Source organism: Arachis ipaensis, chromosome B5 (assembly GCF_059453495.1).
Source record: "Arachis ipaensis isolate K30076 ecotype BB chromosome B5, ASM5945349v1, whole genome shotgun sequence".
Taxonomy (NCBI): domain Eukaryota; kingdom Viridiplantae; phylum Streptophyta; class Magnoliopsida; order Fabales; family Fabaceae; genus Arachis; species Arachis ipaensis.
This window is the reverse complement of record NC_142440.1, coordinates 148,750,408-148,822,496: the sequence shown is the minus strand read 5'-3', so window position 1 is coordinate 148,822,496 and position 72,089 is coordinate 148,750,408. Positions and strand designations below refer to the sequence as shown.

General features: G+C 32.6%; 3 protein-coding genes across 3 annotated transcripts in view; 1 reads left to right on the top strand and 2 right to left on the bottom strand.

The window, feature by feature from the left end:
- The first annotated feature begins 35,782 nt into the window (after positions 1 to 35,782).
- Positions 35,783 to 43,160, top strand: EMB2726 (elongation factor Ts family protein). The gene is made up of 6 exons (XM_088486368.1): positions 35,783 to 36,032; positions 37,047 to 38,972; positions 39,392 to 39,595; positions 40,094 to 40,276; positions 40,780 to 41,491; positions 42,220 to 43,160. Exons 2-6 carry the CDS (start codon positions 37,106 to 37,108, stop codon positions 42,857 to 42,859), a joined length of 3,606 nt encoding a protein of 1,201 aa, XP_088342494.1. The 5' UTR covers positions 35,783 to 36,032; positions 37,047 to 37,105; the 3' UTR covers positions 42,860 to 43,160.
- A 405-nt stretch (positions 43,161 to 43,565) lies between these two features.
- LOC107644405 (S-adenosyl-L-methionine-dependent methyltransferases superfamily protein) lies at positions 43,566 to 46,999 on the bottom strand. Its single transcript, XM_016348246.3, has 9 exons — positions 46,821 to 46,999; positions 46,686 to 46,742; positions 46,066 to 46,163; positions 45,620 to 45,689; positions 45,280 to 45,328; positions 44,553 to 44,641; positions 44,425 to 44,472; positions 44,144 to 44,203; positions 43,566 to 43,878 (listed from the first exon to the last, which is right to left on the bottom strand). The coding sequence occupies exons 1-9, from the start codon at positions 46,878 to 46,880 to the stop codon at positions 43,777 to 43,779; spliced, it is 633 nt and encodes a 210-aa protein (XP_016203732.1). The 5' UTR covers positions 46,881 to 46,999; the 3' UTR covers positions 43,566 to 43,776.
- A 21,345-nt stretch (positions 47,000 to 68,344) lies between these two features.
- The window catches only part of LOC107642130 (auxin-responsive protein IAA27), a 4,990-nt gene continuing 1,245 nt past the window's right edge, over positions 68,345 to 72,089 (bottom strand). The window contains exons 2-5 of the mRNA XM_016345440.3: positions 71,061 to 71,290; positions 70,073 to 70,214; positions 69,861 to 69,922; positions 68,345 to 68,548 (exon numbers count right to left, since the gene is read on the bottom strand). Of these exons, the coding sequence (XP_016200926.1) occupies positions 68,511 to 68,548; positions 69,861 to 69,922; positions 70,073 to 70,214; positions 71,061 to 71,290 (472 nt within the window). The 3' untranslated portion in view covers positions 68,345 to 68,510. The remainder of the gene's footprint in view (positions 68,549 to 69,860; positions 69,923 to 70,072; positions 70,215 to 71,060; positions 71,291 to 72,089) is intronic.

The following is a 72,089-nucleotide window of genomic DNA, read 5'->3' as shown; positions in this document are numbered from 1 at the left end:
AACCATTGGATTTCTCATATAATGTTAAAAAACCTTAAATGATATAAAAGTATTTGATATAAAGTGGATGTGCATAACTTTATCCTACTAGATTATATATATCAATTAATTAAGTAACAAATTAAATGTAGTACGTATACCTTATTTTTTAATAATAAAAAATATAATAAAATAAATTTGACATAGAATATGCCAATATATTATTATATGTTTATACTTAATTGGAAGTAGACAAAATTATATAAACACTAGATAAAATTTTTATATGTTTTATGTTAGAATTTATTTCATTTTTATATTATTTTTATCTACATATTTACTATTATGTACTCAGTAGATAATTGTTACATTATATTATAAAATTTTATACAATAATTTTATATATTTATCTAGATAATTATATGAGAATTTAGTTACAAATACTAGTAATATTTAGTGGTGATTAAAAAGATACTTAGGTAAAATTATCATAATTCGGTCTTCAAATGCAAAGTATTAAACCACAAAAATTATTATTTATCAATATACGTTTTTTAGAAAATATTAACAATAAAGAATTTGAATAGTGATGAACAATTTATAGAAATTTTATATATCTTAATTGTGTAATAGAAAGAGGGAATTTTGAAACAAGTATATAAAAATTTATTTATGAGGGAATGGTAATAGAAAATAAAGAGCCGCTCTCGAAATAACGAGTCCATAAATAATAAAAAATGATCTTAGATGTTGTGTTAGCTTAAATTAAAGTATGGTTTGGTTTGGAATGAAGAGGTTTATAAATTAAATAAATAATTATATAGTTCCCTTGCCACATGTATACACTAGCTATAGCCCAGTCCAACATGTCTCCCTTAATGTCAATATTATTTGTAAATTGGGTCACTAATTTAAGCTTCATTTTCAGCATCCGAAAAGAAATAAATTTGTCTTTCTGCTGGTGTTCATGTTTTGATAACATTAAATAATAATATTCTTCTAAGTACTATGTGTGAAAACAAATGTAATGATTCTGGGTGTTGAATACATAGTTCTCAGTTGAGATAATAGCATAGAATAAACATAGTCATCCTATTGATGTTGATTAGTTTTGGAAAACGATGGTCATGCTTCCCCATCTCAATTATTGCTTACAATTCAAGGCATTGAATAATGTGAAAAAAAAAAATAGAAAAATAAGTTCTTAAGAGTTAAAAGTTATTAGTTAACCACTATCATGTATGGACACTGATACGGATACAAGACATGATACAACACGAAATACATTGATGTACAAATTTTAAAATATTACATGATATAGGAATACGCATACATATAAAATATAAAGTATTTTTTAGATAAATTATAATAATATTTTGATATTTATTAATATTAAAATATAAATTAAAATTTTTAATTATTTTTAATATCTTATTTTAATTATATCAAGTATTTAAAATATTTTTTTAATAAATAATAATATATACTATATATCTAAATTTATTTTAATAATATATATTAAGAATAAAATTAGACACGCTGACACGTGATAGTATTTAGATGTGTTCAGACGTGTCTAGAAAAGAATTTTTTATTTTTTATTAAAACATACACGGTTAAATACAATAAATATGCGTGTTGAACGAGTATGAATGAATATCGTGTTCAAAATATATTTAATATGTAGACACAACAACTCAGCAAATAAAATATCTGTGGTTCATAGATTAACCAAAATGATCAATTAAAACAAAATGATAGATTAAAACGGACCGATTACATATTAAAGTAAGAACAAAGAAGAAGAGCCATGTAAGTGAATAACTAATTAATAACATGTATTAGATATTTTGAATATGTCTATATTTTAATCCGTTTTGTGTGTAAGACCATGATGCAGGGACTCCAACAAATCGTTTATCCTCATCCTCACTCTACGAAAACCTCAAATATGTAAAATGTCTAAACTACCCTTAATCAATGTAAATTTTTTTCTTCACCAAGAATTTAGCCACCATTGTAGTGCTTTCCCTCCAACCTCTAGCCTTTTCATGGTCGCCACCTCGCCGGTCACCGCTCTGCTTGCATTATTGCTGCCATTGTGTTACATCGTGGGTCTTTTTTTGATACGTACTTCAAATATTCGTAAGACAAAAAGTTCAAATATTATTTAAAAATTATTAGTTTATATTTTTAAAATATTTAATTTAATTTAATATATTTTAATTTAATTTATTTAATTATTAAATTAGGCTTTATATTTGTGAGTTTAGAGTTTTTTATGTTTTAACTTAATATAGAGATTATAAACATTTCATAAACTATTATACTCGTCATATAGATTAGAGAGATTAAAAGAATGTCAAAGCACTTTTTAGTTTCGTGATGAAATCATGGTGTGGATAAGTGAAGTTGAGTGAGTCCCTCTCTTATTGCATCGAGAAATTGGATAGAAGATTGATGAATTCCTTCGATTCAATTTCCAAACTATAGCGTAGACAAATTAAGTTGAAGAGTCACTTTCCTATTATATCAAAAAATTAGTTAAAAAATAGAGTGATTCTCTTTGTATTCAATTTCAACCTATCCTTTTATTTTTTTTCAATTTCAATTCTTATCTTTTTGTTTATCATTAGTTATCATTTTGTATTACCCTTTTTTCGTATCGTTACAAAATTGTTGTTCTTGATTGTACTGAAATGAAATAGGGAATTAAGCAAGAAGGCATCTCCTGTCCCCATCTTGTCCTATTGATATCTCTAGTTATTTATAAATATAATTAATTGTCAATTTTTTATGAACTTATTATTTAAAAAAAAAATTTAAATAATTTTTTTAATATTTAAAAAAATAAGACTTGTTTTATGTTTGAATATAATACTAAAAGATCTTATTTTACCTTTCAATATTTTTATATAATTATAAAAAAATATTTTTTAGGTGATGAAAATGGTTATTTTAAAAAAAGTTGCTCCTTTTTAAAATAATCTTTTTAATGATTTTACCTTTTTATTAAAAATTATTTTTTAAATATATTTAAAATTTGTTTATTAAAAAAATATATTCATATTCCAATAGAATAATGACACCCAAATAAATACTTGATAACTTAAGTTTTATTCTGTGGAAAAAAATTATGATACCTAATTTGTAATATATAATATTATAACACTATATGATTAATTAGTGATAAAGACTAAATATTCTTTTCTTTCAATTTAAGTAAAAATCTTTGGCATATATAATATAAATGAGAAACTGTGTGTCATCCATTGTTTTAATTTTTTTTTTTCTTTACACCATTATCCATGACCATATCCTATATATTAGTCTATTACTATGAATCTTATCAATTTAGTTCAAAAAAATGTGGGGTTGTCTCTTCGATTCTCTCTTTTTTTTTTTTATTTGTCTCTATGACTTTATAAATGCAATGTTGGTATATTATTTTTTTTTAAATATTTAATTTTGATATATTTACAATGTAAAATCTTTTATATAATCGGATAATCACATTCATTCTTTTAAATGATCATTTACATGGTTAATGTGTTTGTTTGAGCGCCATTATTTTGATAAAAAAAAATTATTTTTCAATGAAAAAAGATCTTTTTTTTTATTTTTTAGCGTGTTTGACAAATTTCAAATAGTAAAAGTAAAAGCATTAGAAAAATAAAAAAAACATCCTTTTTAACAAGTTGTAGCTTACATCTTTTTTTAAAAGATCTTTTTTTCTTAAAAAAAGATGTTTTTTATGTAATAAATAAACAAAAAAATACTTTTATATTGTTATATCCAAACATAATTGATAGATAAAAAGATCTTTTTGCATGAGATATCCAAACATAAAATTACTTTTACTTTTCTATAAGATCTTTTAAAAAAAGATAACTCTAAAAAAAGATCTTTTCTTAGAAGCTCACCCAAACAAGCCCAATGTCTATAAAGCACAAATACTTCGTTAAATTATTATATCCGCGTGTTGAACATTTTAGACATGACATTCGTCCGACACGCATGTCTGTTGTGTCCAACCGTGTCTTAATAAAAAATAAAAAAAAATTTTCGAACACGCTAAATACCATTACGTGTCAGCGTGTCTAACCTTATTCTTAACATATACTATTGAAATATATTTAGAAATAGTATATATTATTATTTATTAAAATAAAAAATATCTTAAATACTTTATATAATTAAAATAAGACATTAAAAATAATTAAAAAAATAATTTATATTTTATATTAATAAAATATCAAAATATCATTACGATTTATCTAAAAAATAATTTATATTTTATATATATGTGTGTCCCCGTGTCTTATAAAATTTAAAAATTCATGTGTCGGCGTGTCCCATGTCGTGTCGTATTCCGTATCCGTGTCTGTGTCCATGCATTATAGATTAATATAAAAAATAGTTACTTTTATTGACGTAGTGTTATATAATTGAATGTACATGTAAAATTATTTTATATTGATAATACATTAAAATTAAATTCTTTTTAAAATTCTAACAAGTTCGAATCGAGTTTGTGTCGGTCAATCATCAATTTTTTTGTGACTGAAATAAACTAAACAAAGAAAAACAAAACAAATAAAATAAAGGAACTACTTAAATAGAAGAACAGTCTCGTTTAAGACTACTCTTAAACTCCTCCCAAGATAAAGAAAGTTCTACATAAAAAAGTTATAATTTCATCGTCATTTTTGACATAGTATCTGTCACCGTCTTTGCATTTCTCATAATAAAACGAAAGTCAACACGTCAATTCCAATGCATGATATCTCTTATTAAAAAAATAAATTTATTGACAAAAAGTTATCAATTTTATTGAAAAATAAATACTCAAAACTGAGGTCTTGCTAAATGTGAACAAGCACTAAATCACTCACATTCAATAAAAGAATTTTACGTTATCTATAATATTTTCTGTCAACCATATACTAGCTAATGCTAATGAATAATTAAGTTCCCATAAGTTCATGTAATGTGCATTTCCTTAAGATTTAATATTTTGATTCCATTATATATATTAATTATAAAATGGCTGAAATGAAGTTCTAGCCAATTTTATTTTATTTAAAAAAATAAAAGAATAGATTTTGTATAAAGTTATAAACTCACATCAGGGAGAAAACAGAAATCAAGACACAATCACAATCTCATCATCCATAATAATGATATAATTAAAGTAGGGATGGAAAGAAGGGATTATGTTGATTGGGATTTGATTTTGTTTTCTAGGATTTATTTAATTAGTGCTTTGGTAATATAAGAAGGAAAAAAAAAAAAAACGAAGACAAGAGGAAGTGGAAAGAGATGTAGGGAATATATGGTATCTACTGTAGATTTATAGGCACATGCAAACTCTTACACATGCTTTATATTAAGAGAAAACCAAATATTAAAATGATATAATGTTAGGGAGATAAAAAAATAGTTAAAATTTATTTTATTTAATATTTATTAATTATTATTAGAATTAATAAATATTAAAAAAATAAATTTTAATTTTAATTATTTTTGGTTAATTTTTTTGTTATAAAATATTTCTGATATATAAAACACTTCCAAAATAAACAAATATTTATTACAATAGTAGTAATGATAATAATAAAACTATAAAAGTTTTCCACCACGTAGCACCACCACCAGTTCCAAATCCAAACAACTCAACCAAAATCCCATTTAATTAGTATATTATATATCATCATCAGATTCTCATAATTTAATTTTATTTATTTTAATTGGATTCGGATATGTGTATATTATACACACGGGGACTTGAGCCTAACTTTCAATATCCCATAATTGTTAAGGTTAGAGTTATTAAGAGTTATTGAGACTAAAATAATATTTGACAGATCCTTATGCCACAACTGTACTTTTGGAGATATATAGAAAAAAAAAAAAAAAAAAAGAAGGATAACAGAAAGAATCTTCCAAAATTCTTTTAAGAACATATATCGACCCTGAATCAATATCATCGTTCCTCACTGTAACTAGATCTAACATCAACTCCGATCCTCTATTTTCTAGGATCAAATTCGTGGATAACAATTAATTTAAAAAAAAAAAAACTTGCATAAAACAGATAGTTGTAAATTGTCACAATTTTATTTTTAAAACCAAGGAAAAAATAGTAGTGGTTATACTAGAGATTAATGAAAATAGGTATGAAATCTTTTATTAACTTAAGGTGTTTTACCGAGTGTCATAAACTGTTTAGTGATAGTTTGAAACCGTCGCAAAACTCTTATAAAATCGTCACAATTATTTTAGGTTCCTGTAATGAAATTTATATATATGGTAAATATATTTTATATATAATTGGCCAATAGAATCGGAGCAAATTGGTCGATCGAATCACTAGTTCAACAAAAAAACGATATTTAATATGATTTGGTCTTTAAGCAAAACTATCCCAGCATTAATGAACCAATGAAAAGCTAAAAAATCGATGGAGAATAAATAAATCAAACCAAACCAAAGCTTAGATGATGCTTGAATTTAACCAAAAAAAAAAAAAGACAAAAAGAGGATTTCCAACCCTAACCCATGTACCCACCGAACTCATTCTTAGCATCCTTGAACAACACCTCTTTCTACTTTGTTTCTCTAAGCCTCCGTCGCATCTCCTCTTGTCAGGAGTAGAATCAAAACACATATTTTTAAAAGAGGAGAAGCTCAACAACAAATTGACTACAAACCAGAGAGTGGCAGACGCTATGATGTCAAATGCATAAGGTACGTAAAGACAGATATGTATGTAGACAACAACAACATATACATGAGTGGGATAGAGAGGCAGAGTAATTATGAGTGAGCCTAAAAGGGAGAAGGTAGCAGAGCAACGAGAATGACTTGAAAGGATAGACGATGAAAGAAGGAAGACAGTGGACATCATAAGAGATAACATAAGATGAGAAAACACTACATCCAAACTCAAAACCTTAAAGTAGTATGTTAATGGGTCTCTCATCTTATAAACTCCTCACTCTTTCTTGTTTTCTTTGATGTAGGACTAACTTCATACACTACTCACACTTGCAACATTAACAATTTGTCCTTTAAAGATTTTAAATTAGTCATGTTAGTCTTTCCGTCACTTTGTTTGTTAATAGTATCAAAATTTGGTAATGTGACACGTTAAGTGACACCACAACACACACTTAGAAGTCTTAATTGACTATTAACATGATTAATTTATAAAATTAGATAAAATCAATCTCGAATTGAGGAATTCCAATTGTCTCAAGTTCTCCTCATAATTAGGTTTTGATTTGATCTAATTTCATAAACTTATTATGTTAATAGTCAATTAAGACTCATAAGAATGTGTTGGAGTGTCACTTAATGTGTCATATTAACAAATTTTGACATCATCATCAACAAACAAAGTGACAGAAGGACTAACATGATTAATTTAAAAACTTTAAAGGATGAATTTGATTAAAAAAATCTTTTGGAGACCAATTTAAAAAACAAGTGATATTTTAAAAATTAATTTGATCATTTACTCATAAAAATAATGGTGAGATGGACTAAGTTTTTTTTATTTTTTATTTTTTTTTATATACATCAAAAGAAACTCAACACATGAAAGAGAAGTAGAAGAATCAGAAGTAGAATTAGACTATTTCTTTCGGTATTGCACTATTGCCATAAAAAATAGCCAACATTACACAAAGTTACGGTCTAAAAAAAAATGCAAACAAGCAAAGCAAAAACAAAATTACAATTAATATAGCACTTCCAGCCATCTATTTGTATCACCATGGAGTTATCCTGTAGCCACTTTTATTCACCTTCATGATTCTAATGGACTCAATGTTTACTGTACTCTTTTGCCAAGTTTTTTTTACCTTTTTTTTTCTTTGAATATGTTAGTGTCCATGAACTTCACTCTCACATTTTGTATTACTTGCTGAACCATATGTGTTTTATTTCTCACTATTTTCAAGTTCCAACTTGTTCCTATTTTGCCATTCATCCAATCTACAGTATCTTTGTTCTCTAGTATAAACACCACTTTTTTTTCTTAGTCTCACATCCTCAATTATAAATTGTAGTACTATTTCCGGGCTTACAAGAGTAACATTTTTCATTGGATTTGTCAGCAATCATGCCTCCCAAAAAATATTTAACCAAACCATGTGAATTGTCTAGATATCTCTCGGCGACAAATTTATTTACTTCTGGTATAAATAGCGCACACATCCACTACCACCATTAGCCCTCTATTAATTATTGGTACTGATTTAACCATGAGTAATGTTAAGTTCAAAAACTTTTGTGATTTGTAGCCATCAAATAATTATTAATAATATTTTTAATAGTGTGAGATTTCATCCAATAGTATAGAATTATTCATTTTTTTTGCTGGTTATATGTTAACCAAAATTTAATAAAATTGTTAGATCCCTCAACTTTTCCTTTAACCATTTTTCTCCTACTTTCTTTCACAACGCACCATTAATTGGTAAACATTTTATTTATTCCACGCAATTAGTAATTACTGCTTGTTCTTTTTCATCAAAAATTTTTCTAACACTCCAAACTACCCACAAAATCGCGAAGTAATATATATGCCATTTATTTTTATACCTTTTTTAACTTCTTGTTGCATCCAAGCTTTAAACTAATTTTTCATATCCTTTATTTCTACTCATTTTACATCAAATTAATTTAAAATAGAAGCAGTGTAAAAATAAATGGTATACCATTTTCACTTTCATTCTACATAGAACACATGTTGCACCTTTAGTATCTAGCTAGTAGGGTTAAATACGATTTTGGTCTCTAAAGTAGGGGCTAAAAATTTATTTCGTCCTCAACATTTTTTTCGCTACAAAATAATTCTAAAAAATTAACATAGTTTTAAAATCGTTTTTCGGACTAAAATACCATTCTCCTTCCCCTTCTCCTCAAATTCAACCAAAAACAAAGCAGAAGTAGCAACAACAATAAAACAACAACAACTAGAAGCAGAAGAAGAACAACAACACCAACAGTAACAATAATAAAATTAGAAACAAAATCAATGTAATAAAAAACATAAACAGAATCAAAATTAAAATGAAACAGAAACATAAACAGAAGCAAAAACACAAAAAAGATATGGAACAGAAGCATAAACACAAAGAAAGACCCAATGTAACCAGAAGCAAAATCAATGTAATCAGAAACATAAACAAAAGCAAAATCGGATGACTATCTAGTGGTACACGACAGCAAGAGCAGCTCCAATGAAAAGCTCAACCCAAAAAATTCACTGCAATGAAGAAAAGGAGATATGAAAGTTAGAAAGAAATGAGTGAAAAAAAAGCCAAAAACGAAGAAGATATACATGATCATTCCATGCATGGTTTCTGTTGAAGATGATGGCAGCACCAAGGCTCCTAGCTGGGTTAATCCCAATTCCAGTGACAGGAATGGTTGCCAAGTAGTGGACCAAGAAGACAGCAAACCCGATCGGAAGCAGCGGTGACCGGCGAGGAGCAGCGACGACCGGCGACTGAACGAGGAGGAGAAGCAGAAACGGCGAGCAGCAAGCGGCGCATGACGTCTACCCTCCCGGATCTGCTAGCGTTGATGTCGAGGAGCAGCTGTGAGGACCGAACGACGAAGAGCAGCGACAGCGGCGAGATCCAGGAGCAGTGGCGGCGGACTCCCTTCCCCTTCCCTTCCCTGCCATCCCTTCCCCCTCTTCTTCCATTTAAAACCTACCTCCTCCAGCGTGATTACCCCTTATCCTGTTCCCTAACTTTTAACCCGTTTTTCTTTTTTTTTTTTTAATTAGGGATAATTTAGTAATAAAAATTAAAATTTTGGTAAAAATGACGATTTTAAAATTAAGTTAAACTTTTAGGACCATTTTGTAACAAAAAAAAAATATCGAGGACGAAATAAATTTTTAATCCCTATCTTAAGACCAAAATCGTACTTAACCCTATCTAGTACTTCTCTCTTTAATAGCTTCTCCTTTGTATTCAAGCCATCCGAAATTGTAAACCATGCCATCATCTATTCTTGGTAGATTTAGTCATCTCCAAAGTTTGTCAAAGATATGTTTGGTATTTGAAATTTCGTGTATTTTTTCAAGCGCAACATCATAGAATGACTTGACGTTGTACTCACCATCTGTATTGTGTATCCATGCCAGGTTATCTTTGTAACCTATACAAAGAAAAACAGAATTTAAAATACACTCTAACCCTTTAATTTGTGCTTTTTTTCTCTTGAAAACTTCTCTCTTCCATTAAAGTTGTCAGACCTATGATCCAACCTACATACCACACTCACTAATATTACAATTCTTCTTATTTGAGACTCTATACAACGTCAAAAATCTTGTCTCTAACTTTTTGTCTTAAACCTAGATGTGATTGTTCATGAGTCAATTAAATTGTCATTGTATTAAAACCTCAATCACAAAACTAAGATTTCTCTTCACAAATTTAATGTCAATTGGCATTTGGGCTTAATAAAACCTTTATTTTTGGTAATATCTATTTTTCTTTAGACTTAATATAAAACACTTATTTCTTTTTCATAAGGCTTGATTTATTTTTGGTAATATCTTTTTTTTATCCTGAATTACACTTGTCCTTAAAATACTAATACAATACACATAATTTAAAATAAATTTATGGTAAAAAAGATATGAGATATAATTTTGTTTGAAGAAAAAAATGAAAATACTATTAAATTGATAAAGATATTTTCTCAGTAATATATTATTCTTTATTAATTATTCTATAATATATAACATATAAAATTATGAATCATATATAAAGTTAAATATATAATTTTATTATAAATTAGATATTTTAATCAATTGACTTCTAAATCTATGAACGAATAACATGAGCTATTAGTGGGGAAAGAATGTGTCGTCCATGGATCAGATTTCACTGTCATTCATCATTTCAATGGTGGTTCTCAATCAACTCTGAACTAGGAATCCGTCAATTCTAAGTTTTTTTTTTTTTTTTTTTTTTTTTTTTTTCATTTCGGTTTTGGTGATGAAGATAATATCATCTGCCAAACTATTGCATGTGCAAAAAAACATGGGGTTAGCCTGAATAATAATAATAATAATATGTTGAATTTAATTTGCAGTTGCACCCATAAGGTGTATTACGATATTCTAATAATAATATGAAACATTTTATATTGATATAATGATATTCAATTAAACTTATTCATTAATAAATGATTACTGACTTATGAAACATGAAAAGATAACATTTAATGAGATATCTATATAAAATTTGTATAAATTAAATTAAATAAAATTATTTATTTATTTATTGGATATAAACTTTGGATGTATGATCGCTCAATCAATGAGGTCCCCCCATTTCCCCTGCCATGCTCTTTAATTAAAATGCATGATTGATCCATATGTCTAATTTAAAATTTGCAGGATACCTTATAATATAACCTAGAACTCTGTATATTATTTAAGATGTTAAGAAATATTTTGTTGCTCATGCAATCCATGTTTTGCTTTAATGGAAGATTTTCTTGGAATATAATATAAGCATAGGAAGTCTCTATGTACTATTATACACATTATTATAATATAATAATAATAACAATAATTAGGAGTATACGTATTGGAACAACTGGAATTGGGACCTTGGAAGCTACAAGGAAATGGTGATGACCCACATGTTGCAAAATTCAAACATTTGGTTTGCAATTTAGATATGAAAACCTTATTATAAAAATATTCGTAAGGTCCCACTGATTACTTGGAAATGTGGCACCATTAATGCAATTGGGCCTCCTTGTCTAACAAAACCAACATCCCCCAGTGCTCTTATAATCTATCTTGGATATCATTTTCTGATACACTTCATTCTTATTATATCAACCATCATTATTATTATTATTATTATTAACCAACTTGACTTGGTCGAGTGATCAGCTCACTCGTCCGCTTAAGCAAGTGTTGAGAGTTCAAACCCCGTCTGCTGTATATGCAACTCATTGGTCAGCGACAGACCCTTAAATGAAACTCAGATTCGCGACGGATTAGTCCTTAACCTGTCGGATTGGGGGATACCGTTTGGGTAAAAAATATTATTATTATTATTATTATTATTATTATTATTATTATTATTATTTAACTTAATCCCATCTTTAAATTTCATTTTTTTTGTAAGCTTTAAATTTCATTTCTTATGTGCGCTGTATTGATTTGGAGAGCGCAATATCCGCTTTGCATTATATTATTCTTGTGTGGATCAATTATTATTATCTTTTCTTTAAAGAAACTAAATTTATCATTATGTATTTGTGTTTATTTTAATTATAATATATATATATATATATATATAAATTAAAATAAATTAAATAACATATAAATATATGTTTAATTTGAAATCTACCTTTACAGTCGTACAATAATTAATGATAATATTGTTATATATATTGTTCTCAATTTGGATTAAAATTGTTCTAACTTCTTATTGGTACTTCCTTGAAAGTTAAATCATATTTTAAAAAAATATTTTTTTAATATATATTTTTTGTTTAGACCTAGACTTCCTTAGCATTAAGAATTTTTGTAAATGTTTTTAAAATTCTTATGAATAAATTAAAAAATTTTAGCTTATATATCACACATGATTCTGAAAATATATATAGAATAATTATCAAAATATATCTAATATATTTACTTATATATTTTTCATTATTATTTTGAACGAAATTAATAATTTTACAAAATCTTATCTCGAGACTGAGGTATTATTTAATCCCTATGGAAATAAGATGTTAAAATATGAACATTTGAAAAAAAAATTCTTGATAGATTTAATAACCGGTATATTTTTTTCCATGTCTCGAAATGATTATAAGAATATATATATTTCTAAGGTATTATTAATATATAGGAATAAGCTTAAAAAATTTAAAACTAACACCGGACTTGGGTGAGTTTGTTGCACCAAAGAAAAATAGATTAGTCTAATAAATTATTACTTAAACCACATTGACTTGAAGTCAATAGAATATAAACCATTTAAAAAAGAGTTTGTTGCACTCATTATATATTTATATTGAAAGAAATAATAGTGTTACAACATAAATATATGGTGATGAATTGTTGTGTCAATGTAAGGCAGGATTATTATATTTCATCCCATAATATAAAAAAAAAGTATGAGTTATTATATTTACATATAGCATTTTATTTCGATCATATAAGAGAATTATGGCATATATGGAATCTTGGTCTGCTTGAACATCACTATATTTATTGATTGAGTTATTATTCTCCCTAGCTAGCACTGGTAGCTATATAGCTTATTATAGTTATGGGGTCTTATTGCACTTCTTGTTTCTTTAGAGAAAGTCGTTACATGCATTAAGATTTTGAATTTTCTCGTTCAGCATCAAGAATCTTTATCATCCACCACGACAAAAAAGAAAAAAGAAAAAAAAAAACCTTTGTTATCATCATTTTTTGACACCTTCTATTCTTGTTCCAAGCTTAACAAGTATTAATTAATAAGAGTGTTAGAGGGTCAGCAACTTTTGTGATTTATAGTCATTAAGTAATCATTAATGATGGTGTCAGATTTCATTTAATGATGTGGGATTACTCACTTTTCTTTTGTCGGTTAAATGTTGGCCAAAATTTAATAAAGTTGTTGCCCCTAAATTTTTCCTTAATTAAATTCTTTTACCTTCTTTAGTAGTAAAAATGAAAAATAAAAAAAGTGGGAGCCAATAAATAAAATAATTTGAAATCAAGAAATGCTATTCATCCTTTAAAAATAATTTTTAAATAACATTTGAATCAATAATTTAATTATAATAATTTTAAAATTGATTTGTTTAATGTTAGAGAGAGAAAAAACGTCAAATCAATATATATTTATTGTAATTATATATTTGAAATTATTGTAAAAAATGGCTGAAAAATAGAAGAGTTTAATGAATACTTAGTTGTATTGTTTTGATTAATCAGTTACGTCTAGTATTCGAATCTTGACTCATGAAGCATCCACGTCCCTTCTTTTCACGTGCGTTTAGATTTTCTTCTCATGTATACTTCAATTTGGTCTGTTTAAAAATCATATCTACCAACAAAAATAGAAAAGAAAAAAGAAAAAGAAAAAGAAAAGAAATCAAAGCGTCTAACTTATAAAGTTTAATTTAGTTGCATAAATTTAAATGACAAATTGGTACTTACACTTAAATTAACAAAATCTCAACCATATGGATGATGTCATTTCCTTTAACGGTGAAATTCTTAATTATTATTCAAGAGTTTTTAAAAACATGGATGCTTTATGCTTAGTTTTGATTAGTTTATTAGTTCCGGTGCCTAACAAAACCAAACCATACTTAGCTTCCTCTTAATAAAGTCTTGATTATTATTATTCCATGCATGCATGTGCTCATCATACTCTTATCTCTTTTACTATTTTGTGGCTATTTTTCAACCTACTTGTTAAATAAAGCTGGACATATATATATATATATATTCTTTTCTTTCATTTTTATATGATCGAATAAAAATAATAATATTTAGGAGACAATAAAAAATTAACTTAATCAGTTTAATTAAAATTATTTCATTTAGCATTTATTAATTATCGCAAAAAAAATTATATAAGTTTAAATATAGTAAATACATAATTACACATATTATGTGTATAAAATTATAGATATGTTATATAAGATAATTTTAGATATTATCTTCTTAAAATTATTGAGTAAATGTGGCAAATAATAGAGAACACTATAATGTTATTAATTTCGTTAGATAACTAAGTAGGGTATTAGCTAACTACAACCAATTAGTATATAGATTGTAAAAGAAGTCTAACAAGGAGAAAAACAAATTAAATCCATACACCGCGGTCCAAAATCGCACGGCAGCGCCATGTCGCCCACCACCTTCCCTCGCTCAAAAGTTGTCCGTGTCGCCCACCACCATCTGTTGTTCGGAATTGTTTGTGCTGTCCATCACTGATCGTTAAGTCTTTTTTTTTTTTCTCTTTAAAGGGAATGCAAATTCAAATTATCATGAGAAATATTCAAAACCAAATGAAAAAAAACATCTAAAATCTAAAAAAAAATCAAAAGCCAAACATCTAAAATCTAAAAAAAAAATCAAAAGCCAAATGAAAACCAACATCCAAAGACTAAGAAAAAAAGCATCTCAAACTATTAAAAAAAAAATCTAAAACTTAAAAAGAAGAAACATTCAAAACAAAAGAAAACAAAATCCAAAACATATAAAAAAGACACATCCAAAATCTAGGAGAAAGAAATATCTATAACTAGTAAAATGAATCATCAAAAACCAACAAGAAGAAAAAAGAGGAGAAAAATAAAAAGAACGCAGTGTGTGGCGAAACCGTCACTACAAGAAAAATGCTGAGTACATCAGATTTACCGTCGGATTCATTAAATAATTCCGACGGTAATCAATTTACCACCGAAAATAATCGGATGGTATGAACCTCGCCGGTAAATGTTTACCATCAGATTTTTTTTCGTTCGACGGTAATTACTGTCGGATTCTCCGATAGAATGTAGTGAATACAAAAACGGATCATGTTGAGCGTTACTGTCAGAAATTTCTGACGGTAATATTTGGCGCCACATCATTCCTTCTCCCGCCATATTACCCTCAGATTCATCCGACGGTAATGCCATGGAAATATATTTTAAAAAATAATGTTACCGTCGAAATATTTCGATAGTAATTCCGACATTAGCTTTTTTTATTATCTTTTCCGTCAATCTATAGTGTACCCTGATAATTAACAATTGAAATAATGTTTTAAACCTGATGTGAAGCACAAAATATAAATTATAAATACCGAATGATGGTAATTGAAATATCTAAAACAATGCTAACTATTTTAGAATCACAGAACTATGTTTATAGTCACTAAAATATTTATTACAAATGCAATTAGGTTTTTAAAGAAATACATATTACAGAACAATGTTTACATTAACCCTAATCAGATTCTCATCTTCTTCCTCTAGATCATCATCCTCCTCTTCCAATGTAATTTATTGATTATCATCGAATTCGTCTTCCTCTTCTTCATCGCCATCGACCCGTCTTCTTCTTGAAGATCTTTGTCTTGTGGTGGAAGTGCGTGGACATCTAATCCAAGGTCAGTGATGTCATCATCCATAACAGCAGACCTAAGGAGGATGGGTTCACCGGTATTAACCACCATTCTCGTAGGATTAGGGTCGTCAATCTGGTAAGGTTGTTGATCCTCTGTCCTATCATTAGACTCGATACGGCCGCTTGGCTTAGTCTTAATCACAACCAACCAACTAGACTTGCATGAACCCGGATAAGGCAAATAGTATATATGTCGTGTATTTTTGAGGTAGAATAAAAGGATCATAGTGTATATATTTCTTGGTTACATTAACTTCAGGGATATCGTAGTTTTTGTGCTTTCGTGTTCCTTGTCACGAACTATGATCATACCATTCACATTTAAATACGCATACCTTGTACGTAGTGCGACAGAAATACTCTAACTCAACTATGTTGTGCAAGACACCAAACCAATAAGAGTGACCCCGCCTGAATTTTTGCAAATCCAAACTCTAGTATTATCTGTTATCTTTCTGATCGATCACTGTAAGGTATGGAACTGATATCCATTAATAGTGTACATCGGGTAGCTAGTGTTCTTATTCATTTGTCCTAACTAAGTGCAACTAGTTCCGAATCTGTTGTGTTAGTTAGCTGTACCTTGACGTATTCTCTGAACCAACATGGAAAGTTGTTTAATGAGGTATCAGGATTTGCATCTTGGAATAACCTACATGATTCATTAGAGGATAAAGAAGTTTTAATTAGATTAAGAAGTTAGTATCTTACTGATTGCAGTATTTGCCAAGACTTAAAAAACTCACATGAGGTAGGATAAAGTTTGGTCACAGTTACGCTACACATGCAGATATGCAGCATCGATTTCCTTCTGTTCTATCCAATAGTCACTGTCCACATTCATTGCAGCTCCTTCCGGCAAAAAGATTGGGTATGTTATTTCACTTGACGAGGATTCTTCCCTTTCATTATTCCTTGCAACCCCTGTTCTACGTGACTCTACATGAGACTAAAAATAGAATGAGCAAATTGCAGATGTTTCTTTATTTAGGAATACTTCGCATATGTTGCCCTCAATCTGAGCTTTGTTCTTCACGGTGCGCTTGAAGGAACTAATCATCCTCTCAAATTGGTACATCCACCTAAATTGGACTGGTCCACATAGTATTGTCTTGTATGGTAGGTGGACTGCTAAGTATTCCATAATGTCAAAAAAGGATGGAGGAAATATCCTCTTCATCATAGAAAGTATGAGAGGAATGTTCTTGTCTATGATTGTGAGATCATTAAAGCTAAGTTTCGTAGCACATAACTCTCTAAAAATTCACTTATTTCTGCGAGGAGTTTCCAGATGTTCGTTAGAAGTTCTCTGAATACGACAAGAAGCAAAGACTCCATGAAGACATGACAATCGTGAATCTTTAATCCAACAAGCCTACCCTATGATACGTTTGCACACCTGCCCAAGTTGGAGGCGTAACCAACAGAAAACCTTCGATAGAGAGCCCACCGCCTATTATCAAGTCTTCTGAAGTTCAGATTTGGCCACCTACAAATATCCTCCAAGTCTAATCTAGCCTTATCGTTGTCCTTTGTTCGCTCATCATCCATTACTGTGTGCATGATATTTTCAAACACGTTTTTCTCAATGTGAATCACATCAAGACAATATCGTACCAAGTACATCTGTGTGACGGATGTGTCATGATTCCATCATTTCTCTTGTTATTATGTCAGGATATGTGAGTGGTCGAAATCATCAATGCATACAGTCATTTTAGTCTAGGAATTAAGGGCAAGTAGTGCATATGTTTCGTTGAAATTCTCTTCAACCGGCATTTACCGATATGTTCTCTCTCAACTTGGAACTTCGGTGATATACAAAATCTGCATTTAGTTAGGTCTGTATTTGTCTTATAGTAAGCGCATACAACTATTCAGATAATAATAAATTTTCACCGCATTTAGACCCAACTTTAAAACTAGCTTCTTTGCTTCGTAGTGATTTCGGGGGATACTAGTGGACCCAACAGGTACCAGTTCGTTGCAAAGGGTAGTCCATTTATTAAATGAGTCTTGGGTATAATTTGAATTTGACTTAATACTCATCATCCTAACACATGCAAACAATTCCGAATGAATGCACCCCTCGTACAAAGGTTTCGCAGCAGATTTTAAGAGATGATAAAATGTTTTCACTTCCAGGTTAGGCTCTTCTTCAGCCCCTTCCAATTTCATAACACATGTTGCATCACATACCATCTCATTATATCTCTCTTGGTTAGCCTCCCAAGTCATGTCATCCATGTTTAGGTCTCTCAACACCCGAACCCTCATTGATTGACAACCAAACCAATTCAAATTAGAGACAGACCGATTACTTCCCTGCTCATCCACTTCTTCGTGTTTTGTCCACATCCAATATCCATCATTGAACCCGTAACGATAGAGGTAAAGCGTTATGTCCGCCGGTCCTAACCACTTAGTCAGTCGACACTTTTGAAAAAGACACCTAAAAACCTCTTCAGACATAAACGGTTCCATGCTAAAAACAGGCGTGACAATTGCGTCAACCTCCTCAAAGAATTCGGGTTTTATACCCCCGATCATCGTTATCCTTCTCATACATCGGTAGAGGATGACTCGGAATCATATCGAAACACACACCCCAGAATTCAATGAACAATAGAAATTATTTAAGTTTTTAGAAAATTCGGCAGAGTGTCCCCTATAATTAGAATCTCCCACTGAATATAATTATCAGTTTATGACGTACCAAACACGTAGTGAACAATTTAAACGATAATTCATAGACCTTCTCCTTAATTCAATAACATCCTTAAAAAAATACAACAGTTTTTACATAGAAAACAATTGCTGGCATAAATTATTAACATACAGACAGTTAGTAAAATATCAAATCCTAACCGTTCTAGTGCGCAACCCCTTATAACTCCACAAATTTTCAGCAAACAAGGATTTCGAGAAGGCATCACTATGCGACCTTCTCCCACTTCCGTCCTAAAACTCTATCCTGGGAAAAGTAAGTCCAACATAAAATTTAAATAATTCATCATATTCAGACATAGAAAACCATCCTAAAATGTTACTGCACATACAACAAAAGAAAAAAAAAAACTCCTATTGAGCTCAGAGGCAATTGCCCCATCCTAACAAAAATGATTACTTATAAAATTTACAAGCTGAAACTAATTCGATAACTAATTTAAAAAATACGTAAAAATCATTCTTCTAATTAATTAAAACCTAATTCTTAATTCAACTAAACTAATAAGAGGCATGACAAATTTAATTTTCACTTACCTAAAATTAACACAACAACTCCTAATAGCATACTTTATTAAGCAAATTTAATCACTGATTTAACAATAACTAACGCTAACAAAATGTTAAACTAACTAAATAGTATAAAAAAACTATAATAACCATACCAACAAACCAATATGATGATAGTGTCTGCAGTCTCTCATTGATATCATGGTGATAGAGGCGGTGGCAACGGAAACATGAACCTCAACCGCGACGGAAGATTAGACCGGGATAGCAGCAGCAACAGAATCGTCGAGCACGTGCAGCGACAGGGACATCGGGTGCTTCCTCCTCAGTGGCGATGTCAGCGGCAAGCTCTGGCAGTGGCCACGTTAATGGCTGCCTGCGGAGGTGCTATGAGCAGATGAGGAGAGAGAGAGAGAGAAAGAGAGAGAGAGAGAGAGAGAGAGAGAGAGAGAGAGAGAGAGAGAAGAGGGAGAGAACGGCTTCGTCAAGGTAGGGAGAAGGGCTTTGCATTTTGAATTTAGCCCAAATTTACCATCAGATTTACCGTCGGATTAATGCAACGATAACGTTATTCGCGTGCCCAAAACGCAACGTTTTACTAAACAACGTTACCATCGAATCTAGCCTCCGATAAATCTAACGGTAGTAAGTGCATCGAAACTTATTTTCTTCCTACCAAATGTTACCGTCGATGTTACTGTCGGAACATTAATTTCAGGTGACAATTTACGAATTCCAATGAAAAACTTACCGCTAATGTCCGACGCTAAATCTGACAGTAAATTCAATGGTACTCAATATTTTTCTTGTAGTGTGTGACAGTCGCTCTCTCGTACATCGTCGACTGTGGAGGACGCGTTGATTCTGCTGACGGACGAGTAGTGCCCGACGAATGGTGACGGGAGCTTGGCACTGTCGCACAAATTCGATGTGGCACGGCGACTGCGCAATGTGGAGGAGAGACACTATATGGCATCGTAGCGAGAGGATTTCCACACGATGCCATCACGACGGGGCAAGAGAGTTGGAGAAAGATGGGGTGGCATCGTGACGAGAAGGATTGGAGGAGAGGATGCGACGTCACAGAGAGAAGAGTAAGAAAGGGGAGGCTCGGTGGCGCAACGATAGGAGACAAACCAGGAGGGCACAACGGCACGACAACACAACTTGGAGAGGAAGGGCACAATGTCGTGACAACAGGAGTTAGAGGGAAAGATCCCAGCGTTACATCGCTATGGGTTGGAGTAGTAGTGTGCGTGTTTTTTTAGCGCAGACTTAGTTTTTTAAAATTAGATTTTTTAAAAAGTTAGCTACTCAGTTAACCACTTGACTACATATAGAGTTAGTTACCTATACTTTCTCTAATGTTATATAAGAAGTGAGAACGGTCATACTTTTTGCTAATTGAAAACAAAAGGTGGACATAAATATATGAAAATAAATTACATAACATCAATATGGTCTTTTACATATCCATCATTGATAAACCCTAGCCCTGTCGGCCAACCTAAGAATTATGCCGGCATACCTTAGCTTATTGTTGGTCTCGGTCGGCTCGGACGATGCTAGGCTATTGGTATGTAGTAGTTTGGTGCCGGCCAGTAATATCCTGATATATAGTGATGAAGAATTGAGTAATATAATTATAATATAATAAATGATAAAAATATAAAATCCTAAACTTGAATCAATTCAATTTTCATTAATTTACCATTCAAATATAAAAAGTAGTTTTTAACTTAATTCAATTATCATTTTATATGATTTATTCCAAATGTAATAACTGATTCACTATCCAATTTATTTCAATTTAAATTAATCCAAGAAAAACAAATGTTTTTATAAGAATATAGAGAGTTTTTTTTTTAAATGCATTTTGATGGATAAATATAGGAAACATTGCCATCATTTCTATATCAAAAACAAAATCGTAAAATCCGAAGTGCCAAAATAGATAATAATATTCACAAAAGGGTAGATTTGGCCATTACAAATGCTAAATTGATGTGTCAACAAAGATATTAAGTCCCATTATCAAGGCTGGCAATCTATACCCTACCCGCGGATACTTAGCTCAAACCAATCCGTTCGGATAGGGTTGTTTACCCGACCCACTACGGGTAGGATAGGGTGCTGTGCGAGTTCGCCGGCAGGTAGGGTAGGGTAGAATACGGGTTCAAGGTATACCCTACCCTATCCGCACCCATAATATATTATATAATATATATAAGACCTATAATTTTTGAAAATTTTATTATAAATTAATTTCAAATTCAATTATTTATTTATAACTTTAATTTTAGAAATTTTTTATTAAAGATAATTAAAGTAAGTTTTGATTATTTAAGTTTGAAATAAATTAAGATTCTTATTCAATTTTATAATTATTGAAGTATTTTTTATATTTAAATTATAAAGTTGGTAGTTATGAAATAATAAGAATTTTCACATGATTTTGGTTAAATAATTAATATTTTAAATTTTAATACTTATGTTTTGAAAAATAAAGAAATTAATTATATTATCTCTAATTCTTGGATCTGAACATTTTATTGAAAATAATTTGTAAAATTGATGAACAAATAGTATTTTCTATATATAATTAGTGTTGGATCTAATTTGGGTTTCAATTACTATATTATTCCTATTTTATTTGAAATTACTAAACTACCCCTAACCCTAATTTTTGTTATACCCATCCCCTTCCATTTTTCCTTTCACGCTGCGCAGCCCCAACCCCTTTTCTCACTCTCTTCTCTGCGCAGCTCCCACACACACAGATATAGGAAAGAGTGAAAGAAAGAGAGCACGGAGGGCCGAGGGGGAGATAAGCGCACTGCTGCCAAGGGAGGGCGACACCGCCGCTGTTTGTCGCACCCTGCTGCGCCGCCGCCATCATCCGTCGCGTCGTCATCGGATCTTGGAAGGAGACCACGCCACTGAGCCATCGCCGCCGAACCGTCCACAAGCCGCCGTTGCACGCCAGAGGAGAGAGAGATCGGGTAGAGAGAGAGAGAGCTCGTGAGGGAGCCACCGCGGGAGGGAGGCCACCACCACGTCCTGCTGCTTGCGCCGCCGCCGTTCATCCTCTCTGCTGCCAGATGCCGCCGTTGGAGTCGCGAACAGAAAATGTGCGTGAGGGAACCATCGCGGAGCTACCATCGCCGCCGCATTGCTGGGCTCACTGTCGTTCCACCCGCGCTGCTGCTACGTTGCCGGAGCTCCTCGCTGTTGCTGTGTTGCCGGAGCTCCTCGCTGCCATTGCTGCCATCGTAAACCACCTTTGAAGCATGTGTCTGTTGGTTATATGGTCACCGTGAGTTTCTCTGCCGCCTTTGCTCTGAGCTATTGTTGCAGCGAGTGTTGTTGTCGTTGCGGCTGCTCCGTTTAGTCGTTCCTCTTTAGTACGGTAAGCTATTCCTTATTTCAGTTTCGAACTCTATTAGTCGCTGTTCTGTTGTATGTTGTTAAGGTTTTCGCGACGTTAATGGTTTTAGGAGTTAGTAACCGAGGTTGCATGTTGTGTTTTAAAGCTGTTTATGCCATTGCGAAAGTGTGCAGAGCTGTGATTTGAAGTTGCCGTTGATTTCGTGCTGGAGAAAAAAAAGTTCAGTTAATGCATTTGGGTTATGGTTTCGCTTATCGAGGTAGGGGCCTTTTCAGAAAACTACACTTTATGAATTGAAATTATTATATATGGATATTGATGTGAGAAAATGTATTTTTGAGTGATTGTATAAGTCTTATGTATTGTTGGTTGTCTTGGATGAATATGAATGCTTGTTTGGCTAGGTTATTGTTCGGTTTTGTGAAACGGACTGTTTTGGTAATGCTTCTTTAAAGTTATTTTGTAAAAGCTTTAAATCGAGTTTATCCTGCTGAAAATTGATTTGAGTTTGAATTGGTGTTCTTGAAATATGAAAATGGTATGCACTTTTGGATTCAGCTTGATTTTGAACTGATTTGGTTTTGAACCCATTAAAGAGGGTTGCTGAATGGTTTGGTTGGGACCCGGAAAGGTTGGCAATGTCCAAGTTTTAGGGGAGGTGCTGCCGAATTTTCTATAAAATCTGAGATTTTGTTTGAATTGTTATTTGGAAAGTTGGAACTTGAAAACTCGTATTATTTGATTTATTCAGAAAATAGTATGTTTCAAATTTAATTTAATTGAGAAAAACATATGCCTTGAGTTCAATTTATTCAGAAAAAGAATTACTTTACAATTTTAAATCACTTAAGAAAAGTATTATGTCCTAAGGTCTATAAAAATAGTTTATGTTTTGTATAGGACTTAAGGAATTCGTTCAGAGGAGCTTTAATGAATTTACAAAAAAATGGACTTTGATTGTCGTTTTATGATGTTTTTGGAAAAGGTTGAAAGAATTGGTTTTAAGAATAAAATTGGGATTGGTTTTGGATTTTAACTTAGTTCAAAATTTTTAATTCACATGATTTGATTTTGATCTAGTTTAGAAACTTCCTTTGAATAACTCAAATTAAGGAAACAATGATTTTTAAGAATCTTTACTAAATTTATGGAAATGAGGTCGATTGTTTTTCCCCTAAAGTCTTGAGACCTTGCCGTGGATTTTAATTAATAACTTTTGATTTTAAAGTGATTGAGCGAATAGTTTGAAAATGAATGATTTTGAGTAGTTCATAAGAGATTTTGAATTTGGCATGATTTTGAAGTCGTTTGGGAGTTTTTGGAAAGATGTTGCAAAAAGTGACTTTGTTGAGAAAGAAAATTGATTTGAGAAAAAGTGGTTCTTTAATACGTTTGTTATTTGAAAATAAGTGGTCCAAGAATGATTATTGAAATAAGATTTTGAGCCGGATTGATTGTGTATATTACTGAGAATATGATGAGGGTTTCTACCTGGCAAGGATGGTGGTATAATCCCGCTTGCTCAGTGCGTAAACCGTTGTGCAGGGATGATGGTTTTATCTTGCCTGCAGTGAGGATGGTAGTTTTATCCTACTCACGTATTGATAAATTGTTTAGCAAGGACGGTGGTGTGATCCCGCTTGCATATTATTTTGTGTACTCAATAAGGATGGTGGTTTAATCCCGCTTATTGTGGAGGCAAGGACGGTGGTTTAATCCCACTTGCGTGTTCCGAGCAAGGATGGTGGTTTAATCCCGCGTATCCGAGTCGGTTTGGCAACATAACCGATGCGTGAGCTCACAGCCAATAGGACAGGCATGCATCATATGCATCTATATGACATTGTTTGGGTGTGCATATTGTACTTGGTTTGTCTATATGAATAATTATGTTTAATTGCTAACTGCTTTACTTGAAGTAACTGCTTGATTGTGCTTGAACCTTACTTGTGTTTGTGATGGATTGGCTGTAAATTGAGTTATTTGGGCCTAGGGCCGTGGTTGATTATGAGATGGGTCGAAGGCCGTGTTTGGTTTGAGTTTTTGGCTTAGAAAAGTATGAAAAACTAAACTGGTTCAGCATATACTTAATGAACCTATGCTTGGAATAGCTTGGTCATTCATACTGTCTAGGAAAAATTTTTAAAAAGACTTTTGGATTTTTGAAGAATTAATAGTTTTCTCTTTTAGAAAAGATTTCGGATTTTTGATATTAAATCTTTGGTTTTGAAACGATGCATAAGACGGTTATTAATCACTATAACGGTTTTATTTTCACGTATCCTATTATAGTAATTCTTTAACCCCACAGTGAGAACCAGTGAGGACGATGTTCTCACTCCCCTACAGGTCTTTTCTTTTTCAGGTTATGGGCGACAAAGTTCGAAATGGCCTATTTTATTTCTTTTCTGTTCAAACGAGGTTTTATGTTGTATTAGTTACTTTTTTCCTCGCCTTATCTGTATAAATTTTTATAAGAGGAATAAGAATTTGATTATGCAATGCTTGTGAATTAATTATACATATATATGTATTCTTTACGAGTGTTGTAATTTGTAGTTTAAGTATGGATATATGTTTTGAAAATTTTGATTTAAGTTTTAAACAAGCTCCTATTTTAGTACTAAATATTTTAAGAGTCGTCGTAATATCTGAGCTATCAGAGTGGCGCATCCGGAAGCGTGACATTTTGATAGTTAGGGTGTTATAATATATATGTAAAAGTTATGTATGTAGTGAAGAAAGTGAGTGTTGAACCCACAATTTTTCTCTTATAAAAACTTGAAATAACCACTAAACTAGTTGATGATCATATTATTTATAATTTTATGTTAGATTTCTTTAAGATTTTATTCTTTTTAATCTTAATTTGAACTTAGTTTTTTATTTTTTATTTTATTAATTTGAAATGGTTGAATTTAATATTTGGTTGAAATTTTTTATTTTTCTATGGATAGGGTCAGGTAAGGTAGGGTTTAGAACTTTAGGATGTGGGCAGAGTTAGGGTTGAAAATTTCTCAACTCGCGAGTAAGATAGGGTAGAATTTTAAAAAAATTTTCAACTCGCAAATAGAATTAGGGTAGAGTCCAAATCCTATCCTATCCTGTCCATTGCCAGCCCTACCCATTATGGAGTAGAATGTGAAGTCTGATATATATATATATATATATATATATATATATATATATATATATATATATATATTGTAAATGTGTTTTGATGGATGAACTCTAAGACCCAAAATATCAAAATGAACATCTTTAAAATAGTTAGAACATTATATAGTAGTCAGTAAACTTACCGAATATATACATGTACTCGGCACTAAAGTTCATCAGTTTCATCATTCTTGTGACTCAAGTCATCACGTGCACCTTTCAACTGTTAGGATTTGGTTGAATTAGTCCCACATTGTTTATGATAACAAATGGAGTAGGTGGCCTAGGCTATAAATATGAGGCTAAGTTCTCTATATTTTTTGCACCAGTCGGAAACACTTAAAACTTGTATCTGACTTTTCTTTTCCTCTATACTCTTTGATTAGAGAGTGTTGTGAGGTGTAGTTAAATATTTGCTTTGAGAGTGTGGGTGTACTGGGGTGTCGGTGTTAGAGAGAAAGAAGTCTATGTGTTGTAACAATTTTCACATAGTGATATTCTTTGGTTGTCATTTGACAACGGCCGTGGTTTTTTTCTCCAATAATTGGGGTTTTCCACGTTAAATTCTTGTGTTGTGATTGTGTCTATTTTATTTCTCTGTGAAAGGTATTTTATCAAGGGGAAATGGTGTATTATTCCCAACATGTGGTATCAGAGCTTCGATTCGGTGGGATTTATTCTTAGTATGCTCTATGGTTGCAGCCTAGTCTGACCTTTCACATCAGAAAAGAATTTTGTTCTGTGGCTTGAGGTTGATCTTTGGTTGCTGTTGTTGTTGCTGGAAGGCAGTGTGACACTGTGAGAGTGCAGTTTGGAAAGGTTCTGGCTAAGGAAAGACTTGGTATTTAAGTGTGTCCATTGTGACCCACCTCTCTTTCTTGGGACCCTTCCTAGTGCACGGTCTACAGTTGAGTTATACTATTCCAGTATACGATTGCAACAATGTCAGGATATTCAAGTGTTGTGAAGCTTGAAATAGAGAAATTTGATGGAAGAATCAATTTTGGCTTGTGGCAAATACAAGTCAAGGATGTGTTGATACAATCAGGTTTGCACAAGGCGTTGAAGGAGAAGATCTCTGGTATGAAGATGATGTTCTCTAGAAGACAAGAAGTATCCTCATGGTATTGCTGCACTGCCATGAATAAGGATAAGTTGTGGCAATCGGGTCCACAATTGCACACGGGCATTGGTTGGCGTTGAGATGCAAGGTGTGTGGCGGAGTTATGTCGATGGCTGAAGAACTTCCAGAAAAAGCCAATTTGGAAGTTGCACCATGAATTTTCAGCAAGGTTTCGATCTGTACCAAGGCGAAATGCTTGGAGTGGTCTAATTCCAAGTGAGTATACTTTCATGGTGGAGTATGATAGTTCTCTGAACTATGATTGTCGGTATAGACAATGGCAGCAAAGAATTGTCGGTGTTGACTATGGAAGCTGAAGATGTGTGACTATTTCAATCAAGGTGGAGATTGTTAGGATTTGGTTGAATTAGTCCCACATTGCTTAGGATAGCAAATGGAGTGGGTGGCCTAAGCTATAAATATGAGGCTAAGTTCTCCATATTTTTTACACCAGTCGGAAACACTTAAAGCTTGTATCTGACTTTTCTTTTCCTCTATACTCTTTGATTAGAGAGTGTTGTGAGGTGTAGTTAAATATTTGCTTTGAGAGTGTGGGTGTACTACGGTGCCGGTGTTAAAGAGAAAGAAGTCTATGTGTTGTAACAATTTTCATATAGTGATATTCTTTGGTTGTCATTTGACAACGGCCGTGATTTTTTTCTCCAGTAATTGGGGTTTTCCACGTTAAATTCTTGTGTTGTGATTGTGTCTATTTTATTTCTCTGTGAAAGATATTTTCTCAAGAGGAAATGGCGTATTATTCCCAACACCAACAACTCTGATAATCACATTTCATTCTTCAAGAATTCTATTCAGTTCTCTCAAAATCTCAACAGTTATACTTAAGTAATTAAAATGGCAATATACAACACCAAACCTTTTCTAACTACCTAATTAGAACGTACTGTCATTTTTCTTTATTCTTTTGATATACAAAAATCTAGATAAGTTGTACCTTGGTTATCCTACTAAATTGTGGTATGTTTCTATTTTAGTTATTTAAAAATTTAGATAATGTATTATTTTATTCGTCTATTTAAATAATAAATGTGGGGGATTTAAATCAAGTCTTATATATATATATATAGTAGTTTATTAATTTGCAATAAATTAGTCATTAACTTATCCGAATAGAAATACAGTAAAAAAAAAAACTCACATTATTGAAAACAACATAAATTTTAGAACATTCCACTTCAATTTATAGCTGTTACATATCATTATTATAACATAAAATTCTTTATCGTAGGAGTAAAGTTTGTCATTTTGAACTAATCCCTTTAAAAATATAGGGTTTCAGAATGTACGTATAAAAAAAATACAGAGAAACAATGCATATAATGAATAATGTGAACAATAATTTAAAAAAATTAAAATTAAATTTAGATTCTTAATTAATTAAAATAATTATTATCAGATTTTAAAATTTGAAAAAATTAGGATTAACACCTAAACAACTACGTACGGTAGTCACCAAAAAAAAAAAAAAAAACAACTACATACGTTTACACATTTACATACATATTGTACGTTTTGCACCCCATCACCCCCTCAACCGCGTCGATCTCTCCCGTAACTGTCATTGTCGTCGCTGCAAAGTTCTTGACACCACCGTCTCCCTCACCGCCGCACCAGGTTCTTCACCGACCTTTGTTAGTGACGCCGTTTTGCACTCTCTCACCGGCGTTGATCTCTCCCGCAACAGTCATCGTCGTCGCTGCAAAGTTTTTTACGCTGTTGCCCCCTCACCGCTGCACCAGCTTCTCTTCCAACCTTGTTAGTGGCGTTGTTTTTCCAAACCCTGACCTCCTTACATGTCAACGTGGTTCTTGTAATGGTGGCCATTATGAGTTTGTCGCACTCGAGTTCCATCCACGTCGTCATGAACGACGCCAGATTCAGTCTGGGAATTTCCATCCAGCATAAACTTGTCGTTTATTATCTGATACGCTATTTTCTTGGATTATTTTAGTAGGTATGCAGATGATTATTTTAATTATTAGTCGGATGGTCATTTTAGTATGTGTGCGGATGGTTATTTTAATTCTTGTATGGATGGTTATTTGATTGGAACGAATCTAGCTAGATACAATTAAAATATGTTAAATGTTCAATTTAGATTCTCAATTGAAAATACACTAATTAAGGGTTAGAATGTGGAGTCTTTTCGACCCAATTAAGTATCATTTTCATGTCTTCCTAATGGGTCAAAACGTCTTTCAAGTTGACCCTACCTTTCTCTCTCTTTGCTTGCACATCAAGGACCCGTTTTCACACTAATTAACTTGGTTAATAAATTAAAGATGAACACTTTATTTTAATTCGTTAATAACTTATTTTTGAAAAATTGAGATCTCTATCATATTGTAATAGAAACACAACTTTGAAGAACAGTTAAAACAAAATTAAAGTGTTTAGAACAAAATATCTAACTAGCTATTTCATAGATAAATTTGATCATTGCTAGGAAGCCTTTTTTTTTTTTTATAAATTAAACATCTTTGCACGTATGCTCTTTCTCAAGGCATTTTTTAAGATGAGGATTTCGTTTTTTTAGATGGTAAATATTTTTTAGAATAAAGAGTGTGAATTAAACCCACATTTAAATTCAAATTGAGATATTGACAATGATAAATCTTAAAATTTAATTTTGATATGCAGGACCTAATAAATTTTATACAAATTTTTAATTTTTTTTTGTGTTAATTTTTTATTACATAAAAATAATTTATGTATGATATGTAATTACTAAATTGCTCTTTTTTAAAGATTTTATCACAATTTATACATATAGAATTTTTTTTAATAATTTTATTTTTGATATGAGAATTACATAAAAGAAATATAACAATATCAATAGTACTTTTATAGATTATTTTATAAAAGTTTCAAAAATTTAAAAATAAATTATAAATTATTAATTATCTCAGAAATATCCTTACTCTTATAAATATAAAATACAATTCTCAAAATAAAATTATGGTCGAAATAAGTTATCATGAAAAAGTAAGATAAAAATTTTCTTTTCAACAATATAAGTTTAGAAGAAATTTAATAATTTTATAAGAAAAAAATTAAATATCTAAAGTAGATAATATAATTATTAAAATAAAATGATATAAGTCATTATATCCATAGAAATAGGTATATAGAAATTACTTTAAAAAAATATATAAACTTGAGTGTATAATATAAAATTAATTAAGTAAAAATATAAGTGAAAAAAACAATTGAAATTTAAACCCACCATATTATTAACAAAATTACATATAAATTTATTAAATATTTTTTATTTTATCAAGCACATATCTTATATGTATATACTTTTTCTAAATTTTGGACGGTCAAGACCACTATTTACCTATCTGGATCTGTCTCTAAATACTGATACAAATTCTTTTTTTTATAAATTAGGTAGATTCATATCTACAAGAAATATAAAATAAATTCTTTTAAAATTGATATTTGTTATATAAAGAAAGCTCTACAACTAAGTAAAAGGTTTAACCAAATCCAACTAAATTGTTATTAAGGATTTTAAATTTACACTCACACTTTTTTTCACCTCTGTTACTTTTTCTTCTTTTTTTTTTAATATTTTAAATTCACGCGCGCGCGTTCTTCTTCACCTCTTCGTTTTTCTTCTTCTTCTCCACGTTTTTTGTTATCTTTCTCTTTCATTATCGTCATCGCCATCACTACTATCACCTCATCCTCCTCCTCTTCTTCCTCCTTCTTTTTTCATTTGAATTTCTTCTCCTCCTCCATTATCATTATCATTATGCATCATCGTTATCGTCATCGTTGTTGTCTTATACATATCTTTTTTGATCCAAAATTGATTTGGATGTGTTTTTGTTCATGACTTAGTCTTGCTTGTATGCTTTTTTTCGAACTAAGTTTGTGCGTCGCAATCATTAAGTAATTTTGGTATATTTCTGAGTTAATTAAGGTGCATTTAGTCTTATCACTTGGATTTGGTGTAATTAGGTCATCAAATATAATTGTGGTGGTTCTTGTGTCATTTAAGCCATATTGACGACGTTTTTTTTATCCGAAATTGATTTTGGATGTATTTTTGTTCATGATTTAGTCTTGTTTATCTAGTTGTTTTCAAATTAAGTTTGTATGTCGTTTTCATTAAGTAATTTTGGTGCATAAGAACCAACAACATCAACCACAAAATCATATATCAAAGTAACCACACAAAATACACAACACCGAAAATAATTCTTGTATGAGAAGCAATACTCCTAAAAGAAAAAATAAGAGCAACGGAAAAAAGAAAGAAAGAAGAATAAAAATAAGGGAAAAAATGCAATATAAAAGAAGATATTTTTGTACTTTTGTAGCAAAATTCAGTGTCAAAACTAAAAAATTTATCTGTTGTTAAAAATTTTCAATGTTATTTTTTTTTATAAATTCTTCACAATTCAAAACTCTTTACCCTCTTCTTCCTCATCTTCTATTGCTTCTTCTTCTTCTTTTTCATCTTTTTCTTCTTCATCTTTTCCTTATTTTATTTTCTTATAATTCTTTTTGTTTCATTCTTTTAAGAGGAATAAAATAAAAAAAGAGAAAAAAAAATAACTGCGATAACACATGAGAAAGATAAGGAAGAGAAGAAGAAGAAACAAAAATTTCAGTGTTATTTTTTCGATAAATTCTTCACACTTTAAAACTCTCCTTTCTCCTCCTCCTCTTCTTCTTTATCATCATCTTTTTCTTATTCTTCTTGTTTCATATTATCATCATTCTTATTTCACCTTCTTAACAGAAACTTGTGTCACGGTTAAGAAATTTCGGTGTCAAAATTGAGAAACTTTTGTCTCACGCTTAAAAAATTTCGGTGTTATTTTTTTTATAAATTCTATATAATTTAAAACTCATCATCCTCTTCTTCTTTGTCATCATTATGATCTTCTTCTTTTTTTTCTTATTCATCTTTTCCTTCTTTTTTTACCTTTTTATAATTCTTCTTGTTTTACTCTTTTAACAAGAATAAAAAAAATCAAACAAAAAAAATCGAACAAAAAAGAAGAAGCACATAATTCTGCGAAATCACCAAGAAGAAAAGGAAAAAAAAAACGCAGTAATAACAGCAGTAATAAGAACGACGATAAGGAGAAAACACGTGAAGAAGAAGAAGAAGAAACGCGAAGAAGAAGAAAAAGCTGAGAAGTTAGAGCGTGTAGACACATTCTCTGTAATGAAATTGATTTTTATTAGATTTGGACCAACTTGGTTAAATTTAGTTGCCAAAATAGCTTGAATGTGTAGCATAACTATATACATGGGCTTGTTTTGGCGTCATTCTCGAAAAAAAATCTTTTTTTAAATGATGTTTTTTAGAATATCTTTTACAAAAATAAAAGTAATTTTATGTTTAAATATCTCATGTAAAAAAAATTTTTTATTTATCAATTATATTTGTATAAAATAAGATAAAAGTACTTTTTGTTCATTTATTATATAAAAAATATTTTGTTATTAAAAAAATCTTTTAAAAAAAGATATAAATTGTAACTTTTTAAAAAAATATTTTTTTATTTTTTTAATATTTTTACTTTTACTATTAAAAATTTACCAAACACATTAAAAAAAATCTTTTTTATTAAAAAATATTTTTTTATCGATTTAATAACACCGAAAAACAATCACTATGTATATATCTCACAATATGAACCTGCCGGTGTATTCGTTTTTATTTTATTATCCAAACTAAGCTATTCAGTTTTAGCAAAAATATTTTTTATTTTCAAAACTTGAAAACAGAATCTTTTAGTTAAGAAATGAAGACACTTAACCATATCAACCTTATAGTATATATGCCTATTAAAATCTAGCTAGACCATTAATTTTTTAATAAATGTTCTCACCCTACTTCAAAAGAGCTTTTATTAAATTTTAGATAATACTAAAATCATTTCACTATGTAGCCGAAGCAATTGGTTAACTAAAGTTTGATATAATGCTTCTATCATTCTATGACATGATGTATCATACGCTCTCACGTTTTTAATATGTGCATTGATCATAGACATATACAGATTGGGAAAATTCTTCGTTCTGAAATCTAAAACCTAGTTGAATAATCCTAACTATACAAATTCAATAACTTGATGTTGGAGCTATTCTTCTATGAGATCAATTTTATATAATATCATGTTCGATAAGTTTATGCGGTGTCCAAATCATGAGATATTATACATGTGATAACATGACAAAACATCAATATAATAATAATAATAATAATAATAATAATAATAATAATAATAATAATAATAATAATAATAATAAATCCTTTAATATAACTCTAAAACGTCATCAATAATAATAAATAAAAATTATTATATAATCAACAAAATTTATATTTTTTGTCAATACGTGGCTAATTCTAAATTGTAATATATCTAAAATATTGGCTAAATATTAATTTAAAATATTGGTTCTCAATGTTTTTCATAAAAGAAAGTATAGGGAGTCAATGGAGTATTTATACAATGTGTATAATGGAGGTATAGAAATATTCAATTCAGTAGAATATCAGATGTTTATTATCCTGATACCCAGATAGTTATTCTGGATAGTATGAGACTATGAGTGTATTGTATTGAGAAATTAGTAGCATTTTATCTTGAATATTCATTTTTTAACTCATATTAGACCAAATAAATAACCCATTATACACATTATACAAATACTTCATTGGATGATTCTTTTCCTAATAAATTGTAGCTAGGTATTAGGTTCAAGTCATGATTTAATTAATTAATGTATACATCCATAAAATATAGGTATTATTTCAACATCTTAACTAACTCGTTTGCGGATGGCACATTAAATATCGTATATATCCGTGTTTGTTAGATTATTATATGCATTATTTTGTGCACATGTTGATAACTTCCGACTATTTTATATATTTGCTATATCATCACTATATACTCCACGGAAAACAATTGATTGACCAGAAATTTCTAGTGTCATGGCAACGCAAATGATCGTTTTTGTTCAAACTGAAACCTTTGCAATCGTTTTTAATTAGCAGCAACTCCAAACCTAAAATTTGTAGCATTTTATAGTTTATATCATGAAAATTATGGCGTTTCGTAATCCGTGCAAATATTGAATTTTTAAAGTAGAGAAAATTGATATTTGACATAAAATTTGAAAAATCAATTTAGCACCTAAAACATAAAATGATAACATAATATATATAAATCATGAAATCGTTTGACCTAATATAAATTTTAAAATCAATTACCAACTTGGTGAGATGATGTGCTAAGTCTTTTAAGCAGGGTTCAAATTTTGGATTGTGCATGGGAGCAGCAACTTTGGAAGGGTTGCCCCTTATGTTATACACAGGGCCTCTACGGTAACCAAATCTGGATTAGTCAGTCCAAAAGTCTGGATAAATAACGGATAGAAAACCAAAATAATTCAGAATCAATTAATGTATTCATATATTAATATAGAAAAATTTTGAGATTAAATAAAAATTTTAATAACATTGTTTATGTTATACTCATTGCTAAGGTTTGAAGCCTCCATTGTTTGACGCAGGGGCAATTTAATATTGTCAATAAGATTGTGTTTATTTATAGGCACAAGAGATATAAATATAGAAACACAAAATTGACATAAATATAGATGTTGTGTTTAAACATATAAAATTAGTGTATTTTGTGTTCTTAACTTATTTTTTTTATTTTATTATTTCTATTAATGTTTCATAGTTATATTTTCTATCAATATATATTTTTTAATTTTTGTATAGAAAAAAAAGAGTAAATTGAATCTTTATAATTTTTTCTTTTAAAAATACTAATTTTTATGTTTCTATTTTTTGTGTTTTATTTTCAATATTCTGCCTTATTCAAATTACAGCTTAATAGATTCAAATTATAACCGTTAAAAACTAGTATTCTCCATCAAAACCAAATCCAGCATATTATGGAAGTTCCTAACCACCGTTATCAGCTTACAGTTGAGTCCCACCTTAACAACCATTATTAGATGGAATTCCAAACCATTATTTTTTCATCCAACAAAAATAATCACAACATACCGTTCTTCCATAGACATAATAGGGTTTAGTCTTAAATTCTTAATAAGACTAAACAAATTAATGCAATTTGTTGAAAATTCTAACAAATTGGTTTATAAATGCCCTTTTATTAATTTTGATGTCAGTATAAAATTTTTTACACGATCCTTAAATCATATTCATGAGTTTAGATAACTTTTTAAATAATAGATTTAAAAATTAATCATTTTTATTAATATGATAATATACAATTGATATAATGCAAAAAATAATTTTTTATTAATCAATCTAATTTTTTTGAAAAAAAAAACCCCTAAAACTTAAGTATGGAAAAGGAAGGACCAGATGCCCAATTTTTTGGTTTGTAGCTAGCTTACTGTATGCACAGAGTTGGATTTGAATTTCCGATATTTGTTTAATCGGACAGTCGAACTGACTACTCGACTGAACTAAGTTGATTTTTTTTTGTCAGTTAACCCAAGTTGGTTGTTTTTGTCAGTCAACCCAAGTTGGTTGATGCCCATTTTTTTTTTTGGTACTTGATGCCCAATTTTATTTGCTGTTTAAATTTGTACTACGATATTAACCAAAAAAAATTGTACTACGATAAAGGCCCAAAATACCAACTTAATGGGCCATATATACATGGGCCTGTCTCTAAGCTGAAGAAGCCCATTGATCAGAACAAAAGGAAGAAGAAGACAAAGACAGAGGAAGAAGAACATCGTTTCAGCACGAAGATAAGGATTTAAAGCCTCGCCATTCATTTCCCTCCTTCCACTTCCACACTTTATCGTCAACACCCATTCCCAGTTGCACCATAAAGACTCCGTTTTTACAATTTCTTGTGTTTCTGAACTTCAGGGACCCAACTTTCTGTGAAAATTTTTATTGGCCCTTTGAAGCTTCTTAGGTACTGTTTCTGCTTCACACACTGATGCTTGTTTATATTTCCGTTTGGCCTGTGAAGTTTCTTATCACTGTGTGGTTTTTTCGGTGATGTTTTTCATTGCTTAATTGAACTTCGGTTACTGTTGCAAGCTCTATCTATAGCAAATTGGAAAAAAGGATGGTGCTTTTTCTAGCTTAATTCACTATTCTAGCTTCTAATTTTGCTGAAGCACTCTGAGGTTTCATGGTCTCATCAATTATCTGCATGATTTGCTGCTCTATGAAATTGATAACAAAAATAATAAATAAAGCTTTGTTTATTGATTTATTTGGTTTAGTTGTAAGCATTATTTGCAGTCTACACTTCCCTATCTTTCTTTTTCTTTTTCATAAAATTTAAAAGAATATAACTTGTGAGGTGGAAATTCAGATTGTACTTAACTCATGGTAATTTTGATATGTGGTGTCATTTGGCATCATGTTGTTGTGCTACATTGTGACTTGTGATGGAATTTCAAATACCCAGGTTGATAATTGTGCTTTTCTTATTTCGAAAATGCCTTTGATGGAGAAAATAATTGGACTTGGAGTTTGAACATTTCTAAGCATCATGCTTGAATGAAGTGATAAGATGTATATAAATCATGTGTAAGCTTAATATAAAATATTGTAAAGAAAATTATATCACCATTAACCACATTCTTCGAGTTAGCGTAGACAAAATTGAAGTCTTTGTATGTAGAATTTGTCTTGTAGGTTGAAGAGTTAATTGACTATCTTTCTAATATCAACTCTTACGCAGCAATGTTTAGTTTTCCATGGGGTTATGCCAACTTTGATGTAGCCAGTGTTAGTATCTACTCATGATTGTTATGTCCTGTGGATTATGCATTTGTAAGATTTTGGTTGCTGAACCAATTAAATGATTTCTATTCGAAAGCGTCATTATTTTATTTTCATATATAGTGGATACTTGTTATTTAGCTTCTGATGTAAGGCATACTGACAATTCACATCTTTAATATGTTTTCTGAAGGTAACGCAATATGAACAGATTTTGATATATATATACTAAGTTCTACAATTTAAGCCAACATGAATTCTGTAATCCCATGCTCTGTTGGCAATCTTTCGCTAGTTCCTGGAATTGCCTTTTCGACAAGGAAGAGTAATTCTTCAACCAGGCTCAGTTTGCCAAGGAGTTCCGTAAAACAAGGATCATCAACTTGGAGATATCACTTACCCTCATTTGTTGCCAGTGGAGTATTTTCACATAACACAAGGAGATGCAGTTTTCATAAAAAATCTAGAACTTCCATATCAGCCACGGAAACAGATGTAGCAGTAGAGGAACCAGGTTCAACTGTGACGGATGAAGTTTCTGATGGAACTCCTCCTGATGAAGTTGGAACAACTGAAGATTCATCTTCTAAGACTGATGCCAATCCTGCTTCAGCTAAATCCAGACGTTCAAGACCCCCAAGGAAAAGTGAGATGCCTCCGGTAAAGAATGAGGATTTAATTCCCGGGGCAACTTTTACCGGGAAAGTAAAATCTATCCAGCCATTTGGTGCCTTTGTTGATTTTGGGGCTTTCACAGATGGGCTTGTTCATGTTTCTATGTTAAGTGATAGCTTCGTTAAGGATGTTAATAGTGTTGTTTCTGTAGGACAAGAAGTGAAGGTGAAGCTTGTTGAAGTGAACTCCGAAACTCAGCGTATTTCTCTCTCTATGCGTGAAAATTCTGCCCCTAGTAAGCAACGCAAAGATCCACCAACTAATACTACCAATAAACCTGAACCTGGGAAGAGGAGCACTCCAAAACCAAGTCAGAAGAGAGATGCTGCGAGGAAAAGCACAAAATTCGTCAAAGGGCAGGATTTGCAAGGTACAGTGAAGAATTTGACAAGGAGTGGTGCTTTTATATCTCTTCCTGAAGGGGAGGAAGGATTTCTACCCATATCTGAGGAATTGGATGAAATTGGGAGTGCTATGGGAACCACATCACTGGAGGTTGGTCAAGAAGTCGATGTACGTGTTTTGCGTACAAATAGAGGACAAGTAACATTGACTATGAAGAAAGAGGAAGATGTTATAGAGTCAGACTCACTTATTGGCCAAGGGATTACACACACTGCAACAAATCCTTTTGCTTTGGCTTTTCGTAAGAATAAGGATATTGCTGCATTTTTGGATGAGAGGGACAAAAGTCAAAATGAAGACGAGGAACCAGAAACTAAAAGCACTCCACAAGAAATCGAGGGAGCTGTCGAGCAGGGGGAAACTGTGTCGGATGTTTCTGATGTGCAGGTCGAACCAGAAACTGCAGATAAGTTGACAGAAGATGTTCCTGCTGCAGCAAAACTTGCTGAAGATGATGTTTCTGAAAGTGAGAAAGACGTTAATGAAGTTGAGGTACCAGAAATTACAAGCACTCTGCAAGAACTCGAGGGAGCTGTTGAGCAGCGGGAAACTGCGTCAGATGTTTCTGATGTGCAGGTCGAACCAGAAAGTGCAGATAAGTTGACAGAAGATGTTCCTGCTGCAGAAAAACTTGCTGAAGATGATGTTTCTGAACGTGAGAAAGACGTAGAAGCCAGTGCAAAGAATGGTTCCTCAACAGCTGTAGTGGATGATGAAAGCAATGTCTCAATCTCAGCTTCAGGTATAGATGTTACCACTGAGATGGAAACAGAGGTGGCTTCCGAAAGTTTGGCTACTGATGAGATTCTATCTAGCGCAAATATAGTTATCGATGAAGCTATCCAGGCAGATGACACAGAAAACAACGTAAAAGATGATTCATCCATTGACATTGTTAATAAGAACATTGTAGAAAGTGGAGTTGATCTTGCAGAAGAGGAAAAAGAGTCACAAAGTTCTAATGAAAAGGAAGAAGTTGCTGCTTCAGCATCAACCGACAGTGATGTATCAAGTACACCAGTTTTCCAAGAAAGTTCAGGTTCTGTGTATTCTGTGCACTTTCTCTGCTGAACAAATCCATGTCTAGTTCTAGGCCTTACTTATATTTATATGTGGTAATACTGATTGTAAGCCCACTCACAAAATGATAACTGAAATCAAACATATTTTGTGCTATAGCACATGCATGTACAAGAGCATTCTGTTTATTTTATTAATTATTGAATAATATTTTCATTGCATCATAAATAGATGATGATGTTGAACAAATGTTATGCATCAATTTCTTTTCTATTAAATTGTTATATTTCTTCATATATTACATGATATTTGACCACCACTGTTTTTTCAGTGTGATCACAATGAAATACTTTTATGTTACTGGAACAATTGATCTCATCATTATTGGCATAGTTAACAAGTGGATGATTTTCTTTTTTCCCTTTTAATTAAAAACAGATGGAACAGAAGAAAATGACCGAATTCCCTCTCCTGAAAGTCCTGCCACTGAGGTTGTGGAAAACCTCATTGATGAACCTAAAGAAGATGTGCAAGAGCAAATCTCTGCCACAGAGAATGGAACTGTTCCCGAGAACAAAGACGTTGATACTGTTTTGATTGGACAAAATGGCGAGTTGTCTCCTGAGGACAGCTCGAATACAGGTTATGATTCAATTTCTTTTCAATTCCTGCTTGTCTAATTTACTTTTGACTAACGAATTAATAAAATTGGTTGTAAGTTCTCTGAAATTGGTGTTTATTTTATCTCCATACATTATATATTAACTAAACTCTTCATAGAGATTATATGATATATTGATTTTACACGAGTCCCTGCCATTTGTAAAAGTATGCACTAATCTCCCTTGAGATTTAGACCGTCTGAGGTTTGGTTATGTGACACTTATCTCCTCTATAAAGGCGTGCTGTGTACACTATTGCATAATGTCAAGGGAGGTCAACGTAATTTATGCTCTCTATTAATCACGTTACATGTGATTCATTCTTTTCATTTTCAATGTGATCCCAATGAGTTATTTTGATCTAACTGAAGCTATTTTATATTGGCATATTTATCAAGCAGAATTTCCCCCCTATCTGTATCTTTGTTAAAGACAATAAAAGGGAGTGTGTCTTGAAATGTTAATCCTCTTTAAACAGATGGAACTGAAGAAAAAGATCAAGTTCCCTCTCCTGAAAGTCCTGTCACTGAAGTTGTGAAGGCTTCCATCGATGCAGAAGTTGAAGATACAGAAGTTGCAATCGCATCTGAGCAAAGCAGCACCTTTTCTAATTCTAATGGACAAGATGGCGCTAATGTTTCAGATCAATCCTCAACTAAAGGTTAAAACTTCATCTTATTCGCATCCTGTTGCATTCGACATGTTTTTGTGTCAAATTGGCATAAACATCACAGAAATACTTGAGCTTATACATGCATTTTAGCTTTTACTGTCAAAATTTCAAATTTGAAATTCTAAAGCATTTTGGATATAGTAAAGTATATAGTAGGTGAAGAGTTGCATGGTTGCTATAAATTTGACATATCATGGCTGCGCGTTACATGTATACTTAGACTTCTCATTTTTCCATCTTTTACATTGTTTCACTATTTGTGATTGGATATAATGTAACATGGTCCTATGGTAGTTTAGGTCAATCAATGCAGATGCTTCGCAATTCAATGTTGATCAATATGCTAACTTTGATATATTAAATAGATCAGAATTTTGACCAACAATCCTACACTGATATTTCATGGTTTTCCAGCCTTTGTATGTTATGCTTCACATTCTCACATAGGATGTCTAATAGCAAAATTCCTGTCCCTTTCTTATGGAGTGCAGCAACTATATCTCCGGCACTTGTGAAGCAACTTCGAGAAGAAACAGGAGCTGGAATGATGGACTGCAAAAAGGCTCTTTCCGAGACTGGAGGGGACATTATTAAAGCACAAGAGTATCTTCGAAAGAAGGGGTTATCAAGCGCAGAAAAGAAAGCAAGCAGAGTAACCGCCGAAGGAAGAATAGGCTCTTACATTCATGACAGCCGAATTGGTATCTTGGTAGAGGTAAACTGTGAGACAGATTTTGTCTCCCGAGGCGAAATTTTCAAAGAGCTGGTTGATGACATAGCCATGCAAGTAGCTGCGTGTCCTCAAGTTGAGTATCTTGTAACCGAAGATGTTCCTGAGGAAATTGTGAACAAAGAAAAGGAGATAGAAATGCAGAAAGAGGATCTCTTGTCAAGACCAGAGCAGATAAGATCGAAGATTGTTGAAGGGCGTATAAGAAAAAGACTTGAGGAGCTGTCATTGCTTGAGCAGCCCTACATTAAAAATGATAAACTTGTAGTAAAGGACTGGATCAAGCAGACTATTGCAACTATTGGAGAAAACATCAAAGTTAAGAGGTTTGTGAGGTTCAACCTCGGAGAGGGTTTGGAGAAGAAAAGCCAGGATTTTGCTGCCGAAGTGGCTGCACAAACTGCGGCAAAAGAAGCTCCTACACCAGCCAAAGAGCAACCAGCTGCCGTGGAAGCCAAGGAGACTGAACAAAAGTAAGCAGTTTATTACTTTTCACAAATTAAATTTAGGAAAGAATGTACATAAGTTGAATTTAATGGTGCTAAAAATTGCTTAATTATGTTAATGGCTTCTCATTTTGCTACAAATCTTTGAAGTACTAAAATGTAGGTTTACGTTAGAAAAAGATCCTGTAAAGGGAGTAGTAGTAAAGTGATAAAGTGAGTCGCACTATCTTAATTAAGAGTGATTAAATACTTACTTTCTCACTTTACCAACTTCCTCACTTTAGAGGAACTTGATCCAGCTCAATAATAACGGGGTGGAAGCAACAGTATAACACACTCGTTTTTCTTCGCTTCTGTAGTCACGAGATACGTTACTCTCTTTATGAAAACTAGTGTATTAATGTGCACTAGTGTCCCTCTTAATGCACCTTTTTATAAATTAAATGTGTAACAAGTGTAAAATTAGTTAAGAAGTAAATGTTTTATACTCTAAGAGGTCTTCGATTCAAGTTTTAGAATTAGCCAAAAAAAATGTGTTTTATGGATTATATGTATTGAAGGTTATTTTGTTTAATATTAGGTTTTTCAAGAATGTATTTTTCTCCCTACATTTTAATGTTACTTTGATTAAACGAAGATGGTATATGTGCATGTCTGTTTATACATATTTACTCTAGAGTTTACATAGCCAAATCCCAAATAAGAAGAAAACTGATGCCTTTACAAGTCCTAAATTGTTTGACATTCTGCTGCAGGCAATCAACAGTTGCAGTCTCTGCTGCATTGGTCAAGCAACTAAGGGAGGAAACTGGAGCAGGAATGATGGACTGCAAGAAAGCTCTTGCCGAAACCGGAGGGGATCTTGAAAAGGCCCAAGAATACCTCAGGAAGAAGGGTCTCTCAACAGCCGACAAGAAATCCAGCAGGCTAGCAGCCGAAGGCAGAATCAGTTCGTACATTCACGACTCGCGCATTGGGGTACTAGTTGAAGTGAACTGTGAAACTGACTTTGTTGGTAGAAGTGAGAAATTCAAGGAGTTGGTTGATGATCTTGCGATGCAAATCGTGGCCTGCCCACAGGTGCAGTATGTATCCATTGAAGATATTCCGGAGGAAATTGTGAAAAAGGAAAAGGAGATTGAGATGCAGAGAGAGGACCTAGCTTCAAAACCAGAGAACATCAGAGAGAAAATCGTCGAGGGAAGGGTTACGAAGAGGCTTGGGGAGCTCGTGCTTCTAGAGCAGCCTTTTATTAAGGATGACAGTGTCTTGGTGAAGGACTTGGTGAAGCAAAGTGTAGCTTCCATTGGAGAGAACATTAAAGTGAGACGTTTTGTTAAGTTCACTCTTGGGGAGAGTGCTGAAAATGAAACAAAACCAGAACCAGAGGCATAGAATGAAGAGAAGTGCCATAAAGCAATGTAGCAATTTACAATAGCATGTGAAGTTTGGTTTGGATCAGGGTGAAACAAATTTTGAAGAGAGCAAATTTGTTTATTCATAATAACCAAATGTGCAATCGGCATGGACACAATTTTCTTTTTACTAATCTGTATCTACATTGAGATACACGAGGACCATATATTTTGTTAATTATGAGTTTGTAAGCTGAAAATATGAACTAGTTGATGCATTTCTCAATTTTGAATCATCAGTTTCAATAGTTCATAATCTATATTTGTAATGTTAATGACCATTTTATCAAGGTTTTGAAAATTGAATGGGTAGAACTATAGGTTCAATGGATATAATAAAATAAATATATATGTATAAAATATATACAATTATTTTATAAAATAATTTCGTTTTATTATTTCAGTCTGACTCAGTTAACCCAATTAAATCAGCTAGTTCGGTCTGGTTTTCAACCATGCATTTTGTCAAATACTTTGAAAAGGATAGCTACTTTGTTTAGATTTGGCTTTTCTAAAATGAGGTATGTAATAAGGTCAAGAGTGTGAAATTAATCACATTTGGATTATTTACTGGAATCTACACAATGAAAGTAAAACAAGTTCAACCAGAGTTACTTTTCTTGTCATGGATAACATAGCACTGATAATTAAGCACACAAAATTAGAATATTCCCCTAAATCAAGTATTTTTCAATAAGAAATCCCCACACTTTATAGATTCATAAAGTCATTTGATTTCATGACAAGAGGATCCTTCCTCAACTATTGAATTCACATATATGCACAACTATAAAGGAATCATTACTTAATGTGCAAGAGCATTTTAAACTGAGGGAAAAAAAAAAAAAAACCAACAAAGTTTCTCCTTTAATCATACTTGTCTGTGCCAAATGCCTTTTAGCTTTGATGCTTTCCTGGTACGAAACGCCAGAGGTCAACGGCGATGTCTACCTCTTTCTTCTTATGAAATTTGTATAGCTTCGGCAGATCATATCGAAGCTGTCAAGGCAAAGGGGGAAAAATCAGTTACAGCTTACAAGATGCAGGTCCATAATTATGGCTACTCCATGAATCACTGGAACAAGAAAATATATGAAAGAATCAGGTTGTGTAGGTGACCTAAGTCTTGATATTGGTCCCCATATTTTCTAAGAGACAACAATTTACACAAACAATTTCGATAAAAAAACAAGGTCAATTTGGAGAGAAAAAATCAAATATTATTATATGACTTAAACATCTAATACACAGTAACCTCCCTCACCTCACATAGAACTTCGGCATTGCAAGCGTTGAAATCCCTTAAAGCTGTTCGTTTCACATGCTGCGGTTAGATAAAAATGGAACCCATGGTATCAATAGAAGGTCGGAAAAACGAAGCTATCATTGAGGATAAAATGTGTTAATGCAAAGGGTCAGGAAAAAAATGCTAATGACATCTTTTTGGAATGGGAAGATCAGAGACTTCTTCAATATCCATCTGACAAGGCTCGCAGAACTCAATTACTAATAACAAGACTAGAATTTAAGATTCAGAAAACATACCTCTCTTGTGGAACTCTTATGCAATGAATAAACAGCTTGAGAAGCAACCTGACAAAGTAGTAATATTTGCAACATGGTAAATTAAAATACCCATCAATTATATATTTTTTATATATTGAGTACAATACCTTCAAAGCAACATTGAGAAAGTCCAAATCTGCGCCCTTTTTCCGAGTTCCAAAAGGAGGATTCATGATAACTGTATCAACAATTTGACCTAGAGTATGGACCAAGAAAATCGTATAAACCTGTTAGTTACACTAAATGAAATACTTCAAATAGCATATAATGCCTACAAGTTATACAATGAATACCCTTAAAAACTTTATGTTCCCATATAAATAAGAAGTTAAGAACTAATTCAGCAATATTGTTTGAACTATTACACTCTCAACTGGAGATCATGGAGACATAACAAGAATCAATTTTCCATATCCATCTAAGAACAAAAATCCAGAAAAGAAAGGAGAGAAGTGCAGCAAATTGCACCAGGCAACAAGCCTTCAATTCAGACTGTTGTTGCTCCAAAATGCCAATGAAGTGTCAAGATTGACGACGAAAGTCCACATAATTAAAAGTGATAAGGCAGTGCTGCAAAACCACAAGAGTTCAAACATAGACTAATTTCCCTACAAAGAAAACAACTTGGCCCCAAATATCGCCATTCAACAAATGCAAGATTCCATATTTTACTTCTAAACTTGTGCTTCCTGAAATCAACTGGTGGCTTACGACATAGAACTCAATCTTATAAATCCATTAAGATCCGAATCCGATTTTTTTACATTTTCTATGATAAAGGTTATTGTTCAATACATGAACTCATAAAATGGGATGGAATGAACGGAAAGTTACCTCTCCACCTCAAGTCCATGACATTAGACTGAATAAAATCCATATCCACCTGAAGTTTTAATTAAATAAAAAAGAATGGTGTATCAATTATTAATAACCAACCTTTAAATAATTATTGAAAAATTCCATTTATTGCATCTACAGCATATATAATTGACCAACTTTTATTTCATCTTTTTCTATTACAACAGTATCCCAAGCTTTATTCATTCAAGACACTTTGCCTTGATGTACAATATTCAAAATACACCAAATCTTATTGTTTAATTCAACAAGAGACTCGGATAATGTGAAACCTTTGTAATCATTTAGAATAATATTCGACAGAGATATAAAATACCTCAAGTTCCTCAGCATTAAGAGATGCTATTTCAAGAGATTCTGGATCAATGTCAATGCTGAGAACATGTCTGATCAATGCTAACACAAATCAAGAGAATATTAGATATGTAATACAGGATTGATCTTAGAAAACGAAAATATGTATTTTTTAAGCCATTGTCATTTGTCAAACATGATTTTGAATTTCAGAATTTATTATTTGATTACCTACAAACAACTGCTATGTGACCATGTGCATGAAACACTGAACAGTTCCAAACTTGGAAACTATAGATTTGTTCTATACAATACTAGTAGTACACAAGTTTAGAGTTAACTATAACAAATTTGATTCTAATGTCACTCAAGTTTAGACAGCATAATACCAGGAAGCGAATGACAAACTAAAATAAGACAATCCGGTAAACTATCCTGCAAAAGTAGCAGGGAAAGGATTCAACTCACTCTGCACTCAGAAGAGCAGCTGCAACACCTAACGTACCGCAACCACATCCGAAGTCAGCCACTACTTTGTTACTTATGTCCTCAAAAGAATTTTCTGCCTGATTCACATGGATTATAAAGCAAACAAGATTTCAGCCACTGAAAAAACAGAACATTTTACTAATTTACCTTTAGAAACCTTATTCAAGCTCACAAACTACACGTCTACACTCACACCATTACACTGATTAATTTACTACAATACCCTCCCTATCAATCCCTACTGCAAGTAATAGAACTTATCCGAGGAGCATCAATAATGCACAAAGAAAATCACTCAAATAATTCCAGATGCTACTACAAGCCACAACCATATATTAATAACCACATCAAATGTAATTCAAGTATTTGAAATGTAGCATAAAAAATGGGGTGTGGTCAACTTCCACCACAAACAAGCAAATTACATATATAAAAGACATCTTTAATGAGTAAAGTACGAACCTTTAACGTACGCAAACAGATAAGGGAGAAGGAAGAACCAAAGTTCAGTACCAAACATGGCAGAAGAAAATGAATAAATAATATTACTAATAATAATAATATAAAAAAAGACAACGAAATTGGAAGGAGGGGAATACCGTGAAGAGCATTCGAGAAGCTATATGGGGTCCCGTTGGGTACTGTTCAAGCTCCACCTTTCATCACACACACACACAGAAAGGTGTGATTCAGAAAAAGAAGTTAGTGACTATGAAAGTGAGAAAGAGAGAAACCTTGGGGTTTGGGAACTGGTCAAGACCACCGAGGAGGCCTTCCAACTGCTTCAGCTTCATAATTTCCGACGAATTTTGCCGGCGACGGCGAGGAGGTTTTTTTTTTGGACAGGGAAAGGCGAGGAGTTAGATTTGTATTTTTGTTGCAGCTCGCTGATGGTCGCAAACTTTGTTTCCTCTCGTTGCAACAAAGGTTTTTGTGAGCCAATAGAGCCCATTTAATTGGCCCAAAAATCCGGGCTGATAAGAGTTGCACCCAAAAACATCTTGATATTTTTGGTATTCATGACCCAAATAAGATAATAATTTTTGTCTCCACAATATCTTCCAGTTCATAAGTTAAGGATTAATTTGTCATTAGTTAATAAGTTGGTATTTATAGGGTGTTCAAATTTAAACCGATCCAAATTAAACCGTTCATCTAATCTAATCCAAACCGAAAACCGATTAAAACCACACTAATTCGGATTTGATTGGATTCTATTTTTTGCAAACCACTGGATTGGATTGGATTTCGGATCTACTTTTCATAACCGATCCAATCCAATCCAAACTGCACAATGTGATATAATATTATTATTTAATTATTATACTTACAATTATATTTATAACATGTTCAATTTGTTATACATTTTTCTATTATTCATGTATTATTATTATTTAATAAATATTTTATGTTTAAAATATTATTTATTTATTTATTTTAACTAACCTATAATTTTATTTCTATTGTTATGTTATCGTTGGCTTTTTTAAGATATGTTAAGACTTGTTATGTCATTGTTGATTATTTAAAATTTGATGTTAAGACTTGTTATATGTATTTAATTTTTTTATTTAAAAAATCGCAAATCCAAACCGATCCAAACCGCTTGTAATTGGATCGGATCGATCGGATTGGATTTTCAAAAAAAGTTCATCCAATCCAAACCGCACCACACATAAATTAAGCGTTCGAATCGGATGACTTTTTCCCTTAAAACCAAAGCAAACCGCACTGCGAACACCCCTAGTTATTTGTACAAAATGAAATTCTAAACCTATCACATATTTAAACTAACAAAAAAGATATTTATATATTAAAATTAGTAACAGATGTATTTGTGTATAAATACATATGTGGTTTAATTTATTTTGAATATATATTTATATTTCAACTTATATTTTATGCTGATAATTGATTTTGGTGTACATTTATCATAATCATAAACTAACTAATAAACTAAGTATAGACCAACCGCAATTGGTTAAAAAAATTAGTTAGAGAAGAGAGAAGATACATATAACTAAAATAAAGAAGTGAGAATTTTGTACTATATAGAGGATGAAAGAATCTCTCTTCCTTGACTGACTATGAAATATGGATACAGATTTTAGAATAAGATACGGATAAGATAATGCTAGCCTATTAGTGATGATGAATCGAATAAAGGAAATAAAGCAAGGCAAAGAATGAGAAATGAGATAGAGGAGGAATTAGATGCCAGCAAAATAATATTGCGTTAGAATACCGCTATTTGCTTCCCTGTAAGTTCTAATTAACTACCTATTTAATTTGCACCTGTAATGAAAGCAAAGCGTGCATATAGATTATTAGAAGAAAAGTGAGTTAGTTATTAATTATGGGTAACAGTCCTATCAGCAGTCTCCGTCCCAACAACTACAATGGAAATGAACCTTACAGTGTGGTACTAGCAGACTCCGCTACCATTCAGTTCGCAGGAAAAAAGACGCCATGGAATATGTCATATAAGGTACAAAAAACAACCTGTTACTTTACTCTAGAGGAGGTCATAAAAAGGACAAATAGTAATAGTAATGATTCTGTAAATTTCGATGATTTGCGTATCTCAACCGACTGATGACAAAAATCTGTCAGACTTGCATTTCAATATTACTGTGAAATTGAATAGAGACGATGAAGGTCTTCTTAGGGTATCATACGAAATTTGTCGTAGGCCGCTGCCACGCGGGCTCAGTTTCCTTGATTACCACGAGTATGAGATCTGGAATGTTGTAAACAATGCATGGGGTGGAGATACGACGACATACATTTTTTTACATTCTCTTGGCAGAATGAGATTTATGCTTGTTACGGAGGGGAAGAGAAGGAGCAAGGGTGAAAAGACTAAGCCTTACATGTTTAGTGTGACACATTATTATGCTAATTTGGAGAATGGAAAAGACGTAGGACTCTCTATGCAAGTCAAAAGGATCAAAGCCAAATCGTGTGACGATGGTGATGGACGTTTGGATTGCACTGTGGATGGGCCTCACCTGCACCCTGCTCATGCATTGTTTTATATGTATGATGAAATCGTTAGAACAAGGAATCCTACTTGTTGCCCTCATTGTGCTAATAATATCCTTCAGACTCTTCGTATGTCATGTCCATCTGAAGGTGAAGATAGCGACATTGACACTTTTGTTACTCCTTTTCGCCAGAGCCACAATGTCCGAGCAAGAGGAGCAAGTATTCTTGAAAATGCTGGAAGAGTTAGAGGCAATTATAATGGTAGTCTCAATATCAGAAATTTTATTCTTAGACCAAAATAACAGCGGCTACTTGCACAAAGAAATCTTCATGTCATCTGCTGGGTAGTTCAATTAAATATATATATTTAGTCAAATATATTTTAATATTATCTTTGTAAATAAAAATAATAGATTGAGAGAAAATGACGATTTTTTTCTTTTTTACTTATAACATGTATATTTTAGGGTGAAGACTCATATGCATATATAATTGTCTTTGAATAAATTTTAGTTTGAGCAAAGAATTAGAGAACTAGAAAGAGAAAGACCAAAAAGTGTTATAAAATAACTAAATAAATAAATCAGGAAGAGGTAACAAATAAAGAAATATAATTAGAGAAAGAGAGAAGGGTGTTTTATTGTTTTTGTGTGTTCCATATGTTTCATATTACGTTGCTATTTATAAGTACAAAGAAGTTTTACTTTTCAAACATAATTAAATGCAATCACCCTTGGTAAACTAAGTCTCATGGAAAGTGGTCATCCACATCATTCATCCTTATCACAACACTCCCCTTTAGATGACCATTTAAGATTATTGCCTCGTTAAAACCTTATTAAAGAAAAATCCAATGGAAAAAAATCTTAGTGAAGAAAAAAGAGTACAATATCCTTTAGTGATGGGGACTGCCTCATTAAAAACCTTGTCAAGAAAAATCCAATGGGAAAAAACCTGACCAAGGAAAAAAGAGTACAATCTTCCCCTCTTGTCGATATTATTTAATATCTCGAAATCGATGCATCCCAATATGATGTACCAATCTTTCAAAGGAGGATTTTGGGAGTGACTTTGTGAATAAATCTACCAGATTGTCACTCGAGTGGATCTGTTGGACATCAATTGTCCCTTGATTTTGAAGATCATGAGTGAAGAAGAATTTAGGAGAAATATGCTTTGTTCTATCACTTTTGATATATCCGCCTTTAAGTTTAGCAATACATGCTGTATTATCTTCAAACAAGACAGTTGGAGCTTGATGAGCGGATAATTTATACGCTTTTTGGCAATGTTTTTAGTATATTTTAATTAGTTTTTATTATATATTTTTTAGTTTTTATTTAAAATTTAATTTTCTGGACTTTACTATGAGTTTGTGTGTTTTTCTGTGATTTCAGGTATTTTCTGGCTGAAATTGAGGGACCTGAGCAAAAATCTGATTCAGAGGCTAAAAAAGGACTGCAGATGCTGTTGGATTCTGACCTCCCTGCACTCGAAGTGGATTTTCTGGAGTTACAGAAGCCCAATTGGTGCGCTCTCAATTGCGTTGGAAAGTAGACATCCTGGGCTTTCCAGCAATATATAATAGTCCATACTTTGCTCGAGATTTGATGGCCCAAACAGGCATTCCAAGTCAGCTCAAGAATTCTGGCGTTTAACGCCGGAACTGGCACAAAAGCTGGAGTTAAACGCCCAAACTGGCACAAAAGCTGGCGTTTAACTCCAAGAAAGGTCTCTACACAAGAAAGCTTCAATGCTCAGCCCAAGCACACACCAAGTGGGCCCCAAAAGTAGATTTTTACACTAAACACCCTAGCTTACTCATTTTCTGTAACCCTAGGTCACTAGTTTACTATAAAAACTACTTTTAGTGATTCATCTTGTACCTCATGACACTTTACACGTTTCATATTATATCTTCTACGGCATGAGTCTCTAAACCCCATTGTTGGGGTGAGAAGCTCTGCTGTTCTTCATGAATTAATGCAATTACTACTGTTTTCCATTCTATCACGCTTGCTTCTATTCTAAGATATTCATTCGCACTTCAACCTGATGAATGTGATGATCCGTGACAATCATCATCATTCTCACCTATGAACGCGTGCCTGACAACCACCTCCGTTCTACATGCAATCAAGCTTGAATGTGTATCTCTTGGGTTTCTAATCTAAGATTGGAACCTTCGTGGTATAAGCTAGAATTATTGGCGGCCATCCCTGAGATCCGGAACGTCTAAACCTTGTCTGTGGTATTCTGAGTAGGATCTGGGAAGGGATGACTGTGACGAGTTTCAAACTCGCGAGTGTTGGGCGTAGTGACAGACGCAAAAGGATCAATGGATCCTATTCCGACATGATCGAGAACCGACAGATGATTAGCCGTGTGGTGACAGCGCATTTGGAACATTTTCACTGAGAGGATGGGAAGTAGCCATTGACAACGGTGATGCCCAACTTAAAGCTTGCCATGGAAGGAGCCTTGCGTGCATGAAGAAGAAGATAGTAGGAAAGTAGAGATTCAGAAGACAAAGCATCTCCAAAGTCCCAACCTGTTCTTCATTACTGCATAACAAGTATTTATTTCATGTTCTTTTACTTTTTACAATTAAATCTGAGAATTATTGATATCCTGACTAAGAGTTACAAGATAACCATAGCTTGCTTCAAGCCGACAATCTCCGTGGGATCGACCCTTACTCACGTAAGGTATTACTTGGACGACCCAGTGCACTTGCTGGTTAGTTGTGCGGAGTTGCAAAAGTGTGATTGTAATTTTGTGCACCAAGTTTTTGGCGCCGTTGCCGGGGATTGTTCGAGTTTGGACAACTGACGGTTTATCTTGTTGCTTAGATTAGGAATAAATTATTTTTGTTGGTTTAGAGTCTTCTATTTGAGTTTAGTTTTATAATTTAAGTTTGGTGTCAATTGCATGCTTTTATTTTCTTTTAATTTTTCGAAATTGCAGTTCCTCAGTTCTTTCTTGATTTTTAAAAATTCTAAGTTTGGTGTCTTCTTTGTGTTTTCCTTTAATTTTTCGAAAATTTTTGTTTGATTCTCTAAAAATTTTAAGTTTAGTGTGTTTTTGTGCTTTTACTTACTTAAAAATTTTTCAAAAATTTGTTCTTGGTGTTCATCTTGATCTTCAAAGTGTTCTTAGTGTTCATCTTGACATTCAAAGTTTTCTTGTTTGTTCTCTGTGTTTTGATCTAAAATTTCTAAGTTTAGTGTCATTTTGTTGTTTTTCTCTTTCCGCATTAAAATTCAAAAATAAAAAAAATATCATTTCCTTATTTCACTCATAAATTTCGAAATTTTGCATTAATTTAGTCAAAGATTTTCAAAATCATATCTTTTTTTTAGTCAAGTCAATATTCTAACTTCAAAAATTGATCTTTTCAAATCTTTTTCAAAAATCAAATCTTTTTAATTTCTTCAATCATATATTTTCAATCATATCTTTTTTTTAATTTGCAATCATATCTTCTAAATCATATCTTTGTCAAAATAATTTTCAATCATATCTTTTTAATTGCTAATTTCAAAATCTTTTTAATTAATTAATTAATTTAGTTTTCAATTTGCTTTTATTTTATTTTATTTTTCGAAATTTTATTTTATTTTATTTTCCATTTATTTTATTTTATTTTATTTTAATTTCGGTCACTTTTAATTAAATAAAAAAACAAAAATATAATTTATTTGTAATTCATATCAATTCCCTTTTCTCCATCATGGACATAAGTGGAAATGAACAGTCCAGAAAGACTCTGGGGTCATATGCTAACCCCATTACAGCTGCATATGGGAGTAGCATCTGTATACCTCCCATCAAAGCAAGCAGTTTTGAGCTAAATCCTCAGCTCATTATCATGGTGCAGCAAAATTGCCAGTATTCCAGTCTTCCACAGGAAGAACCTACTGAGTTTCTGGCACAGTTCTTACAAATTGCTAACACAGTACGTGATAAAGAAGTGGATCAGGATGTCTACAGATTATTACTGTTTCCATTTGCTGTAAAAGATCAAGCTAAGAGGTGGTTAAATAACCAACCCACAGAAAGCATAAAAACATGGAGACAGTTATCAGACAAATTCTTGAATCAATTTTACCCTCCAAAAAGGATGACACAGCTAAGGCTGGACATCTAAGGCTTTAAACAAGAGGACCATGAATCCCTTTATAATGCCTGGGAGAGGTACAGAGGGATGCTAAGAAAATGCCCCTCTGAAATATTTTCAGAGTGGGTACAGTTAGACATCTTCTACTATGGGCTTATAGAAAAAGCTCAGATGTCCCTAGACCACTCAGCTGGTGGATCTATACACATGAGAAAAACAATTGAAGAAGCTCAAGAGCTCATAGATACAGTTGTTAGAAATCAACATCTGTACTCAAACAGTGAGTCCTCCATAAAAGAAGAGGCTATGGCAGTAACTACTGATCCCAATCCTCAAGAACAGATTGTTGAACTTAATCAGCAATTACTCCTTATGACAAAACAATTAGCAGAATTCAAAGAGATGCTCCAAGACACTAAAAATGCTAACAAGAATATAGAAGCACAATTGAATCAGACAAGACAGCAGCTATCTAAACAGATAACAGAAGAATGCCAAGCTGTCCAACTAAGGAGCGGGAAGACATTGAATAACTCAGCTCAAAATAGCAAAAAGTCAAGAAAGGAACAAATGACAGAGGATGACCAAACCACTACCCAAGATCCCTCTGAGGACATCAAGAGCCCAGAGAGGAATAACTCTGGCGTTCAAACGCCAGAAAAGGGTGGGAAGCTGGCGTTAAACGCCCATCTAGCACCCAATCCTGGCGTTCAAACGCCTATGAGGAATCAGACACCTGCAAGTGCTGATAGTAACCCCTCTAAGAAGGCTTCTCCAACCACTTCTGTAGGAATAAACCTGCAGCAACTAAGGTTGAAGAATATAAAGCCAAGATGCTTTATCCTCAGAAGCTCCGCCAAGTGGAACAGGATAAGCAATTTGCCCGCTTTGCAGACTATCTCAGGACTCTTGAAATAAAGATCCCGTTTTTAGAGGCACTTGAGCAAATACCCTCTTATGCTAAGTTCATAAAAGAGATCTTAAGTCATAAGAAGGATTGGAGAGAAACTGAAAGAGTGTTTCTCACTGAAGAATGCAGTGCAGTCATTCTAAAAAACTTACCAGAAAAGCTTCAAGATTCAGGAAGCTTTATGATATAATGCACATTAGAGGGTGCTTGCACCAAGACAGCTCTATGTGACCTTGGAGCAAGTATCAACCTAATACATGCATCCACTATCAGAAAGCTTGGGTTGACTGAAGAAGTCAAACCAACCCGGATATGTCTTCAACTTGCTGACGGCTCCATTAAATATCCATCAGGCATCATTGAGGACAAGATTGTCAAGGTTGGGCCATTCGCCTTTCCCACTGACTTTGTAGTGCTGAAAATGGAGGAGCACAAGAGTGCAACTCTCATTCTAGGAAGACCTTTCCTAGCAACTAGACGAACTCTTATTGATGTACAAAAAGGGGAAGTGACCCTGAGAGTCAATGAGGATGAGTTCAAGTTAAATGCTGTCAAAGCTATGCAGCATCCAGACACAGCAAATGACTACATGAGCACTGATATTATTGACTCTTTGGTGGAAGAGATCAATATGACTGAGAATCTTGAATCAGAGCTAGAGGACATCTTTAAAGATGTTCAGCCTGATTTGGAGAAACCAGAGGAAATAAAAGAACCTCTAAAAATCCCTCAGGAAGAGGAGAAACCTCCTAAACCAGAGCTCAAACCACTACCACCATCCCTGAAATATGCATTTTTGGGAGAGGGTGACACTTTTTCAGTGATCATAAGCTCTGCATTAAATCCACAGGAAGAGAAAGCACTAATTCAAGTGCTAAGGACACACAAGACAGCTCTTGGGTGGTCCATAAGTGACTTTAAAGGCATTAGCCCAGCAAGATGCATGCACAAAATCCTATTGGAGGATGATGCTAAGCTAGTGGTTCAACCACAGAGGCGGCTAAATCCATCCATGAAGGAAGTGGTGCAAAAAGAGGTCACTAAGTTACTAGAGGCTGGGATTATTTATCCTATTTCGGATAGCCCCTGGGTGAGCCCTGTCCAAGTTGTCCCCAAGAAGGGAGGCATGACAGTGGTTCATAATGAAAAGAATGAACTGGTTCCCACAAGAACAGTTACAGGGTGGCGTATGTGTATTGACTACATAAGACTCAATACAGCCACCAGAAAGGATCATTTTCCTTTACCATTCATAGACTAGATGCTAGAAAGACTAGCAGGCCATGAATACTACTACTTTTTAGATGGATATTCAGGCTACAACCAAATTGTAGTGGATCCTCAAGACCAAGAGAAAACAGCATTCACATGTCCATCTGGAGTATTTGCTTACAGAAGAATGCCTTTTGGTCTATGCAATGCACCTGCAACCTTTCAGAGGTGCATGCTCTCTATATTCTCTGATATGGTAGAGAAGTTCCTGGAAGTCTTCATGAATGACTTTTCAGTGTTTGGAGACTCATTCAGCTCCTGTCTTGATCATCTAGCACTTGTCTTGAAAAAGTGCCAAGAGACTAACCTGGTCTTAAACTGGGAAAAATGTCACTTTATGGTGACTGAAGGAATTGTCCTTGGGCACAAAATTTCAAGCAAGGGAATAGAGGTGGATCAAGCCAAGGTAGAGGTAATTGAGAAATTACCACCACCTGCCAATGTTAAGGCAATCAGAAGCTTTCTGGGGCATGCAGGATTCTATAGGAGGTTCATAAAGGATTTTTCAAAAATTGCAAAACCTCTAAGCAACCTGCTAGCTGCTGACACGCCATTTGTGTTTGACACAGAGTGTCTGCAAGCGTTTGAGACCCTGAAAGCCAAGCTGGTCACAGCACCAGTCATCTATGCACCTGACTGGACATTACCATTTGAATTAATGTGTGATGCAGTGACCATGCCATTGGTGCAGTGTTGGGACAAAGGCATAACAAGCTTCTGCACATCATTTACTATGCCAGTCGTGTTCTAAATGACGCACAGAAGAATTACACAACCACAGAAAAAGAGTTACTTGCAGTGGTTTATGTCATTGACAAGTTTAGATCCTATTTAATAGGTTCAAAAGTGATTGTGTATACTGACCATGCTGCTCTTAAATATCTACTCACAAAGCAGGATTCAAAACCCAGGCTCATAAGATGGGTGTTACTTCTGCAAGAGTTTGATATAGAAATAAGAGACAGAAAAGGGACAGAGAACCAGGTAGCTGATCACCTGTCCCGGATAGAACCAGTAGCAGGGGCGTCCCTCCCTCCTACTAAGATCTTTGAGACCTTTCCGGATGAGCAACTTTTTGCCATTCAGGAAGCACCATGGTTTGCAGACATTGCAAATTATAAAGCTGTGAGATTCATACCCCAGGAGTACAGCAGGTTGCAAAAGAAAAAACTAATTTCTGATGCAAAGTACTACTTGTGGGATGAACCATATCTCTTTAAGAGATGCGCAGACGGAATGATCCGCAGATGCATCCCTAGAGAGGAGACACAGAAGATCCTGTGGCATTGCCATGGATCACAGTATGGAGGACATTTCGGTAGTGAGCGAACAGCCACTAAAGTCCTCCAATGTGGCTTTTATTGGCCTACTCTCTATAGAGATGCCCGAGAGTTTGTGTGTAACTGTGACAGTTGCCAAAGAGCTGGTAACTTGCCTCATGGTTATGCCATGCCTCAACAAGGGATCTTAGAGATTGAGTTGTTTGATGTATGGGGTATTGACTTCATGGGTCCTTTCCCACCATCATACTCAAACACTTACATTCTGGTGGCAGTAGACTACGTATCTAAATGGGTGGAAGCAATTACCACACCCACTAATGATACCAAGACTGTGCTGAAGTTCCTCCAGAAATATATTTTCAGCAGATTTGGTGTTCCCAAAGTACTAATCAGTGATGGGGGCACCCATTTCTGCAATAAACAGCTTTACTCTGCTATAGTTCGATATGGAATTAGCCACAAAGTAGCAACTCCGTATCATCCACAGACAAATGGGCAGGCTGAAGTCTCTAATAGAGAACTCAAGAGAATCCTGGAACGGACTGTAATTGCCCGTAGAAAGGATTAGGCAAAGAGCTTGGATGATGCTCTGTGGGCATACAGAACAGCATTCAAGACTCCTATAGGAACCTCTCCATACCAGCTTGTGTATGGCAAGGCCTGTCATCTGTCCGTAGAACTGGAACATAAAGCCTACTGGGCAACCAGATTCCTAAACATGGATGCTAAGTTAGCTGGTGAGAAAAGATTGCTCCAACTAAATGAGCTAGAGGAGTTCAGACTCAATGCTTTTGAAAATGCAAAAATTTATAAGGAAAAAGCAAAAAAATGGCATGACATGAAATTGTCATCCAGAGTTTTTGAGCCAGAACAAAAAGTTCTGCTGTTCAACTCTAGGCTCAGATTATTACCCGGAAAATTAAAATCCCGGTGGAGGGGACCATATGTGATCACAGGAGTGTCACCATATGGTTATGTTGAGCTTCAAGATATTAATTCTGACAAAAAGTTCATTGTTAATGGACAGAGAATCAAACATTATCTTGAAAGTAATTTTGAGCAAGAATGCTCAAAACTGAGGCTTGAATGAAGCTCAGTAAAGGTCCAGCTAAAGACAATAAAGAAGCGCTTGCTGGGAGGCAACCCATCCATTAGCAAGTTATTGGTCTTAATTAATACTTGTAGAAGTTTGATATACATTTTTCTTCAAAGGTTAATCATCAAAATTGAAGGAATTCACAGAGTTACAGAAGGATTCAGTGCAAAAAGCAGAGAAAAGGAGCTTGCTGGCAAGAAAACGCCAGTAAAGGTACTATTTTGGGCGTTAAACACCAGAATTGCAGCATCCTGGGCGTTCAGAAAAACGCCCAGTGATAAAGGGGTTTCTGGCGTTTAACACCAGCCAGGGTACCTGGCTGGGCATTAAACGCCCATAATGGCCAACAATTGGGCGTTAAACGCCAGAATGGATACCATTCTGGGCGTTTAACGCCAGAAAGGCAGGGGGAGGAGATTTTGTTTCCAACTTTAAATTTTTTTCAAATTTTCATGTTTTAACTCATAATTTTCTGCATAAACATGTTTCAAACCTTCATCATTCACCCTCAATTTTCAAAAATTCAACAATTTTCTAAATCTCTTTTTAATTTTATTTCAAATCCTTCCCAAATCTTTTTCAAAAACTCAATTATCCTCTTAATTTCTTTCCAAATCTTTTTCAACTCATCATATCATCTCTTATTTCTTAGATGCATAACCAAATTTTCAGATTTAACTTCTTTATATCTTTTTCAATTCAAAATCTCATCTTTTTCATATCATGATTTTATTTTCTTCCATCAATCATATTTCTATGTCATATCTCTTTCAAATTTTTCGAAATCCCTTCCCTCCTCCTATAAATATCCATTCGGCCACCCCCTCCTCTCCACCATTCGAATTTGCCTCTTCTCCTCTCTCTCCCCTTTCCTTTCTTTTGCTTGAGGGCAAGCAAACCTCTAAGTTTGGTGTATTTTTCCGTGATCACTGAGCTAAGACTCATCAAGATCATGGCACCTAAGGGAAAACAAACCAATTCAAGAGGCAAGAAAGAGAATACTCCAAAGAGTTTGGAATCAAGAGAGGTTCTTAACCAAAGAACATGCAGACCATTACCACAAAATAATGGGTTTGAGGTCAGTGATCCTGGAGGTTAAATTCAATTTGAAAGAAGATGAATATCCGGAGATCCAAGAGCAAATTCGAAACGGAGGATGAAAAATTCTAGCCAATCCTGAGACAAAGGTTGGAAGAAAAATGGTTCAGGAATTCTACTCAAATCTGTGGCTAACAGATAAGCAGAGAATAACTGGACCCGCCTAGAAGCATCTGTTATCAAGCTGCAAGAAGCCATGGAACAACTCAAGGAAGAACAGCAGAATCAAAACTGCATGCTCTGCAAACTGCTGAAGGAACAGGAGAAGCAGGGGCGTGAGCTACAGGAGCTGAAGCGCCAGAAGCTCTCCCTTGAAGGACCAAGTATCCCACAGATTGAGGGAGCATCCACTTCTCAAAATCAAGGTTGTTGAGTCCTAACTCTATGATAACCTTTATTATTAAGAGTCTATTTTAAGAGTCATTTTATTTTTCTGCTTTTAATTTTCTGTCTTCTATTATTATGGGTCTGCTCTTATATTTATTTTTGAGTCTTATTTTTATTCCATAATCAATAAAATTTAAAGTTTATGTCTTAAAGCTATGAATGTCCTATGAATCCATCACCTTTCTTAAATAAAAAGTGTTTTTAATTGAAAAAGAAAAAGAAGTACATGAATTTCAAATTTTAAAACAATTTAATTATTTTGATGTGGTGGCAATACTATTGTTTTTCTGAATGAATGCTTGAACAGTGCATATTTTTTAATTTGTTGTTTATGAATGTTAAAATTTTTTGCTCTTGAAAGAATGAGGGAAAAGGAGAAATGTTATTAGATGATCTGAAAAATCATAAAATTGATTCTTGAAGCAAGAAAAAGCAGTGTGAAGCTTGCAAAAAAAAAGAGAGAGAGAGAAAAGCAAGCAGAAAAAGCCAATAGCCCTTAAAACCAAAAGGCAAGGGTGAAATAAGAAGGATCCAAGGCTTTGAGCATCAGTGGATAGGAGGGCCCACAGGAATAAATTCCTGGCCTAAGCGGCTAAACCAAGCTATCCCTAACCATGTGCTTGTGGCGTGAAGGTGTCAAGTGAAAACTTGAGACTGAGCGGTTAAAGTCGTGGTCCAAATCAAAAAGAGTGTGCTTAAGAGCTCTGGATACCTCTAATTGGGGACTATAGCAAAGCTGAGTCACAATCTGAAAAGGTTCACCCAGTTATGTGTCTGTGGCATTTATGTATCCGGTGGTATTACTGGAAAATAAAATGCTTTGGGTCACGGCCAAGACTCATAAAGTAGCTGTGTTCAAGAATCAACATACTTAACTAGGAGAATCAATAACACTATCTGGATTCTGAGTTCCTATAGAAGCCAATTATTCTGAACTTCAAAGAATAAAGGGGGATGCCAAAACTGTTCAGAAGCAAAAAGCTAAAAGCCCCGCTCATCTAATTAATACTGATCTTAATAGATGTTTTTGGAATTCATTGTATATTCTATTCTTTTTATCCTATATGATTTTCAATTGCTTGGGGACAAGCAACAATTTAAGTTTGGTGTTGTGATGAGCGGATAATTTATACGCTTTTTGGCAATGTTTTTAGTATGTTTTTAGTATATTTTAATTAGTTTTTATTATATTTTTTATTTTTTATTTAAAATTCACTTTTCTGGACTTTACTATGAGTTTGTGTGTTTTTCTGTGATTTCAGGTATTTTCTTGCTAAAATTGAGGGACCTGAGCAAAAATCTGATTCAGAGGCTGAAAAAGGACTGCAGATGTTGTTGGATTCTGACCTTCCTGCACTCGAAGTGGATTTTATGGAGTTACAGAAGCCCAATTGGCGCGCTCTCAATTGCGTTGGAAGGTAGACATCCTAGGCTTTCCAGCAATATATAATAGTCTATACTTTGCTTGAGATTTGATGGCCCAAACAGGCGTTCCAAGTCAGCTCAAGAATTCTGGCGTTTAACGCCGGAACTGGCACAAAAGCTAGAGTTAAACGCCCAAAATGGCACAAAAGCTGGCGTTTAACTCCAAGAAAGGTTTCTACACAAGAAATCTTCAATGCTCAGCCCAAGCACACACCAAGTGGGCCCCAGAAGTGGATTTTTACACTAAACACCCTAGCTTACTCATTTTCTGTAACCCTAGGTCACTAGTTTACTATAAAAACTACTTTTAGTGATTCATCTTGCACCTCGTGACACTTTACACATTTCATATTGTATCTTCTACGGCATGAGTCTCTAAACCCCATTGTTGGGGGTGAGGAGCTCTGCTGTTCTTCATGAATTAATGCAATTACTACTGTTTTCCATTCTATCACGCTTGCTTCTATTCTAAGATATTCATTTGCACTTCAACCTGATGAATGTGATGATCCGTGACAATCATCATCATTCTCACCTATGAACGCGTGCCTGACAACCACCTCTGTTCTACATGCAATCAAGCTTGAATGTGTATCTCTTGGGTTTCTAATCTAAGATTGGAACCTTCGTGGTATAAGCTAGAATTATTGGCGGCCATCCCTGAGATCCAGAACGTCTAAACCTTGTCTGTGGTATTCTGAGTAGGATCTAGAAAGGGATTACTGTGACGAGCTTCAAACTCACGAGTGTTGGGCGTAGTGACAGACACAAAAGGATCAATGGATCCTATTCCGACATGATCGAGAACCGACAGATGATTAGCCGTGCAGTGACAGCGCATTTGGAACATTTTCACTGAGAGGATGGGAAGTAGCCATTGACAACAGTGATGCCCAACTTAAAGCTTGCCATGGAAGGAGCCTTGCGTGCATGAAGAAGAAGATAGTAGGAAAGCAGAGATTCAGAAGACAAAGCATCTCTAAAGTCCCAACCTGTTCTTCATTACTGCATAACAAGTATTTATTTCATGTTCTTTTACTTTTTATAATTAAATCTGAGAATTATTGATATCCTAACTAAGAGTTACAAGATAACCATAGCTTGCTTCAAGCGGACAATCTCCGTGGGATCGACCCAGTGCACTTGCTGGTTAGTTGTGCGGAGTTACAAAAGTGTGATTGTAATTTCGTGCACCAGAGCTATCTTTTGATCAATCAGTCCACATGATAACAGAATATATTGGATCAAACTCCTGAGCTAAAAATATTCGCGACTAGCGTCATGAATCGCTAGTATTTCGAAATGATTAGAGGATGTTGCAGCAATCGTCTGTTTCGTGGACCTCCATGATATAGCTGTACCACCATATGTGAACAAGTATCTTGTTTGAGATCTCCCTTTGTGTGGATCAGACAAGTATCCGGCATCTGCATAGCCAACTAGTTGTGACTTGGATCCATATGGATAAAACAATCCCATATCAACTGTTCCATGAAGATATCGAAAGATTTGTTTGATTCCACTCCAATGTCTTCTGGTTGGAGAGGAACTATATCTTGCTAGTAAATTCACAACAAATAATATATCGGGTCGCGTATTATTAGCAAGATACATTAGCGCTCCAATGGCACTAAGATATTGTACTTCAGGACCAAGGATATCTTCATTTTCTTTTTTAGGACGAAATTGATCCTTTTTCACATCCAAAGATCTTATGATTATTGGAGTACTTAATGGATGTGACTTATCCATATAAAATCTCTTCAAGATCTTCTCTATGTATGTTGTTTGATGAATAAAGATCCCACTTTTTGTATGCTCGATTTGTAGGCCGAGACAAAATTTAGTTTTTCCAAAATCTTTCATCTCAAACTCTTCTTTTAGAGTTTTTATAACTGTTGGAATCTCTTCAGGAGTTCCAATGATATTTAAATCATCAACGTACACATCAATTATAATGAACCCAGATGCAGATTTCTTTATGAAAATATATGGGCAGATATCATCATTCTTGAATTCGTTTTTGGCCAGATACTCAGTAAGACGATTATACCACATTCGTCCAGATTGTTTTAGAACGTATAAAGATCTTTGCAATTTGACTGAGTATAACCCTTGTGAATATTCATTGGATGGTTTAGATATCTTTAGTCCTTCAAGAACTTTCATATAGATATCTCGATCTAATGAGCCGTATAAATAGGCTGTTACCACATCCATTAAATGCATATGCAGTTTATGATATGCAGATAAACTGACCAAATAACGCAATGTTATCGCATCCACTACAGGGGAATATGTTTCTTCATAATCTATACCAGGCCTTTGTGAAAAACCTTGTGCCACAAGTCGGGCTTTGTAGCGCACGACTTCATTTTTCTCATTTCGTTTTCTCACAAATACCCATCGGTATCCAACAGGTTTTACATCTTCTGGTGTACGGACTACAGGTCCAAAGACTTCACGTTTTACAAGTGAGTCTAATTCAGTCTTCATGGCTTCTTCCCATTTTGGCCAATCATTCCTTTGTTGAGATTTTTCGACTGATCTTGGCTCAAGATCCTTACTTTCATGCATGATATTTAATGCCACATTATATGCAAATATTTCATTGACAATTGTCTTATTTCGTTCCCATTTCTCTCCTGTAAAGATATAATTTATCGAGATCTCGTCATTTTCACAATTTTCAGGTACCTGAACGTCTTCTAGCGTTAACACTATATCAGAATTTTGGACAACTGCAGGTGTCTCTACTATGTCTTTTTCAACAGAAATTGTATTTTTCTCTTTTCTTTTTTGAGGATTTTTGTCTTTGGAACCGACAGGCCTGCCACGCTTCTGGCCTGAATTTGCTTCAGTGGCTACTTGTCCTACTGGGACATCAATTCGAATTGGAGCATTTTCCGCTGGTATATAAGATTTGGTTATCCTCTTTGTATCGGAAAATGCATTAGGCAATTCATTTGCTATTCTTTGCAAATGTATAATCTTTTGAACTTCTAGTTCACATTGCCCTGATCGAGGATCTAAATGCATCAATGATGATGCATTCCAATTTAATTCCTTTTAAGGAAGCTTATTCTCTCCCCCTAATGTTGGAAATTTTGATTCATCAAAATGACAATCCGCAAACTGGGTTTTAAATACATCTCCAGTTTGTATCTCAAGATACCTCACTATACAGGGAGAATCATATCCAACATATATCCCCAATTTTCTTTGGGGTCCCATTTTGATGCGATTAGGTGGTGCAATGGGAACATATATCGCACATCTGAATATTCTTAAATGGGAAACATTTGACTGCTGGCCAAAAGCTAATTGCATAGGAGAGAACTGATGGTAACTCGTTGGCCTCAAACGAATAAGTGTTGCGGCATGTAAAATAGCATGCCCCCAAACCGAGGTTGGGAGATTTTTTCTCATAAGTAAGAGTCTAGCAATTAATTGGAGGCGTTTAATAAGTGATTCTACTAATCCATTTTGTGTGTGAACATAAGCTACTGGATGTTCGACACTTATTCCATTAACCATACAATAAACATCAAAAGCTTGGGAAGTAAATTCACCAGCATTATCAAGACGAATTGCTTTGATTGGATTTTCTGGAAATTGTGCTTTTAATCGAATCATTTGAGCCAGTAATCTCACAAACGCCAGGTTGCGAGAAGACAATAAGCACACATGTGACCATCTCGAAGATGTGTCTATTAGGACCATAAAATATCTAAAAGACCCACACGATGGATGAATAGGTCCACATATATCACCTTGAATCCTTTCTAGGAATTCAGGGGACTCAAATTCAATCTTTACTGGTGATGGCCTTAAAATTAACTTTCTCCCTGAGAACATGCAGCACAACAAAATTCACTAGTTTTAAGAATCTTCTGGTTCTTTAGTAAATGTCCATGGGAGTTTTCAATAATTCTCCACATCATGGTTGTTCCCGGATGACCCAATCTATCATGCCAAGTTATGAATTCATTTGGGTTAGTAAACTTCTGGTTTACAATGGCATGTGATTCAATTGCACTAATTTTGGTATAATACAACCCAGACGAAAGTGAGGGTAATTTTTCTAATATAACTTTCTTATTTGAATCATGAGTTGTGATATATAAATACTCATGATTTTTCTCATTTATTGTTTCAATATGATATCCATTTCGGCGAATATTTTTGAAACTCAACAAATTTCTCATAGACTTGATAGATAATAGTGCATTATTTATTATAAATTTTGTTCCTCCAGGAAACAAAATTATAGCTCTTCCGGAGCCTTCTATCACATTGCCTGAGCCAATAATAGTATTAACATAGTCTTCTTTTGGCACAAGATAGATAAAATATATCACTTTTAAGAATAGTGTGCGAACTTGCACTATCCGCAAGGCAAATATCTTCAGAATATGTCCTTGCCATTTTTCTTCAAAGACAAATGATAATAATAATAAAATGAGTAGAAGTACATGCACAGTAAAATTATTCACATGAATACTTAACAAACACATACACATATCAAACTATTTCATCATTGATCAAATAACCAATATTTCCTTCAGAATCCTTAAAGAAATTAGATACATCATAATGAGTGGTGGAATTCTCATCATTTGAAACAAAATTTGTTTCCTTTCCTTTGTCATCCTTTTTCAAGGATGCTTGATAAAGATCAACTAGGTGCCTTGGGGTACGACAGGTACGTGACCAATGGCCCTTTCCACCACAACGGAAGTATTTATCCTCAATTGATTTACTTTGCCCATTGTTTCTTTCTTTATCCCACTTCTGGTGAGATCCTTTCTTATGAACATAATTTTTTTCCTTCCATAATTTTTCTTGTTATCAAAATCTTGCCATTTACCTCTTCTGGGGTTATAAGTTGCCGTATTTGCTTCAGGAAATGGGGCGACGCCACCTGGGCGCGCTTCATGATTTCTTAAGAGCAACTCATTGTTGCGTTCAGCAACAAGAAAACAAGAAATTAGCTCAGAATATTTTTAAATCCTTTTTCTCGATTGCTACTGCAGGAGCACATTCGAGGCATGGAAGGTCGAGAAAGTTTTCTCTAACATATCAGGCTTGAGGAGGTATCACCGTCTTTTGATGATTGTACCTTTCTTCAAGGTCTTTCCACAGATCTACAGGATCTTTTAATGTGGGATATTCATTTTTCAATCATACGTCAAGATGACGATGAAGAAAAATCATGGCTTTGGCTATATCCTTCTGGGAGTATTATTTTCAGCCTTAATGGTATCTCCAAGATCCATTGAATCAAGATGGATTTTAGCATATAGTATCCATGATAAATAATTGTTTCCAGATATATCAAAAGCATTATATTCAAGATGAAAGAGTTTCGACATAATAAAAATTTGTTACCTGAAGTCTTCCTAAAATATCGTTAGAGCTTCGTGCTGATAACGTGTTATAAAATAACTAAATAAATAAATCAGGAAGAGGTAACAAATAAAGAAATATAATTAGAGAAAGAGAGAGAGAAGGGTGTTTTATTGCTTTTGTGTGTTCCATATGCTTCATATTACCTTGCTATTTATAAGTACAAAGAAGCTTTACTTTTCAAACATAATTAAATGCAATCACCCTTGGTAAACTAAGTCTCATGAAAAGTGGTCATCCACATCATTCATCCTAATCATAACAAAAAGAGAATTTGAGATTATAAAATTGTGTATATGAATTATAAATAGGCTGAGTCTTATATAGCCCTAAGAATGAGAGAATAGAGGACTCATCATTCATAACAACCCAGCCGAACATATCTCAATCCACTCTACTTACCGCTTTCAAACTCAAGATTGGTTTTGGAACCACTCTGAGTTTGCTCTTCAACCGCTTGAAGGTGACAGTAGTGAGGAGTTTGGTCAAAATATCTGCAATTTGCTCATTTATCGGAATGTGGACCACATACAATAACTTTTTGGTAAGCTTATATCAAATGACTTGAATATCTAGCTAAAAATATTTTGTCTTATCATGTAACACTGAATTATAAGCTAAAAGAATTGTACTCATGTTATCACACAGAATTGTAGGGGGTCTGGAACTTTTTTTAAAGTTCTATCAACATATTTGTGAGCCAACAAATGTCCCCTTCAGTGGAAGATCTGGAGATTGTGTTTTGTTTCTTGCACGACCAGGTAATTAAGTTAGTTTCCAAATATATATAATACTCAAAAATTGATTTCCATTCTTCGAGGTCAGCTGCCCAATCAGAATCTGAAAACCCATATATTATATAGTCATTGCATATATGAAAAATTAACTCATGAGTCTTTGTCCCTTGCAAGTAGTGTAAAATTCGTTTAACAATCTTCCAATGAGATACCAGTGGCTTGTGCATGTACTAGCTTACTTTGCAAATAGTAAAGAAAAGCTCAGGCCTAGTGATGGTGACACACTATAGAGCTCTCACTACAGATTGGTATAAAGTTGGATCTTCGAAATCTTGAAATCCTGATGACAGTAGTTGAAGGGAGGAGACCGTTGGAGTGGGCATGAGAGCAGCTCCTTGCATGCCAACTTTGGATAATAAATTGATAATGTATCTTGTTTGAGATAAATGTAGTTGTCCTGCTTGAGTGTAAGATTTTAATATCTAAGAAATAACTTAAATACCCAAGATCTTTAGAAGAGAAAATATTATGCACTTTTTGTATCATGTTAGATATAGCATGAGAATCACTACCTGTAAGTATAATATCACCAACATAACAAAGTAAATTCATAACATATTGTCATCATTTCTAACAAAAAGGTAAGTATCTGATTTTGTAGAGTAAAAACTAAATTTTTGTAGAGTATGACTAAGTTTCAAAAATCACTCTCGTGTGTGCTTGTTTGAGGCCATAAAGGCTCTTATTTAGTTTACGAACAATGGCTGATGTACCTTGAATAAGCCTTAAAGTAGGGGTGTTCATGAATCGGATTCGATCCGCACATCTGCGGTATTTATTCGAATCCGATCCGAAAATTACAGATATGGATCCGATCCGCATATCCGCGTATCCGCAAAAATAAAAAAATAAATAAATATTCTTTTTATGTTTTATTTCAACTAATGATTATCATATATGTTGTATTATTTTAATTTATTATTTTAAAAAAATATATTTAATATTATTTTAAGAGTAACATATTTAAAAGAATATAAAAAATAAAATTTATTGATATTTTTTAATTAAAATAACCTTTTAATTTAATTTTTTGTAATATAATCTAATTTCTTTAATTTAAAAATCTAACAATATAATTTATATTATTCCATACTTTTAAATATTGATACTTAATTGATAACAAAAAAAAATAAATTTTAATAATTTTCTAGCATTATTCCTCTCTAATATTATCCAACTATTTATATAAAAATGAACTGATTTTTTTTAAACCAATCAGTGTTTCGGCCTTATAGTATTTGTTTAACTTTGTTTTCCTTTTTGAAAAATTATATTTTCATTACACTTTAATCTACTAAGCATATACGATATTTTTATGATACAAAATACATTTTAATTTTCTCTGACCTTTTATCAACACTTTTGATAAAAAAAATTAAATTAAATGTACACAAAAATATTATATATAATGTTTTTCGTTTGATTTTTTTTCTTGTAAAAATAAAAATGCTCATATACATTAGAAAGAGAGGGTAGGCAACAAACTTAAGGAAATAAATATTATAAATAAAATGTCTACAATAAATAACACAAGTTGCTACTAATATAAAACTCTCAGAAAACTTGCATGTCCATAATATAAGAAAGGAAGAGAATTCCATAGGTGAGCTTGTGCTATATTTTATATATATTGTGCTAGCTAGTTGCGACCTTTGCACTTTTCCATGGCTCTTGGTGCTGCATGAATTAGATTTAGAAAAGCATATCAACAAAGATGAGTACAATAACTTATTCATAAGCATAAAAAAGATGCTAGATATCCAAATTATAAGCCGGAATCATAGAATAGGCAATGGAGTTCAACAAATTGTTCAAAGAAATGAGAAATAATAATAATTTTATTTATTCTTTAATTCTTATAATTTTATTAAATTTATAATTAAATTTTTATATATTTTTTTACATTGAGTCTTTATGTTATTTTTTAAATTTATAATTAAGTCATTTTATGCCAAAAACGTTAAAATTAATAGAAAATTATATTTCTCTTCTCTGATGAGAGATGCTAAAATAATACTTCCTTCTTTTCTATTTATAAAATATATATACACTCCCATTCCTTATTATTTTTAAAAAATTTCATCTTTAATTCATTTTAAATCTTTTGTGTTAACTAACGTTAATTTTATCCATTTTTTAAAAAAAAAATTATTTTTTACAAAAATATTCTTTAACAAAAATTTATTTCTTTTATTAAATTGTCTGTTGAAATACCTTTTAACGATTATTTTTCTATTGATTAAATTGTATTTTTATCAAAATATTTTTAAAAAAAATTTAGAAAAATCTAAAAAGAAAGTCATATAGAGAAGGAGTACTGGAGTAGCATGGTCCTCCAAGGACAACCTTCAAAAATAAGGATGACTCACTTGTATTTTTAGAAAAAATAATTTGATTAATAAAAAATTAATTTATGTTAGAAAAAAATAATTTAATTATTAATTAAAAAAAGATTTTAGTAAAAATATAATTTAATTAGTAAAAAATAATTTATTAAAAAGTATTTTGGTAAACAAAATTTAATAAAAAAAATAAAATTTTGTTAAAGGATATTTTTATAAAATATATTTTTTTTGAAAAATGAGTAAAATTTACGTTAGTCAACACAAAAAATTTAAAATAAATTAAAGATGAGATTTTTTAAAAGTTATAAGAGAAGAGAGTGTATATTTTATAAATAGAGAGAAGGAGTATATCATTTTAACATCTAGAGAAGTAGAATTATTTCTAAAATTAATGAAATATTTTTTCAAAAAAAATATGTGAACAAAGATCTAATTAAGTTCTTAATTATGGATACTTTCAATTTGTAAAGAAATATTTAATTAACTCTAACATCTGTTATATTAAAAAAGATCTAATTACAAAATTAAAAATAATATAAAGACTCAATTAAAAAATATATATAAAAACTTAATTGCAAGTCAGGTAAAATTACAGAAATAAAAAAAAATAATTAAACCATAATAATATTACAAGTCCTACATACCTAGTCCAATAGCTTCCGAACTCTTCATTATCCTCAGTCTCTTGCAATATTTAGTGAACATCCTAAAACAACAACAATTACATAATTTCAAAATTGAAAATAATCCCCTTCTTTGAAAACTTTTGACTATATATAAATTAACAATAACTAGCAGCACTATGCTTGTTAATAATCAAATTAAAAAACAATAAAAGAAAATTATATGAGCTTACTCCCATGGAACATCACCAACTAGCATCCAATCACCATCCTTGTCTTCATAGGTGAGAACATATTCTGAACCATGAAGCAGATCCATCAACTTACTTTCACTCAACTTGTCTCTACTAGAAACTCCATGAGAACCACATTGACCTACACTTGTGGATGATATAATAATCTTAGCAAATATGTAACATGATGAATATTCAAAGACTAAGAATCCTTCACTTTCTCACTATATCAACTTGTACAGTTTAGAGAAGTCGAATACCTAAACTTTGATCCAATGAGAGAAATGGTTTTATGGGAGTGAAATAAGTAAATTTAAACAACTGGATTGTACATGAATGGTAAAGATTAAATAAAAATGCTATTCGTACATCAAAATTAGCTACTAAAATCAGCCATCAATATATTTGTGTATAAATACATGTGTGATTTAATTTATTTTCAATGTGTATTTATATTCCAATATGTATTTTATATTGGTGGCTGATTTTAGTGGCTGATTTCACACGTAAAATAATCCAAGATTAAAAGATAAAGTCGCGTGATTCTTTTAAGTTATTACTTAATAATATAACAACTTTTAATCTCGACCATTCATTTATAGCTATACAATCCATATTTACGCTTTTTAGGGTTGTACAAAGACAAAAACTTACACGTAATTGTTTTTATTCAAAATTGATAAGTGAAATTGTTAGATAATTTAATATGGTTGATTAAATTATAATATTTTTAATTATTAATTTTTTATAAAAGACAAATTGCATGTAAATTTTCATTTATATAAAACCACTATTGTCATGTCACCACTGGATACATCCCCTCATGCTGAAATCCTTATTATGTTTCTCTCCACAAAATCAAATCAAATAAAATGAAGAGAATAAATTTGGCATCACAGAAGAATATTCTTTTAGCCTAATGAAACCAAAAGAAACAAAAAGAAGACAACTGAAATTTGCAAGTTAAAAAAAGAGAAACCAAACTCACTGATTGTAAAGCAAGTAAACATGTTGTTGAGGGCTGAAGAGAGATCCCTATAAGAATCAAAGTTTTTGAGATCAACTTTCCTCAGGAATGGAGCACCATCCATGCTGACTTTGACATAAAGGCAATTACCAGAGTTGGCTTCTGATGCATCAACTTCACCATTCATCAGAGAAGTTGCCATTGAGTTCTTCCTGAATGAACGGATTGGTGGCCATCCCACTACCTGTTCTCTGTATACACACAACAACATTAAATTGCTCAAAAGCATTCTGTCACTATGTTAGGCTGCATTTGTTTAGGCTCCGTTTGTTTTCACGAATGGGACAGAGAGACATAAAAACACAAAATTGTGTTTGACAGATTAGACATAAATAGAGATAATTTATTTTTTATTTTTTTATTATCTTTGTTAATAGTTTATAATTATATATTTTTATTATTATATTTTTTTCTCAAATTATTTAAGTAAAAAAATAAAAATAAATTGAATTTTCATTATTTGTTTTAGTTTATCACTAAACAGAATACAAAAATACAAAATTTTATATTTTTGTCATTTGTGTGTTGTTCTCAATGTCTTGTCTTATCCTATTCTCAAAAACAAACGTAGCCTTCCAACATAGGACACTAAGACAGAGACAATTATATTTGACAGATAAAACATGAAAAAAACATTATATTTAGAGAAATTTAATTAATATATTTTGTATTTTTCTGACAAAAAAAAAAGACAAAAATATTAACAAAAAATATTTTTTATTTTTTATTTTATTATTATTTTTATTCAATTTTTATAATTATATTTTTTATTTTAAATTTATAAAAAAATAAATTAAATTTTTATAATTTATTCAAAATTATATGTCCTGTCTTATTCTGTTTTTAAAACTTATAATGCAGCCTTAGGAATCACTGCTTAGTGTTTATAACTTCAAAAACAAACAAACTTAAATGATATACAGTGGGGTAAAAATGAAAAAGAGTAAATATTCAAATTGGTTTTTAATAGATTTTAAATCAAAACACTTT

Excerpts from the sequence above, each read along its gene's own strand:
- LOC107644405 (XM_016348246.3), bottom strand. The coding sequence starts at position 46,880 with ATGAAGCTGAAGCAGTTGGAAGGCCTCCTCGGTGGTCTTGACCAGTTC. Across the intron at positions 44,642-45,279 it reads CATGGACTTGAGGTGGAGAG|GTCAAATTGTTGATACAGTT; the intron begins GTAACTTTCCGT and ends TCCATACTCTAG. Across the intron at positions 44,204-44,424 it reads ATAAGAGTTCCACAAGAGAG|CATGTGAAACGAACAGCTTT; the intron begins GTATGTTTTCTG and ends ATCTAACCGCAG.
- EMB2726 (XM_088486368.1), top strand. The coding sequence starts at position 37,106 with ATGAATTCTGTAATCCCATGCTCTGTTGGCAATCTTTCGCTAGTTCCT. Across the intron at positions 39,596-40,093 it reads TGAGGACAGCTCGAATACAG|ATGGAACTGAAGAAAAAGAT; the intron begins GTTATGATTCAA and ends CTCTTTAAACAG. Across the intron at positions 41,492-42,219 it reads GCCAAGGAGACTGAACAAAA|GCAATCAACAGTTGCAGTCT; the intron begins GTAAGCAGTTTA and ends ATTCTGCTGCAG.